This window comes from Sinohyriopsis cumingii, chromosome 14 (assembly GCF_028554795.1).
Source record: "Sinohyriopsis cumingii isolate HCF-2022 chromosome 14, ASM2855479v2, whole genome shotgun sequence".
In the NCBI taxonomy this organism is placed as follows: Eukaryota; Metazoa; Mollusca; class Bivalvia; order Unionida; family Unionidae; genus Sinohyriopsis; species Sinohyriopsis cumingii.
In genome coordinates, this window is record NC_142974.1 from 73,238,065 (window position 1) to 73,310,153 (window position 72,089).

General features: G+C 34.3%; 3 protein-coding genes across 3 annotated transcripts; 1 reads left to right on the top strand and 2 right to left on the bottom strand.

Annotated features, from left to right (window-relative positions):
• Positions 1-20,604: 20,604 nt before the first annotated feature.
• Positions 20,605-21,450, bottom strand: LOC149784142 (E3 ubiquitin-protein ligase TRIM45-like). The gene has a single exon (XM_089932949.1). It carries the CDS (start codon positions 21,448-21,450, stop codon positions 20,605-20,607), a length of 846 nt encoding a protein of 281 aa, XP_089789075.1.
• A 9,133-nt stretch (positions 21,451-30,583) lies between these two features.
• Positions 30,584-40,518, bottom strand: LOC149784143 (protein N-lysine methyltransferase METTL21D-like). The gene is made up of 2 exons (XM_089932236.1): positions 40,274-40,518; positions 30,584-30,719 (listed from the first exon to the last, which is right to left on the bottom strand). The coding sequence occupies exons 1-2, from the start codon at positions 40,510-40,512 to the stop codon at positions 30,713-30,715; spliced, it is 246 nt and encodes an 81-aa protein (XP_089788362.1). The 5' UTR covers positions 40,513-40,518; the 3' UTR covers positions 30,584-30,712.
• A 6,925-nt stretch (positions 40,519-47,443) lies between these two features.
• Positions 47,444-66,250, top strand: LOC149784144 (toll-like receptor 10). Its single transcript, XM_089933214.1, has 2 exons — positions 47,444-47,535; positions 63,463-66,250. The coding sequence occupies exons 1-2, from the start codon at positions 47,513-47,515 to the stop codon at positions 65,783-65,785; spliced, it is 2,346 nt and encodes a 781-aa protein (XP_089789340.1). The 5' UTR covers positions 47,444-47,512; the 3' UTR covers positions 65,786-66,250.
• The last annotated feature ends 5,839 nt before the right edge of the window (positions 66,251-72,089 follow it).

Here is a 72,089-nt window from a genome sequence, read left to right on the forward strand (position 1 = left end):
AACGGATTAAGTTGTGAATGTACTATCATCAATAACATGGTTTGTATTTCTCAAGCACAAAATATGTATCACCATTCGTTTCTCACATTTTCTAAAATCATTCTCTTGAACTCGCTAGCACGATATTTAAATTATGTAAATTTTCAAATCGTTATCAAAGCGAAGCCATAAAGTATGTACAAGATTAATATTATATTGCAAGGAGATCAATTGTTCCCTACCCCGCACCACATTGCAGCGGAAGCGTAGATTAGAATAGAGTACCATCACATGAAGATGGTAATATGTAACTATTTAATATTTCCAGACAATATTAAGTATCAGAATATTCTTTGAGGTCACTGAAGGAGGTAAATATGGGATCTATGTAAATTATAGCATAATGCAATTTATAAAACATGTTGATATGGATAAAAATCTATCCCTAAAGTTTCATGATGCTCATAAAAATGTAAAAAATGCGATACGGATCAAGGCATGACAAAATCGATAATGTACACTTATTCCCCGTAGTCGATGTAAACATTTCAAAGTAGTAGCACGAGATGTTCAATAATGCGAGATCGCAGGGTCGGAGAAACACTGTGCATTTTTTTTTTACTGCTTTTGTTATCAGTCTTTCACTCACACAGGGGCTGTAAAGCCCAGAATCGTTGTTGTCTTAAGAACACAGTTTTACATTAAAATTCACTTCATTTGTCTGTTTAAAGAATTGTAATCCCCGAGAAGAAATGTGTTCCACATAGAATACGGCGTCAAGACATGCTTTATTGGGAAAGTAAAACATGATCATAATTAACTTATACTCAAAGATATACATAGTATTGATCCAATATATTCATAAAATCATTTAGGTCCATCTTAAGAGGATACAAACAATTGCACGAGTCCTCAATTTACGTCATGGTCCCGTCTAATAGCTTCTGCATTTTAGCGACTATACCAGAATTTAAAGAAATGATTGACCATGAGTTCGTTAGGTGGTAACCTTGTGGTAATAATCATATTTACGTCCTATAATATATTTAATCAAACTATAATGTTCTCAATCTCTATATCGGAACGAATTGGGTGGAAATACATTTGAAAGCCCACGGCTAGGCTGGCTTCTGAAGTGCACCTCAAAAAGTGTTTTTATCTGCATATATATTTGCACTTTCTGAACTTCAGGGTATATTGAAAACTAAATCACAAACGAAAAGAAAGTGACATGGTGACATATTGTCCTGGTCTATTGCTATTTCAAAATTCATATAATATTGCCTACACTGTTTATGATACTTTGTTGTCATTTAACTAATATAATTCTAACAATACTTATATATATATATATATATATATATATATATATATATATATATATATATATATATATATATATATAATACTCACATTGTACTGAAAAAGAAGAAATAATAGATGCATGAGTTGACATAATCATACAGATTGATAACATGCTACTGAGACAGAAAATACAAAATGATGTCCCTCAATATCTAAATTTAACAGACGTTTCAACTTATATAATACTATAGAAAGTAATTAATTTATTACCTTCAGGACTTATTAGCTTTTTTCTTTACATTATAACACTGACTGATTATCAGCTGATGTACTTTATTTGATAACCTTTAAAAAAGTAACATGTAATATGTTGAACAAACACCGTAGCAAGATTTTACTAGAACGAATAGTTGCCGCTTACATATTCAAATAACATGGATCTTCGGTTTTCTTCTAATTTTTCAAGAAATTTAACACAAATGACAACTATTTAGCTAATTTTTACTTCATTCAAATTCATTTTGGGAATGGACAAATGAAAAGACTGATTGATGATCACTACTGGATTCCTCGGCTAGACACTGTGAATGTATCTCATAGGCCTTAATAATAAAGAATTGTATAGAATTAAAGTAAATTATATTATATTGCGTATATATATATATATATATATATATATATATATATATATAATTGCTTCAGACATATAAGCGTTGTACAACTGGTTATAACTCAGTTTTGACAAGAGACTTGTATATCTTTCTTAACACTTCACGCTTAGAAGATTGTTATGATGATGAATAACATTTCTGCTGATGTGATGATGATGTCATTGTCTCTATAAATAAATACGTCTTTACTTTCTGTCAAGAAGTTTTGTGCCTGAAGAATCATAGAATTTACAGTATTCGGATTCATTTTAAACGAAATTAGTTTTACCATCAATAGACAACGGAGTAAAACGGATTAAGTTGTGAATGTACTATCATCAATAACATGGTTTGCATTTCTCAAGCACAAAATATGTATCACCATTCGTTTCTCACATTCTCTTAAATCATTCTCTTGAACTCGCTAGCGCGATATTTAAATTATGTAAATTTTCAAATCGTTATGAAAGCGAAGCCATAAAGCATGTACAAGATTAATATTATATTGCAAGGAAATCGATAAAAGCTATCATACACCCGTGATCTAATTCATCAATGAGCGAAAATAAAAGGAAAGGTTGTATGTGAATAATGCATTGATAATATGCTAGGAAAGAAACAGAGGGTGAGCAGGACTACGTGCCTTGCGCTGACATTATTACACAACTTATGACAACAGGTATTCAGGAGAAATCAGACGCACAACTATTATTTTTTTGTTAGTAATTATTAAATAAGAAATATAAATAGGCATTAAAGTGTGCATAGTTAACAATAATAGATTTGCATTGTTTGGTGCTGTTAGGACGATACCATATGTTACAATTAGAACAATAAATCAGTTTTTATCAAAGGATGATTCAAACGTATGTATTAGGGTATGCTACCATGAATAGCATTTGTTGAGACAAATTTACTATGTATGTCATGTTTGTCGCATAAATATATTAATTTGGATAAACAGTATTATTGCATAGGACGCTATGATCATCACTAGTTTTGTTAAATCTCGGTCTTTATAAATTTCCTGGCAATAATAAATAGCAATGAAGAAAACTTGTATCAGTTACCTTCCAACCAAAGTTACAAGTACAAAAATATATACATTTAGCTTATATGTTTCTAAATCGATAACTAACTTAATCATGTAAGCTGTGGAAAGATAGAGAAATATTATATATTGCCACATTATCATGATTAAAACAAAATGTATATTTCCTATGAAACAAATATATATGACTAACTATTTTCATAACCAAAATAAGTGCACAATTTATTTTTGTGAACAGATTAATTATGTTGCAAATAAGGAAGTAGATTCTATACAGATTACAGGTGCGATGACATCATGTTAAAATCGCCAGAGGCATTGATGTTGGACAGTCATGTACAGTCATTTTGATGTTCAAGTTAAAAACAATTATGCATATGATAAATTGTTGATATTATTATAAATAACCACACTGAATTCATAACATAAAATAAGAAAAGCTAGGGTCAATTAATAACTGAAGCGAAAACGAAAATCTATCAAAGTAATAATGTATGAAAGATAACCTACAAATGTTTATGCAATGGTCAGACTTGAAATTGGAATAATTCCATTTTTACTGAATGCTAACACTAAATTTGTATTTTGTGCAGGTCGAGAATAATTCTTTGTTTTCAGTGAATTTGCAAAAGCGGATATATTTGTCAGAGCTGTTGAACATCGCACAAAAATATTCTTCCCGATAGTTTTATCACATGGGAAAGATCAATTTATTATATATTTGCAAATGACATAATTGAACGAATATGGTTTACAGAATCACTTATTTTAAAAACGATACAATATGCTTTCGTTCGTATTTTACATTTCGTCCTTGATCTCCAAATCGTAATTGATGGCATAATACATTCGAATACAATACATTATTTTGGGGCAAAATCAGGTATATGTTTTTTTATTGTATTTCATATCAAATTATTTTGTCTTGAAATCAAATACTTACCTCTCGCTATAGTAAAAATGAGAAAATGTTTAAAACATAAAAGACTGAAGCACAACATAGACAACGATTCAATTATAGGATTGACTAGTGCTCTTACAGATGGATAATATTAACTTTGTATTTTCTCAGCAATCAATCTGCTCTATAATATTTTTGAAATTCGCCTATAGCATTTTAATTTCTTTGTTAATATTAGAAACAGAAAAGTTTAATTTATAATGAGATGTGCTAACTGAATGAACAATTCATTACAGTGAATATTTTTGTGAAATCTATATTATGAGAATGTTTAAAAGCCTTTACACTTTATTGCGAAATGAAGAACAGTGTAAACGGAAATAGTTGTTTCATTTCATTTATCTCGGGATTGTCAATAAAGTTTAGTATTTTGCTAAAATTATTACGGCATACGACTTAATGATCTACATAATTTGTGTTATAGTGTTGGGTTTTATGTATTTCTGACACTAACACAGAACAATGCAAAACCACTGCATCAACATTTGTGTTAAAGAAAAATAAAAATAGACAACGGAGTTCGTGATTTACTATTAATTTTACAAGCGTTTTGAGACTACTTGATCCAAATGCAGTGATTCATGCTTTTGTGTAATCATATATAATCTAACAGTACATTGTATATATTGATTTTCCAAAATCTTGAAATCTCAGTGATATCATTGACCGACGTCTGGAACAAAGTTTCTAAAAAGCAATGTTGTATTCCTCCAGAAAGTTATTCGTTCGCATAGTAATACAACAATAATACGAATACCTTTGCAATAGTAAAAAATACTCGTGATCAAGTTTCATATTTGAGTTAAATGTTTTGCATATAGCCGACAAAAGATTATATCTAAGATCCTTACCTAAAGTACAAAATTGAATCTACGAGATTGTTAAAATATTGCAATCATAAAGGGTGCATTTCTTCATATTAGACTCATGTCGTAAAATTTAATTTTGAATCAATACAGCTTTCAATCAACAATTTTAGGTCAATATGTTCAAGACTTATCGAAAAAGAATGTATTTCACAGTCATTTCCCGGGAAAGATGCTAACAACATTAAATAAACAAGCCATATATTGTTATTATTATCTTCCACGCAGAAAATAAATATCAGTTACGGTTTGAATGAAGCAGTAAGGTCGAAAATCTGCCTGACAATACAAAAGACAGTGTATCGACGTTTTCTAAATTAAAACAATTCAGTGAATAATGCGGCAGAGGGATTAATGTTTCTTCTTTAGAATGTGGTTTGGTTTTATAATACATTTTTGACTTTAGTGCATCTTTAGTGCATCTAAATTAGGAAACTATGCTATTTGAAGGAGCCAGCTGGGATATAAATCTCTCGTTGCAAAGTGCCGTGAAGCAGCAAAGCTATTTTGACCTTATTTTAAATGCTTATTTTCGCTTCAAATTCGTCCAATGCTTTTACGCTTTACTACAAAATGCTTAATAACCGAACTAGTTTCACAGTTAGAAGTTACTAATATATTGGGGACAAGAAGTATTAAAACATAAAACTTTATAGTCTACATGTTTGTATCACATTTTTCTCTCTCTACATTCCATGCATTAATAGAGAATAACGAAGAACCATTGCATCAAATTACGTATTAACCAAGAGTTTAAATTATAAGACAAAAATATATGATTAAGCTGTTAATTTATTTCTCAAAAGATTTGAAACTATTTCATGTAACTGTCGTCTATTTTGTTTTCCTTTGTAAGGACATATATACCTTTTATCAGATATATAGATAGATAGATAGATAGATAGATAGATAGATAGATAGATAGTTAGATAGATATATAGATAGATCGTCTTTGTTAGCATTTCAAGATATAATTTCTAAAGAAAGAAAAGAAAAAAGTATCAATAACAAATATATTCTAATAAGAAAATCTATCGTACAAAATGACTGTAAAATGCAAAGTCAGATGCACGTTGTAAGCAATAATGAACTGTTACTTTTTGTACACATTTCGCCTCTTATTATTCTTCGTTTGACATTCCCGTAAGATATATCATACCCGAAATTTATATGAAATCTTTAGAGGAACGTAACCTATTGGTTCTTTCCGACAGTTAGTTACGGAAGAAAACAAAACAACCTAATCTGCTTTATTCTGGAGATCCTCGAATTCTCGACTGTTGAGTCACCTACACTAGTATATATATATATATATATATATATATATATATATATATATATATATATATATATATATATATACCTGGTTGCTTGTTATATGACATACTTAATATTATGAGGATGTCAAATTGTTTATTTACAAAAATAGTGGAAAGGAATGTTGTATTCACCCGAAGAGCATCCACAAAGATGATGCGAAAGCGCTTATAGCTTGAAGGAATAAAGCATGGATATCTTCCTGATCTTCTGTTACATTAACAAAATTTGCTATATATTATTCGGTATATATATATATATATATATATATATATATATATATATATATATATATATATATATATATATAGGTGTGTGGGTGTGTGCGTGCGCGAGTGTGTATTCGTGCAAAGTATAACTGGAATTATGCAGATATCTGGAATATTATATTGCATAACGGCATTAAATGCCAAAACAAATATGTTATACAGCAGATCCTTTAAATAATATAACATCTAATATCAATCAAATGTCAAGCTAACTTTCACAGGTTCAGTAATATTCCAGTATTTAAGTATTGTCATTTAAATAAAATATGATATATTATTAGGAAGATATACAAAGATGTCTTAAATAAAACAGAGAAAGAATCTAAATCAATAATTGATGCACAAAATATTTGACAATCCATATAAACACATAGAATTAAAATATCTGAACAATGAACACATAATAAATGTGGAAATTTTAAAAAAATAAAAATGTGGATAAATCGATTGGATGTTTGTACTAAACAACACCGTAGTGAATAATTACATTTTACGCAGCATGAAATTATTTCTAATGGGTGATAGATTTCAAAGGAAATAATGAGTTATCATTAATTTTGGAACGATATAACTGAACTAAATGTTTTCAGCCATCATTATTCGTACAAATTATTCAATATCAATCCGTACGAATGTCAAATTTCACCTATAATCGGTTGATCTTAATGGAAGGAATAACTGTTTGGGACAAAATACCTTATTATTGGGCGACACCAGATCTATATTTTAGTAAGTTTTTCATAACAAATAATGTTATTGTAAAACCCATACTTACCCTGGACGAAAACTATAAGAGAAAAGAGGAAATGTGTATGAACACGAATTTTTTAAATATTGATTGATCAGGAAGTGAAATATGCAGATGAATAACCTTTGCTTTGTATTTAATGTATCTGTTGATGAAACCATCAATATGTCCATATTTTTACCTATTCTTGAAATTATTCCATGGCGTTAGAGAAACTTTATTAATGTCAAAACCATGAACGAGTTTGATTTACGCTGATAGACATAGGTGAACTTCAGGAACTAGTGAAACAAATAATGTTTTGATGAAAATCTTTCCTATACTTTACGCATTCGCGATGAATTGAACAAATACCTTAAATCACGAATTATTCGTATAATATATATATATATATATATATATATATATATATATATATATATATATATATATATATATATATATATGTGTGTGTGTGTGTGTGTGTGTGTGTGTGTGTAGTCGGCTTTGCATCTTTTAACAGATCTAGTTTATAGTCTCTTATCACGATGACTTGTTTTAATATCACAGACATACACGCGCATAAACATTACCTATAGGTAAATACAGGTGGGGTTGTAGAATTAAACTTAAATCAGTAATCAACAAACCTGCTAATATTATATTATTAGCAAGCTAGCAAATAAGCAAACATTCAATAAATTTCACCACCTATAATTCGTAGTGGTTCAAGTTCCGGTCTTATATATATGCTCCAAAACCTCCGGTGATTTTCTCTTTCCTTGAACATAGTCTCAAAATCAGCCATCCTAACTAGTTCATTATCAATAACTATCGAATTTATAAATTATTTTGAGACCGCCCTGTGCCGCCCTCGAGAATTTCTGAATAGACACGTATTGGCCAATGCCGCCGTGACGAGATCATTTTGCTAGCTCCGCAAGTCACACCAGTTCCTCCTGATAAGTCTCTCACAACAATCCGAGCGGTGAGCATAATATACAGCGTACCCGTGATTTGCGCGACACCTAAGCCAAGAGTGCATGACGCGGTAATCTTGTTGTACTCTTGCTAAACATGGACAGATGCGATGTCAAGAAGATGAACCATTTCAAAATGGGTTGCCCGAGGAAGCTGATGCAGTTAAGATAGCAGGACAGTCTGCCAAACGGGCATACTTTTCAGGCATTCACGCTCTGCTTAGTAAATCACACCCATATGGAACGCGTGATCAGATACATAATTAAAATAAGCCATTGATTATACATTATCGTTTTGTCTAAGACGTTTTACAGGTGAACAGTTGTCTGTTTCCCATTGCCAGATTTGCAATGGCTGACTCAGACACACGTTGTTGAGCGGTTGCACTGATGATTGTCCTAAGCAGAGCTAGCATTGTTGCTATCTATGGCAAATTAACTGGAATCGTCTGTCCATTGCTTGAGTCACTAACCGTCGAGTCGATCTCGAAACGAATGAATTTCAGATTGTTGAACTGATCCACAAGAACATTTTTGATGCTATCAATGATTTGCTTTGCAAGCTGTTTAGCGCTTGATGAAATGCAAGAAAACAGTGTCCCGAAGACCTATAGTGCAGCTGCAAACAATTCCTGGACAAGATCGTCAAGATCATTTCTGTAATATGTCAAGAAAATGGATTTTCATCCGTTAACAACAAGCACAGATCTGACACATGCACGTAAGATTATCATCCATCCCTTTTTTAAATGTCAGGTTGATCTTGAATGCGCAGTTGTATTGTCATGGTCTCCTTGTGTAGGTCCAGCATGTTCTTAGCATGATCTAAAGCGGTATCACACAGGTTTGTAAACTAGAGGAAAACAAGGAAAACGATATCAGATGACCAGGCTCATCTTCCAAGTAACAATCCCAGGTTGACAAATATGATGCTCTGTCGGATCTCATTATTTAATGATGAATGCTAGTATGCACCCGTGGGAAATCCAACGATATTCACAGTGGTGTCACCGGCTCCCGAAAACAGGAACAAGTTATTCTCGGGAAAATCACCGAAAGACCGAGATTAAATATTAGGTCAGCGATGCTAGTGCAATCTCTAGCACGCAGACTTAACATGCTGTGTTTGGTGTAGAAAACGTCACACATAATTCCGGTTTCATTGATGAGATCTCGATCATAACGGCATCGGTCGAGGTTGTATTTGCAACAGCATGCTCAATTGCTGCATTTGTTTCGCGAATATCGGCCTAAAAACTCATCGTCGGTGTAGTACATGTCGTTAGTGAGCAACCGGTTACAAATCGACGCTGAGTTTGTAACTGATTATATTGCGATGTTTTCCGCGACAACCGATTCCACGAGCATTTCCAGCCGCCCCTATAGGTTGTGCAGGGTCACAAAGCCCATTTGTGCTGTTACAGATAGTGTGAAAGTGCAGAAGATTGCAGTAAATATGAGGGTTAGTAGGGGTATTGTTAGATTTGCTTTTCATTCGCGTCTCTATTGCTGGTTCGGGTTCGTGCGTAGTATGTGCTTGCTGTCTGGAAGAGCGTTTCGCATATTTCCCTCCTCAACTTTTTCATAAGGTCTGTAAATATTTATTCGCATTTCTTTGAGTTTCTCTACTTTTATGTATCAAGTCTTTTACTGTAATATTCATACGCCTGGCGAACCAGGATATTCGTTCCTGGTAATATCCTTAGATAAGGTCTTGGGCAATGTGTTTGCCTATGATCGCGATGGGTTTTACAGCAAGTATGTTTAAAGCAGCATATAGGAGTTCCAAAGATCCATTGGCTGTATGTAATGCACCCATTTAAAAGATCGAGTGCCACAATATTTTACACTGATTAAAATTTTTCGTGGAATACATATTTGCATAGAAACTTAAGTAGACTCACAACATATGTGGGAAACAATCAGCTGAACTTTAGCATGCCAATCTGCATTCCATCCGGATTGTGCGCTGCCGAATATTCTCAATGTCTCAAGAATCACCGCAAAAGCTTTGTATATTTCATCACTCAAGATCCCTGCAATTCATTGGTTTATGTTTATAAGAGGTTTATTTGAATTATCTGATTAGTGATTGTAGACACATCGATAAGTGGCATAACAAATACATATAGATAATAATTTTCGTCTTAACCACGGAGGTACCAGTGCGTTGTAATAAGCGTCTTTGCAGGACCTTAAAACGCGTCTTTACCTGGCTAGAACTAAGCCGGGATAATTGCTCTATAATCATGTAAATCACCACGGCGTTTATGTAACTCGAACTCGGGTACTTGTAACTGTCGTGCTTTTGCTGAAGCCTAAATAGAAATGGTATATAAAATACAGCGGCGCCGCTCTAGCTCATCATCAGCTACCTCTGCTATTGCAGGCTCCTTCGCTCGTGCAGGAATCTAAGTAGCTGTTATCGCAACTCTACTATAATATCATATTTAAGATATAGTCGACTTCTGAGACAAAATTTTGGCGCAAGAAAATATATTTACATTATTCATCATGGCTTGTTCTGCCGCATAGCTTATGTTTTTCAAGGTGCACTCATATATAGTGATTACGTCCTGATGTCGGTGAACTTTAAATGTATTGTAATGAACATACGCTCTTACAATGAGTAACATAAAATAGTGAAAAGCAACAAGTTTTGTAAAATTCAACAAATAATTTATTTCCCTAGAAAAAAGTGAAAATAAAAAAAAAGAACTTACGATATTGAGAATTAAAATAATCCTAGAATTACAGACAAAAGTCCTAATAATTTAAATTTGTTAGTAAACTTTAATATGTATTACTATGAGCCTATGCTCTTTAAGTAACAGAAAATATTCAAAGTCAATAAGTTTTGTAAAATTCAGCAAATAATTTATTTAATTTGAAAAGAAAGTGAAAATGAGCATAAGAACTTACGGTATTGCGAAATCACAAAATTACAGACGAATTTCGTAATAATTTAAAATTCTGAATTAACTTTAGTAGAAATCCAAATTAAATCCAGCGCAAAAGGTGTCGATGTGTCTCTGCAGCCTGTACCAAAGGGCTTTTGTTGAAACGCAGTAATGTAATTCCAGGTTTGAATTAACAACAAATCCATGTTGATGTCTCTGTCAAATTTATTTTTTAATGAGCACTAAGTATTTCCAGAGAAAATTCATTTGAATTGAACAATTTTAAGAAATACATTCCAGTAAGAATGAACTATTGGACACTCCAATAATACAAAGTGATTCTGCTAGATTTTAAGCACGAATAAATAATCATTAACTGACAAGATGATATAGTCTTCTATTTGGCTTCAGGGCACAATAAACATTTTATAAAAAGAAATCCATTACTTTAAGGAAAATAATCTTCTAGAAAGTTATGTTTTGTTTACAAACGAAATGTTTGTTATTAATAGAAACCAGAACAAGTAAGGTGGATCCAAAACGTCATGTCAATTAAACAAAAGAAATTATATATATAAATGTGTGTGTGTATGTGTGTGTGTGTGCTTGCGTGTGTGTGTGCGTGTGTGTGTGTTCGTATAATGTGTGGATGGAATGATGCAGTTTTCTGAACTATTCTATTGTATAAGGAATTTAAATGCTAAAGTGAATCAAGTTAACATTCAAAGAATAAAACATTTAATGTCAGACCAAACTAATAGAAGTTCAAGTTAATAATTACAGGTGCACTCATGTTCCAGTATTTAATTGTTTTCGTTGAAAGAAAATAGGATATAAGATTACGGAGAAATAAAGTTATGTCTTAAAATAAAACAGATAAAGAAATTATTTTAATAATTGAAGTGCAAACCATTTGACAATCCATATAAACAGATAAAGTAAAATACTAGAATAATGAATACATATTAAATATAGATAGAGTGTTTGATAAAAATGGGAATAAATATATTGGATATTTATAATGAACAATAATCCAGTGAATATTAATATTTTGCGCAGCACGAAAATAAAATCAACATGCTGATATGTTTCATAAGAAAGATCGACTTATCATAGATGTTATAACCATAAAATGGTTTACATTACTAGAGTAACAAAATAAAAAATATCAATTCGTACAGATTCCAAATTTCAGCCATATTCGGCGGATCTGATTGGAAGAAATACATGATTATGACACAAGAACTTATTACTGGGTGACACCAAATCTACATTTTAGTATTTTCGCATAACAAATAATGTTATTGTAAAGCCCATACTTACGAAGAACTGGAGCGTAAAGAGAAAAAAGTAGATATTTAAGAATAAGTATCAATTTAAAATGTAAAATAAATAACAATCTAATTACTTGATCAGGTAGTGGGATTTATAGAAGATTAATTTTCCCTTATATTTAATGTATGTGTTTTATAATCCATCTAAATCTCTATCTATTTCTGTACTATTCTTAAAACTATTCCATTGCATTTGCTCAACTTTATTATTATCAAAACCAGAAACCAATTTGACTTACGCAAATAAACATAGGTGAACTAGTGGAATTAATGATCCAAATAATGTTTTGCTGAAAATCTTCCTTACATTTTCACGCATTCGCGATGATTCAACAAAGACTTTATATCACGACTCATCGATAGAAAGCAATGAATATAGAATGATACCAGAAGTTTCGTATATTTTGTTACAGATCTAAGCGATAGCCGCCAATCCGCATGACTTTGTCTTCATATCATACGGATATACACAAGCATAAAGATTGACTGAAAGACTGGGCTTGAAGAATTAGAATGAGCTCAATAATGAAGAAAACTGCAAATATAATAATACTAGCACGCTGGCAAATTTGCAAACATTTATTGAATTTTCACCGCCTGTAACCCATAATGGTCAATGTTCCGATTCTGTTCTCAAAATGGCCTGTGATGTTCCATTTCAGCCAACACAGTGTCGAACTTTTATTAGTATATCATCACTAGCCACCGAGTTTATAAATTGTATCGAGAATGCGTTGCGCCGCCACGAGAAATTCTGAATAGACACGTATTCACGACGAAACCATTTTGTTAGCTCCGCCAATCATAACTGTTACTATAGACAATTTTCTCACAACAGTTCCGAGTGGTCCGTATAACAGCATAGTCATGATTCCCGTGGCAAGCAAGCCATCAGTGGATGCCGCGGGTATCCTGATTTACTCTTGCAAAACATGGATGGTGTACAGATGCCATGTGAAGAAGATGAACCATTTTCACATGGGTAGCCTGGAAAAATTGATGAGTTTAAGATAGCAGAAGATTCGTCAACACGGGCAGGCTTTTCAAGACTCCACCCTCTGCTGACCAAATTACACAGGTGCTTCCATATTGAACGTGGGATCATATACATACTTAATATGAGCCATTGCTTATACATTAATATTTCGTCTAATATGTTTTACGACTTAAACGTTATCCATTTCCCGTTGCTAGGTTTGCAATCACATAATCAGACAAAGCAACTTCACTGATGATTTTAATAAGCAGAGCTGGCATTGTTGCTGTATATGGCAAAGTAAACTGACTGGAACCGCCTTTGGTGCTGCCCGATTCACTAATCGTCGTTGTCAATCTCGAATCATATTAAGTTAGTTGCAATCATATATTTTAACCCCTCCACGTGAACATTTTTTAATGTATCAATGACTTGAATTGCAAACTGTTTAGCGATAAGTGCATAGGGCGAAACTAATATCTCGAACACCATTTCTAAACCTGCAAAATGTCCTTGACAACATCGCCAAGGTCATTTCAGTAATATCTCAAGTAACCGGATTTTCTCGCTTTAACAACACGTATGGATCTGTCACTTACATGTATGCTTGTCATCTCTTTTTAAAATATCAGGTCGATGTCCAATGCACAGATGAATTGTCAAGGTCTCCCCGTGTATGTTCAGCATGTTCCGGTCATGATCTACATGTGTATAACAAAGGTTTGTCAAGAGGTTTTTTGCATGGAAGATAAACAATATCAGATGGATACCGTTTACATTCCATGCAACAGTCTCAGGCTGACAAATTTATAATTGTTTCATATAGAAAACATACAATCCCGTGGTGTTCAAGCATCACATCGGCATACACACACTAGTATCCTCACTTGAATCAAGGTCTTCATGAGCTGTAATAATTGTGGGAAAGAAATCAACGGATGATGATTTGCTTATTGGCGACGACTGGTAAGCTACCGTAAAATATCTGAGTACATCATAACACGGTTTATTGAAATCAAACGGAGCAATTGTGTACAACCAATCCCACGTTAAACATCTTAAAATAAAATATAGTAACCATTGATTTTTCCTGATCATTAATCAACGCGCAAAGTAAGTTTAAAGACATGTTACAGTGATTGAGCAATTTGGGCTTTGCATGCCGAGATAAGTCAATGACGATTAAATGTTTCCTTCGTGACTTCAAGTTGGATATGACATGCTGTATAACACAATCATATATTCATAATGTGCACGATGCCGCCTGAAATTTGTACTGCAAATCCAATGAGGGTTCAAACACCTAATGCTAGAATAACAATCACAGGAACTCGCGTTCGATGTTTAACACCGGTAAATGCAAAACTGGGCGGCGATGATCTCACTGCCGAGTTAGCGAAGCTACTCCGACAATCATGGAGCATATTTCATGGTGCAAAACGTATCCCTGGACACAATTACAAAGGAGCTGGTAATGGTTATATATACAACTTGATTCTATATCGAACCAAGTCCTGGCGATGGTAATGGTTATATATACGACTTAGTTCTATAACGAACCAAGTCCTGGAGAAGCACCTATAAAAAGTCTCTTTGCCGTATGTTACCGATATGATCACTAGTATCACGCATCCAGTGATATCTGTTCACGAAGAAGACAGGCATGAAGACCAAACATACGTTATGAAATGCTGAAGAAGGTTTGGTGACGTTTTTTCACGTAAACGTGCCGCTTATCGGCCTTGGCAATAGATAATGGTAACCGGAGCCATGGACGTCTAAAAGATTAGGCCAGTGTCGCAAATGCGTTTATGCATGCGTATGCTGACTGGGCCACAGTTTTTGCAAATAGATAGAGCAAAGTAATTTATCGAACAAAACATAAGATGCGGATTCGTGCTGGACATGTAAATATACATCGCAAACAGGTTATTGAAGATTGATTTAACCGCAGACTTGCGGAACGGTTAATCGGTCATCAGTATGCGCATTAATTATATAAGAGGCCTCAGACCAGATCCCGCTATTAGGCAATATGACTTTAAGCAGTCATACAAAGCACTAACTAATGAAACTAAATGTACGAGTATATAAAAGGCGTGCTAAAACAATTTTAAAGAAGAGTCAGATGGTTACGCCATTAGACCCACCCGGAAACAATTGTTTTCTGTATCTGGGTGCACCTGAGAAGAATAACCACAACGTCGTGCAACTGACCCGGTATGATCCGTCGATGTATTTACAAACTCCTATTGTTCTGATACACCGAGCCAGCCAAAGCATTAACATCTACAGCCTGCGGTCCAAAATATGTGATGCTTGTCCGCAAGAGAAAATGATCTGCACATCATTTGTGCGAGAGGTATTAATAACAGTTACAGCAGAACAGAACTTACATCAAGGCTCATTCTGAAATCACACTCATGTTGAGCCCATACGCGAAGCAAATGATGCTATCACCGAGTATCCACAACTTTGTGACAAGCGGTGATAAACTTACTTTAGTATAATTGCACACACCCATCCGATCCTTCATCGACCGGATCAAGTTTGCTGGTGTGCGAATTCACGTCGCTCGGAAGGACATTCCACATGCATATCTTGACAACGGTCCTTTTGCACATCCAAGCGTGCAAATCCTCTCGCCTTATGACGTTGTCGTGCTTTAAATAGTAATCAAATATATGCTGGAGCGCAGACCCACGTACTCCTCCATAGACTTGCTAAACACTCATCTTTAATCTTACTAACAATTTGTTTCATGTTCTTTACTAAACCGTGTTTGATCTTTCGGTTAGTCGCTGATGTCAAACTCATTTATAAAAGATGTCTCACTCATGACCTCGTACACATCAACGAGGAGCCATTGTCCCTGTATATAATTTAAATGTTATGTTGAACGACGGTCTGACCTTATGACAATGAAACGTGCGCATCGGCAAGAACGTAGGTAGACTTTGTCAGTTTCAGCTTCCAATTATTACTGTGTACGGCAGTGAATACTGCATCAACGATCTTCTTCAAGTCGACTGTTGTGACTGCAAGGAACATTCAAACCATGTTCTGTTCACTATCACTGACAAGGTCGACACGATTCCGTTTACGATCATTCTCCATAGTCTTGTTCATGAGTCGGAAGAAATCTTTCTCAAACCAATTCGTGGCCTTTGTGCGAAGATATGTGTTCATTTGAAAATACAGAGCCATTCCTGCGCTCTGCCGAAACCTAAGCAATCGATAAATCCACGACACAAGCATACCTAATCGCAGATACAATTGTAAATGATGTATACGAACTTCGTTGTTGTTTTAGTTGTTAGGTTCGGTAATAGCAGTAGATATTCAGTTTTAGCGTATAAACATTTTTGTGTACTGTGAAGCTCGTCTGGATACTCAAGGTCGACTTAATAGAAGTAACATATATCACTGCTACCATCGTACTCGCCAGTGTTTATAATCTCGGGGTTGACCCATTAACACCCGCTAACAGACATGGGCAACATCTTAAGCGATTGAAACAAGTTGCATGAGTCAAAGATACATGATAGAAATGTTTTGGAAAAGCACAGTCAAATCTGTCTACATTTGGGTTGTTAGCCTGGATAATTGCTATTTAATCTTATAAATCACCACGGCGTTAATGTATTTCAAACTCTGGGACTTGAAACTGTCATTCTTTTGCTGCAGCCTGAGTATCAATGACATTTACGATACGGCGATGACGCTCTTGTTCATCACCAGCTACACTTGCTATTTCAGCCCGCTTGGCTCGTAAACGAATCTTGATATACTACTGCGCTGCCATTTCACGAAGTTGCGTTAGAGTTAGCCGCAGGTCCTCTGGAAAAAGTCCTGATATTACAAGTATGCCAGCTTGTTTTCATACCACTTGATATTCGTAACCCACGATCTCTCGCTAGATGCCTTAGTTGAATTACAGTAGGAATACTCATATATAAGGTAATCATTTTCTAACATAACGTGTTGTATTATCGCTTTTACCTTGGCATTATTATAAATTGCAATTACTTCACCCATGAGTGATATAGAACCATTCGATATAAAAGGTTCATACTTCTCCATAATAAAATCAGACTGGGGTTTGTTTGAACCAACAAATATATTGCTTTCAATACGTGACCGTGACTTTGACCTTTTTAAAATAAGAGCATTTGGAATAGGTCTGTCTTGATTATTTGAGCTATCAAAAATAACGTGCCGTTTCTTCATGCAATAGATACACGTATATAGCAATAACGACTTCTGATCAGTCTTATCAGAAATACGATTTCTAAAAGTTGTGCCAATTTGAGTTTCGAAGTACATACACTAGGTTGAAATATTTTTGTTACTCAAAGACTACTGAGTGGAAGACTAACTGATAAAGAAACATTATGAGCTAGGGGATACTTGTCAGCTGTACGAGAAGTGTTTTCTACAATTTCGACCTTATGTTCTTCAAGATAAGTCTTAATGTAACTATGAACACAGTTCTTGAACCCTACAGCTAGTATGAGTTGTCTGAGATTTTCGCTATCTTGACCAACTTATTTGTCTGAGAACCACCTACCCAATAAATGCTCTTTTTCTCTTGCAAATTCACATATGACATAGTTCTTAAACTTTTGTCGATAAGTCTCAGGTACCAGTTCATAACCCTTCAAGATGAATTCCTTAGACAGATCATAATCGGCACGTTGTTGTACAGATAGATAAGCGTAGTTGCCCAATACTCTCTTGGCCATTTCAAATTTTCAGCAATTTTTTCAAAATGAGGAAAATATTTATCTGCTCTTTTTCTTTTGAAGAGGCTATTAACCTAATATTCTTAGTAACATCAAAACTTGAATGTGTGTGTAAAGTGGAATTCTTTTCTCTTGGAAGTTCTAATTCTTTTACCCTAATTTAAAATTGATTTTCTTCCTTTCCTCTTTCTCACTGCATCTGTATTTCCCTCTCGTCTTTTTCGTTCTTGCATTTGCATTTGCATAAGACTGTCTTCTGGTTCTTTCTATCTGTTTCTTCCTTTTGCAACTACAATACTCTTTCTGTAATTGCATTTGTTTATTTATCTCCTCTTTCTCTAATTGCATTGTTTCTTCTTTATATAATTGCATATGTCTCTCTCTCTCTCTGTCTCCTCTTTCCCCAACTGCATATGTCTTTCTCTCTCTGTCTCCTCTTTCCCCAAATGCATTTTGTTCTTCTAATTTTTCTTTCTGAAGATCAAGATATCTCAGTTCTAATTACATCTTGTATTTTAATTTCAATTCCATAACTTGTAAGTTAATGTCAGATGGAGACTTACCAAATCTATAGCACTTTTATAATTTTTTTTATTTTTTCCACCACTTTTTGCGATTGTTTTGTTCATACAGTGTCTTTTTCTGAATATATCATATATATTTAATCTTTTTTCACCTCCCATTCACTTACTTCTGTAACGTACCCGTCATTCCATTTATTTTTTCTCATGTTTTTTCTTTTACTGAATCAGACTTTAAAAGTACATGAAAACTTAATATAGTCCAATTTCATTTTAATAAATGTTCGAAACTTTCAAATTTTCTTAAAGTATTTCCTTCTGATCTTGTTCCTGTTTTCGTTTTGCTAAAGATTGATCTTGTACTGTGAGAGCATATATTTCCATCCATATTATTATTATGATTAATATTATTATTATTATTATTATTACGGCAATTATTGTTCTTCTAAGTTTAACTTTACCTTTTCAATATGCACTTTGTCTTTTAACAACGAATCATTTAATTTCCAGAATCCTTGTCCTTAATACGTCTACATACGATACAAAACTATAATTAACAATCTTTTAACTGTGAAAAAATATCTGGAATTTTCCCATATTCATCCCCTCTTCATAGGAGCCACCAATCTACTGAACAGTACTCGAAAATAAAAACAAACATCAGCAAAGTAATAATTTATACAAGGAATTCCAGTTTAAGGAACTTAGAGGAAACACGTTCAACAACTAGATTTGGCATATTTTCTCTCTATTGTCTCCCATTGCTAAATAGCTCTATTCTACTCTACGAAACTCTATATACTTGATAATTTTTTTTTATCAACAATTGTATTATAGTTTTTGCGAAAATCCCCGTTTGTTTGTATCACCCTACCGATTTAGAAAACCCAAATCTTTAATGTGATAAAATGCACACGACTAAGTAATTTCATTCACTGATTTGTAATTTCTAACCTGCCTGTGACCAGGGTGGCGCAAACACTGGCATTTTCTGCGCGTTTCATGCTTAACGGAGTTTCCATACTAACACTGCACCATACTGACGACAATATGAGCAAGTCAATTTTCCTCAGACAACATATTGACGTAGCACATTATATTCTGTAACTGCCGGATAATGCCGTAAATTACCGTGAGGTTGAGAGTTATATCCTTTTGCACACATGTACGTAGAAGTTATACATCTTGTTAAATCCACATGACAGGCAAATTTGTAGCTGTTAGTTTATTTTTTTTCCTCTTCTTTCCTTTGCCTGATTCGACATTGTAAATATCTGAAGCTGACGACGCTGTATTTACTTTTTGTGTACATACATGCGTAGTCGTGCAAATACTATTTGGCTGAAAATGGACCTGTCCAGGAACTGGAAATTACCGACGAGCTGGGTCGTCTTGTATGCTGAAAACTTGTTTCGTATGTAACGCGCACAGGATAACGGTGTTAGTGTCCCCTTGGTCATATTCAGGTTTGAAATTATAAATCAATGAATGAACTGACTAAGTGCTGTACATTTGTTTTTAAAAGTCTATTTTATGCATTTCGTTTTTTAAATCGGTAGAGAGGAATAAAAAATCGGGGATGTATATTAAGACTATATAATCCGTATATACATTCTGCATGTTTTTATGTTTAGACCAACACTACATCCGAAAGTTGTTACCTGTGCTCCCCAACCGTTTTCTTTTTTCTTCTACAGGTCATTGTCCGAAAAGTAAAATAATACTGCTGTATTAAAACGATTTAGTAAATACTTTTAAAATACATAACAGTGACGATTATTCTGGGAATATACACATTCTTTAACACAAATTACTACTTCATCAAATGCAGTTTTCTTTCTTTATTTCGGGCTATTTGTATACTTCTCATCAAACAGCATATATAGTCTCACGGAACGAGGTCGATATTCAATTGAGTGTTGCAAAAAAACCGCAATGCACGTTTAATAATATTAAAAGCAACATTCAGTTAGAGACATAAGTAACATCTGTAGCTGTCTCTGGTTCAAAGTTTAGTATATAGCTATGTACTTACTGAATGAAGTGCACTTCTTTTCTTTCGAACATATCCGAGTAGAAAAGCCATGATTCCCCGAGGTTCAACTTCTGCTGGACTAAAGACAGTTTCCAACTTTTCATCAGTTGTTGAAATATCCAGTTCTTTCTCGTGATGTTTTAATGCTGGTCCGTTCTTTAGTATCTCAATGATTGTACCTTGGTCGACAAGCTTTTGTAAATCTGTCTTTGCCGAGACGCAACGCTTTGATTCCCTTTGGATAAGGGCTAAATTACGCTCGTTCCTTCCTCTATGTTCCATGTAAACATTTGTTATCTCACTCTTCTTTCGAAGCACCTCAGCTTCTAAGGCTTGTAATAAAATTGAATGTTGTTTTTCAATGGCCGCTATTTCTCGGCTTTCTGCATCATTTATCATTTTATTACGTTTCTCAAGCTCAATTTCCCGCAAGCTTAGATACTGCAATGTTTCGTCACACTTACGTAATTCATCTTCTAAACTTCTTTTTAATTCGGCTGCCGCGTCGGCAACAGTTTTTGATGTATGGTTGTCGTGATTGACAACTTTACAAACGAAACACATCAAAACGTTACACTTTTGGCAAACTAGCTTGATCTCTTCCCCAGGATGAGCATCGCAAAATGTGCGTTGTCGAATCTTGCCTTTCGTTTCGGGATCCAGTGTTCCTAAATCCTTTATTTTGTGATGCTTTGTAGCTTTCGATCTCTCGTGGGCAAGACAACATGATTGACACATATTCTCCTCGCAATCCAGACATCTACCGTAAGCCAAATTTTTCGAATTCGGATCACACAAATCACAGGGAACCTTTGTATCCAGGTACTTCTCCATGACAATCACACCCCAACTGACTCGATAATTGTTTTACGGTATAGGCAGTAAATATGATAAGAACAAAACTCATCAGGATAAAAATATTTGCTTTTCTTAAAGATATGGCACCAATATGGGTTCCTAAGACTGGAGAGATAGATATTGCATTCTTCGTCACTTTGCTTGCACGGTGCAAAGTACTTTCGTTTCGTTGGACCAATCAGAAATGAGTTTGCAATCGATAAGGGCATGACTACGCTTGCAAGCCATAGGGACCGATTATTTAACTGTGCAGGGGATGGATTGTTGGCGGCTGAGATTTTCTTTCCAACCCGATCTTTTGAAAAAATTTTCACAAAACAGTCTTTTGTAAACAACTATGATAGACACAATGATCACATTAGTGCAGAAATAATGATGTCAATCAAAATAGGTAACGGATTGTTTACTGTTAGAAAAAAGTAGGCATCCTCCCGAAATATTGAATGGTTGGTCACAGTTCTAATTTAGGAGTGAAATCAATCAATTCATCATGGCTTGCCAGGGTGCTAATAAGTTAATCCGGGTTAACGTATCGGATATTTGGCTAGCGAAGATGAACACGATTACGGGGATTAATTTATTATGATCACTTTAATTATGTGTAAAAATCGTGGTGGTTATACTAGTGAGGAGCAACACATTTACTAGATCTAATAAGGAAGTCGTTGCAAAGAAATAATTAATCATTACATTAAGAAAAACACACCTATTTTATTTGCTACTTTTTTTCTCAGCAAATTATAATCCAAGAAAATGACTGCTGCTTCAGAAAATGTGAATTTTAGAGATGTTAAAGGTATTGGTCAAAAAGAGGATTAAGATTGATGGGTAAAATTAATTTACATAGAGCTCTGCATAAACCCCTAATAATTACTTAGTAAATAGCATATATGCAGTAAAAACAGGACAGCAAGGGAGGCAATATTCGAACATGAAACTACTGATTTCATTCACTCCATTGTTCGGGAGGATGCCTACTTTTTTCTTACAGTCAACAATTTAACATATTTAACTTTGCCTTATTTGTCAAGTTCCCCTGTTATGTTAGTAAAAAGTAATTGTTCAAAAGAAAAAGATTTTTGAAGTTAGAAATAGCATGTTAGCAATGTCACCATATCCCTACAATTATCTCCATTTAAAAAGCCACAACTGTCCAGTTCTTATTGTTATATAGATCTGAAATAAGCTTCTCCTTCTAAGTTCCATTTTAATATATTAACATTTACAGTGTTCTGGTTTACTAATAACAATTAGGATTAAGTTTAACAACTAAATCTTCCATGGGATAGGTCAGTTTTGATTTGTTTTACTGGCACATGATCTGATGGACTATTCCAGGTGTCCAGTTCATTTTGAATAATGTTTTTATGATCCTCTTTAAACAGTTTGAATGTACAAACACTAGTACTAATATTTTGATGTCAAGAGAATAACTGATTTCTGTCTGCCATACCTGTACTAATTCCATTCTTTCTTTAAAAAAATTCAGTCAATGCTTGCTGTTATTGCAATGAAGTTATGTCTGGCTCTAATAACTGCTCTGTGTTAATGTCTGTGTGACTTTATTAATCTTCTCTCCATATTTTCTAAATCAATGTACTCTTAATATGAAGAGCTAAACAACATGACCCATATTCAAGGTCTGTCTTACCTGAGATTTATACAGATTTAAAAGACTGTTTCATGAATATAAGCTTAGGTTTGTATTGATTGTCCACATGATCCTGTTTGCCTTTTTCATAGATGTTTGTGTCTGTAACACAAATTTCAACTTCCTATCAAGTATTACTTCAAAGATTTCCTTTTCTATTCTTCGTCACATTGTTCTTATTTCTCAAATAATATCTATATGTGGTGTTGCTGTTCCCATGTGCAAAAGCATCTGTTAATTTACATTTGTCCCTTTTGAATTTCAACTGTCAGTACCCTGACTGTAATACTAGGATATCTAGTCTTGTTTGTTGTGTGTTGTTGTTCCTGGTCATTCACCCAAGAATAGATCTTCCTATCAACATCAGATAATTTCACTGCATTGTCTACACCATCTGGTAGATCACTGATATAAAGTGTTGGAACAAGCAGAGTCCCTTGTGGAATTCCACTTGTTGGAGTAATTTCTATCTTGATTGCGTTGGGTTTTTTAGGTTATGATGTTTATATGGGGAAATATGAAAGATTTCTTTTCCTGATTGATACCAGGCTGTTTTTATTTATGGTCTTGTAAAAACAAGTGTCAAAGGGCTTTGATCATGATAAAACAAGTTGATACACATATATATTCAATGCAAACCTTTGATGGTAGCTAATAATTTTATCATCCATCAAATCACAATTATTTTTTTTATTAAACGCCAATTAAATACACTTTAGCTACAAAACACATTTGACCAAATCTTTATTAGTTTGTAATAATGCTTGATAACCTTGGAACTTCTGTATCAGGTGTATGAGGTTGAAAAATAAACTTTCTCTCCTTGAATCTCTTCCTCCCATTACTACTGATCTCATTATAATATATATATATATATATATATATATATATATATATATATATATATATATATATATATATATATATATATATATTCATTTATTTATTTACATTTGAAAGATAATTTATTTGTTCATGATAACATTGCAATAATGTCTGTATGATACTATATTATATTTTGCTTCTGTCTGATTTCTTTTTTATGTTTTGTGTTATGATTTGTGTATTAGTGTTGGTTATAGATATATATGTACATAATACTTAATACAAGTGAATAATCCAGATAAGTCTTGCTTAACAGTGGTTTTGTTTCAGTTAATTCCAGAGTAATAAAAAACCATATCCAAATAATAGAACCGTGTGCATTACTACAAACTTGGTTCCCAGTTGTCACGTGTACTACACAGTTCCTACAGTGTTCAACTAATGGGTGGGGTGGGGGGGAAAAGAAACATATCAGAAGCTTAAGGCACAGCAAAGCAAATATATTATTTATTGCTAAAGCAATTAGAGTTTGAATTCCACCTACTGCTCTGTCACTATCCTACAACAAAGTTTCCCTATCATGTAGTATCCCTGCATACCAGAATTCATCAAATCTACTTTGTAACAAAAAAGGTCCTTCTAAACACATTTTTTATTAACTTATCTCAAAACTTAATAATTTCAGATATTGTTCTTTTATAATTGTTATTTAGTTTTCTTCCATCAACAGTTCTTTGAAATTTGTTTACATGTATATATATGCACAAGTATGTATGTATGTATGTATGTATGCATGCATGCATGCATGCGACATTTCGGAAACCCATGTGTCATAGTGGGGAACTCCTCTCCACTTTTGCTCCACAAAAATAATACTCTGTAACGAAGCAATAAACACATACAGATCACAACCATGTCATGGCTGGCATCTCCACCATGGAGAGGTTGGTCGAACTAACTCACCAACTGAACTGATCAATTCACAACCGATGAAGGAAGACCAAGACATCATGAATGATTTATAATCTGATACCATTTCAACAATTTATTATCTTATTTCAATCATATATATGGACAAATAAAAAGCAGTTTCAAAAGTCAAAACATATTCAGAATCATGAAAACTTTCATGGCCGAAATGTATATTTGGCTTGGTGTGAAAGGTAAGGAAACCAACTGCTGAAATTTTGCAGTCAGAAAATATTTATACTGTTACAGAAGCATGTACAAAAATGCTTCTAGCGATAAGTGCATTAGTGAGATGGATTCCATATTTTAAATGAGAGAGAGAATTGAGAGAGAAAGAGGGGGAGAGAGATCAAAAGAATGATTTTTTTGTCTACAAACTTGGTTTCCAATTGTCTCATGTACTACAATCAACTGCTGAAACATTGCAGTCAGTAAATGAAAGAGAGCGAGAGAGAAATGAGTTGTCATCTGCAATGAATATGAGGAGGACAAGGGATCGATTCCTCATGTCCATCTCTCTCTCTCTCTCTCTCTCTTTGATGGCTACGTGTGCAAGTAAAGTTCTCTGTACATAAACATGTGGACGCCTTTTATAGCACTTTTGCTCTCCTCTCTCCTGATCAAGTGATGAATGATAAATTTTGATTTTTCTAACATGATGTAATGACTTACACAAATAAAATACCTTTCAATATCAGTAATAGCATTTTCTTTATTGTTTCCTTTAACCACAAAGCAATAAAGTTAAATTTACAGTAAGTGCTTTAATCCCTGTTATGCAGAGAACAATACAATAATGAAACTCTCTGTGCAGATTTTTTTTATATATATCGTTTATCAGATTTTGTCTGTTGCAGTTGATTAGAAGCTTGGCCTTTACATTTAACTTGAGCTGGTTTACTGATTTCTAATGCATTCTGTGGATTCCTCTGTATAAGATGAAATGCTAAAGAAACTGCTTGTGGGTCTATTTTGAGTACAGTTCGTACTATAATTACTATTGTTTCTCAGTACTATGTTATCGTATATACAGATGCATTCATTTCCTTATTTCTGTTGCAGTTCATGAAATATACTCTGTTAATGGTCCTATGAAAGTCATTATTTAATAACTGCACTCCCTGTAATGAAAAGAATGCTAATGAACGAAAAACATCTAAAAACTTTACAAAAGAACTGTATTCATACCTGAAGAGAAATAATATCACAAAAGTTCTGATAGTTACCCCACACAAGAGGTCTCATTAACATAATGTACAATACACATGGAGACATCCACACAGAATACCACACATCTGTTGGAAATAAAATTCTCTGAACATCTAAAATTTGACCACTTTCCTCATTATTCATTTCAACTATATTCTGAGGTCAAACTAATTAGGAATAATTACCCAATATGCAGTTGTAAATTTTCAGACCAACATTTGAACTTTTAAGTATAACATGCCCAGTGGGATTGTTCCATGTGTTAGAAGCTAAGTTATAACAGTATTTACAATGATCACAGCCATGATTTTTGCAGAACAACTGTTGAAGCTAAGTCTTTGTTTGGAGAAAACATTTATGTTTCTGTGAGGGTAAATGCTTGAAAATAGTTTGTCTACTTCTGATTTGTAGTATAAAAAGGACACTATGCCATTCATTGTTTACTTGAAACAAATTTATCTTGTGAGGAATGAAAAAAAAAAAAATACCCCAGTCAGGAAGAACGATATATTTCCACATATTAAATGACCAGTCCTTTACAGTATATATACAGTCAGAACTCAAAATGTTCATAGCTGTCTGCATGTATATTCACCTAGCAACTGGGTCATTACTGTTTAAGGACTACAAACATGGTTTGCATTTAGGTTTAAATTTTGTGTTGTCTGTTTTGTTGTTTTTTAAACAGAAGTGTTGTCATCTTGAATTTAATTGTCCATACCTCAGAGAAATACTTTTCATATTTAAAAAGTTGGGTATATTTACACTGTTTAAGCAAAATTCAACAAGGTCATGTCAAGTCAGTGCATAAGCTTGTTCATATTTCCTTGAATAAAGTAAAAGCATAAACTTATTGCAGAAGGTGTGGATCAGCCTTAAAGTTTTCTACATGAAAAAAGAACAGTAGTACAGTTTTTGAGGCATTGCAACTATTTTATTATTATTGTTGGCATTATATCTATTATCTTCATTACAACTAGGAAATGTTTATAATCAACTAATCATGTTGTTGATAAGTCAGTGCCTCTCTAAAGAGCATCTGAGCAGGGTCATAAACCATAAATCATACCCACTCCATGGCAGTCATCGATGACGAAGAAAGCACAGTGTACAGAGCACATTTCCACAAGCCACCTTGGCAACTCCATCAGGGCCAGTATCTCCACTCCCTCTCTACCCTACCATGATGTGGGGCTCCAAAAGTTTGCATGAGCTATACATTATGTATAAATGTTTCTGTGTATGTATGTATGTATGTATGTGTGTATGTATGTATGATTGTATGCATGTTCAGAAAAATCATGTGAGCAGTATGTATGTATGTATGTGTGTGCATCAGTGTTTCCCTTTACGCACACTTGTGCATCAGGGATACACACTGGAGAAAATTGACGCACACATTTTGTTGCTGTGCATTTCTTTGACAAAGGATTTGCATAATGCGATGAGGGTTTATTTAATATCCAATGCTTTGGATGAGGGATGGCACCAAGTGTACTTCGAGCATAGGTAAAGTCTGGTTCCCTGTTTCATATGCTCCTGCATTGTATTCTGCAATGGAGCATATGAAACAGGAAACCAGACTAGCATAAGCAATGTTATGACAGAGTAGCTTCCCCATATCTTGCGAGCTCTCATGCAATTTCCATCGAGCTCAGCAAGATGTCGTCCAGATATTTAACCTGAATGCTTGTTGCACTAAAATGTGATCTCAAGATTAAGACGGCATGCACTAAGAATCATTAGCCAAGAAAGTTAAAGAAGCAGAACACAAAAGAGTAACTGTGGATCTAACTTTAATGAAAAATGGTGAAAATAATTCCCTTAACTGGAATACAGCCCATCTAATGGGATTACCACTGTGACTTCTGATTGCATGACTGCGAAGACTGCAAAAGTGAATAATCTTTTCGTGACAGGGATTAAGAATTTTAAAAAATCTGCCTTTGTTTGTGGAGAACACATTATCACCCAAGATATTCACAACAAAGAAATCAGTAACTTGAAGAGACAAATGCATTATTTGGATTACAAAATCAGGGTATCATTGCAGATCTTGTTGGTTTTTAACTTTGCTGCAATAAAGTGTAGCTTAATAAAGAGAGGATAAATCATTAGCCTCTTTGACTTTTGGATAAATGTGTTTTTGGACGAAGTACAATGAAACCGATGACAGTACAAATTTTATGACAGGCAATAAATTAATTGCCATTTATTTATTTGTCTGTAATATGTTAGTCTATAATACAAAGGAGACTGTTATAAGTACGACCTTAAACTTAAAAAAACATTGAACGAATAAATAGACAATGCATTTGTGTGTTAATTGTGTGTGTTGGTTTATTTGTATTTTGAGAGAGAGAGAGTATATTCTGCAAGTTGCAATATCCTATTTCGAGTTGAAATAATTTGTCAGTACATTTTTGACCCCCACATCTGACACCAAGGTTATATTTTACCCTCAATTGTACACCCCTGAGGGATACACTGGTGTGTATGTATGTATGTATCTATGCACACAATGTATGTATGTATGTATGTATGTATGTATGTATGTATGTACACATATATGTATGTATGTATGCATGTTGTTGTTGTTGTTCTAGGGTTTAACACAATTTTTCAGCACAAGATAGGCTATACATGTGGCTAGTATAACAAGTGGAGGAAGAACCCTGGAAAACCCAGGTAAGAACCACTGACCCATGAGAAGCTACTGGCAGGCTTTCCCAGGTACCCACACTAGCTGAGCCTTGGACACGAACCCACGCAGACAGAGGTGAGATGGCAGTGATCCGGAACGGTGAGCGCTTTAGACCACGTGGCCACTTGGGGCCCCCATGTATGCATGTATGTGTGAATGTATGTATGTATGTACACATGTATGTATGTATGTATGTATGTATGTATGTATGTATGAACACATGTATGCAGTGTCTCAAACATGCATATGTGTCTGCCTACATCTCATCCTTCTTGATGCCTTTCTTTCTTAACACTCATGTTTCTACATTCTAGGAAGACAATCAATAATTTCTATATTACATGAAACATATTTGTGGAATGAATTTGAACCTTTCAGCTGGGAAGAAAATAACATTATATACTTTTAGAAGTAGTTGTTGTCTTAATGCAGTGAATTAAAAGCATAAGTGCTTTGTATTATCATGCTGTGTCTTTTGTAACAAATAAAGGAGATGGAATAAAAGAAAACTTAACAGGCATTCTAATCCTATGTGCTTAAGAGTTAATGGCTGGCCCTGATCATGTGTCAGGTCCACTCATTTCAACTGAACACTATAAAAAACATTACTGTTTATAATAAAGCTTAATAAAACAAATTTATTAATGTTATCAAAGATAGCAAGACAACCAAGTGAAATGAGTACTTGGTGAAATAAAAAACTTTTTTTCACAGATATGGTTAACTGTGGAGAAGTGTATTTCAGAGTTCGTAGTTGACCTGAAATTCCTGAATTGGCATTTTGAGACATCCTCAACAATGAGAAAAAGTTGCACTATTCTCAGCAATGAAAGCATGGAGTCAACAGTTTGTTACTAGGTAACAGAACAGTAAAAATTTGAGTTTCGATGTTGACATTGTTTCAACCATTGTTGACCATTGTTTCAATAAATGTCTCTAGTCTTTGTAAAAAGGAATATTATTTTGGTGGTGAAGTCTGGTTCCTTGCTTCATATATGAGGCTTAGCAAAGGAGGGAACAATACCAGCCAACAATAACAAAAAGCAAAGATATAATACAGTGTTTTGCATACACATATGGTTGCTGCAGCCAGTTGGAATAATATTAACAAGCTTTAAAATTAAAGTAATTTATATGCGCATTATTGACAATTATTCTCAAAGTGATTATAAAATGAACATTCAGCCATTAAATGCCCAGTCATCCCCCATCCCTGCAGTTTTCTCAATGTCCAACAGGCACCACTAAATTTTTTAAATAAGTTGCAAATGATTTCCCAAGATCTCCTATACTTTTCAGACTTTATTGTTTTTTTTCAAGGGACTGTTACTGTGCTTAGTAAAAACTGTAGAGGCTCTTTTCTTCATTATCTCATAAGAAAGAAATGTCACGACTACATAAGTTTTGTGCTGAATCTATCCGATGGTACTGCGATACACCTAGGGAGAATGTGATGTCATATGAATGACATTTTAATGTAATGATAACATCATTTTGAGCTGCACAATAATTGATGATTTTAGAATAAAGGATATCATTAAACAGATTGTTGGTAAAGAGTGGATGCAGTTCATAATCTATTGCCTTGTGACGTTATAAAATATCTATTTGGGATCGACGAATGTTTAGTCCATGGCCTATTTTTGGTATTTCTTTCATAAAATATTATCTGTACCTTGAAAGAGTTTGTGTCAGAACATTCTGAACTTCTACCTTAATATTAAATTGAGTTAATACAGAAAAGAAAAACATCACAAAAGATATGTTTATTTATCTATCCGAATTATATTTCTTTCTAAACTTCATTATATGTATAACCTCACTTCTGTAATGAGTGTCTTGCCTATCATGTGGTATTTCTTCAACATCAAATTTCTGCCTCACCAGCTGAAAGAAAAAAAAACGACGTATTACAATATATATTATATAAATACAATGTTTCTATTTCAATGTTTCTCCTTCATTTTCAATTATTGATCACACTGCTGCTTATTTGAAAAACAATTGTCTCATTCAGTGTAATCTAATTTAAAATCAAAACCTAATGGACATAATATCAAGATACAAATTTTAAGAAAATAACATCTTGGTTGTTAATCAATGTAAAAAATAATGATTCAAGTATATAAATTTATTATTTATTAAAAACAAACCTGAAGTCAGTTTCCTAGCTACCTGAATGCAATCTTGCATATTAATACAAATCAGTTAAACAAATGATCCATCAAATTTTCAAAACTTCCAAGTTTTAGAAAATGCCATACAAACTGTAAGCGCTCAAGCTATGCCATTAATAATCTTGAACGTATCTGCTGACAGGACAGTAGTTATTATTATCAGCAGCAGTAATGGTAGTAGCATTTCCCTTTACCCACACACGTATATCAAGACCCCAAAGTTTTAATTTTGACCCCCAGGTCTGACATCAAGGTTTGAATTTTACCCAATCTGACTTACGCTTTTGACACCAAGGGTAATTTTGATCTCAGTGTTGCACAACTAGAGACCTATTGGAAATTCTGTGTAGTGCTTATCAAAATAAATGGTCCTTCACACTGGATTATAATTTTGTCTTTGGAATATGCCCTGTTTACACTTATTTCTAGCTTCACCACAAACATATAAAGTATGTTTGTCTTTGTGCAACCTTTTCCACCAAATGCCAATAAACTGTTCTCTGATGTTCATGAGTGGGCTTGCCCTAAAAATCCAAATTAATTTCAAAACAAGTAACACAGTCAGCCAAAACTTGGCATGTTCTGCCATCAATGATCTTGCCTACTCCCATCTCTGCAGCAGCATGGTTTCTTAAGCTAAGAATGAGGTTCCCAAATCTTCTGTGACAATATATTTGGTATCAGGGTAAAAAGATTCAGAAAATAGGTGTACTTGGGTCAAGAACCCTGTTCTCATGCAAGGACACCATTTGTGTATTTACTTACAGCTAAGCAGCTTTTTATATAATTATTATTGTTGATTTTCTGCTCCATATTGATACCAGAATGCCATATAGTCTTAAAAGATAATTAAAGCTCCAGCTGTGACACTGATATTGTAATATATAAAACACTGAATGATGATCCATCTGAGACACTGATATCATTGTAATACGCAAAACACAGAATGATGATCCATCTGAGACACTGACATTGTAATAAGCAAAACACGTAATGATGATCCATCTGAGACACTGACATTGTAATAAGCAAAACACATAATGATGATCCATCTGAGACACTGACATTGTAATATGTAAAACACGTAATTATAATCCATCTGTGACACTGACGTTGTAATATGTAATACACAAAATGATGATCCATCTGAGACACTGACATTGTAATGTGTAAAACACAGAATGATGATCCAGCTGAGACACTAACAATGTAATATGTAATACAGAGAATGATGATCCATCTGAAACACTGACATTGTAATATGTAATACAAAGAATGATGATCCAGCTGAGATACTGAGACTGTAATATATAAACACTGAATGATGAGCCAGCTAAGACACTAACAATGTACAGTCCTACCCACTTATATCGACATCACTTATGTCCACAAGCCGCCTATTTCGACAAAAAAGCAAAGTCCCGGTCCCTTGGTCTACTATTACTACCAAAATTGTCATGCTTATGTCGTTGTCGAGATAAAAAATAAATGTACATGTCGACAGATGCCCTTGGATCCAGCTTGAACAATACTCTTCATTAAGCTACACTTTATTGCAGCAAAGTTAAAAACCAATAAGCTGCCAGTTCTGACCCATACTTTGTTCAAGAATTACTTGATCTTGCTGATAGGCTTCAATTTTCCTGCCTAATCATTCATGACGGCAAGCGGCTATCTCCGACCTGTACTTTATTTATTTAGTTGATCTTGCCGCCAGGCTTTAATTGTCGTGGTAAAAAAAAAATAGCCTTTTGTTTGATCCTATAAAGTTGCCTCTTGTGGCGACTTAAATAAAAGCAATGAAATCTGATCGATTCTTGCATTTTCCAAAGTGATCGGTGATTAAAACAAGTTTATTGTGCTGTGACAGTTTCCTTTTTAACTTTATTTAGCATGTGTCAATGTATACAATATTATACCTTCATTAATCATATCAGCCGCATATCTCTTGTTCACTTATATGTACTTTTCACAATGACTTCTGTAACTAAATACATGTACTGTTTAAACCAACTTGTTGACATGTTTTCATTTCCCTGTGAATAGCCCCATCCCCTTGGTAGCCTCAATAACATGGGAACAGACACACCAAAATCTAAGACAAAAATGCAAGTACATGTACTTAAAGCATGTAAATAACAACTATGCAAGCGTGTGCTGATACCGACATTGAATATCGTAGTGAATGTTTTTCATATCAGGATGTGACCAATGCAATATTTTATTGTGGATTTTATTACATAAAGATAACCAAAATGTATTTTGTCAATATTCAAGCATATTTCACACTGGTTTTGTCTTCATGTACTCAAAATTTCCATTGTTTGCTTTCTTAAAGTGTAAATGCTACTCACTAATGTCAGGTCACCCTGTACTGATGAATCTAACTTATTTTTTTTCAGATCTGACACCCCCAACATTTATCTCGACATCCGCCTATGTCGACAATATTTCCTCAGGCCCGAGGATTTCGACAAAAACGGGTAGGACTGTAATATGTAAAATACTTAATGATGATCCAGCTGAGACACTGACATTGTAATATGTACAACACTTAATGGTGATCCAGCTGAGATAATGACATTGTAATATGTACAACACTTAATGGTGATCCAGCTGAGACACTGACATTGTAATATGTACAACACTTAATGGTGATCCAGCTGAGATAATGAGGCCTAAGTATCTGAAAATGTAACACAAAAAGATCACCTGGCAAGGAGCCAGTTAAAATGTCTATCAAATTCTAGTGTTAAATTAAGCCAACATTAATCAGTAGATGGATTTCAATGGATCTAATGGAAAAAGGAGAAGCATAGAAATTCAAAATTGTGTTAAATGATGAGATTCAATGTTTTGTGGGATGATCTCTGAGGACTAATAAACACTGCGGCCAAATGAATGTAACCTCCCATGCAAAATTTTCTAATTCTTTATAGCATGTATCAATAAAGTGTTGGTACATTATTTTTATAACAACATGCTTTGTATAGTATTCAAATACATTTGTTTTCATCTGCCATCCATTTATTCAATAATTGCCACAAGCAAGAATTATTTTGTAACAGTTATATATTAATTAAAAATCTGTTTATCTAACAGTCACATTTATCAATGTTGTTTGTGGCATGGGGTCGATTGTTAGACTGTTACTGTAATATGTTATAAATAAATACAGGAACAATTTCATTATGTAATATTTTTATATATTTAATAATGTTAAGTTACCTGAAAAAAATTCCTCTACAATTCTGGCTTGTTTCCTGAAGACCTCTCCTCATAGATACAGTAGACTATTGTCGTATCAGCTGATCAACTGTATTTACCAAGGGCTCAAGAGACTAAAAATATTTACAATAGCAAACTGTAGTTATAGATGTATAACATTTTCAAATTACCATGTATAAAACCTATTCTAAGAAATCATTTCAAGACATTATTGGCATAAAAAATAAAGGTTGTTGAAAGTCCAATAAGAAATACAATGATGCTGTCAAGACCAAACCATATGATTGTTTGACAGAAGCGGCAAGTAAATGAAGGCCATGTTAGTGTCATACTGGCTTTATTACTACCAAAATATTTGGCCCGACAACAGAGGATGTCAGGTTTTACAGGGTCAGACTGGGTAAGTTTCAATATATATATATATATATATATATATATATATATATATATGCATGCATGCATATATACACCTACCATAACAGGGATATCAACTTAACAGGGATTGAGATAAGCAGGGAAAACTTAGCATAACAAAGTAGGCTTCTTTGGGGACTGGACCAAACTGCTAGACATACACGGGTTATCAAGATAACCAAGGTCAAGATAACTGGGTTTGACTGTAGTATAGGATGAAGGTAAATGTAGAACATTCTAAGATTGATGTGATATTTTTTCATACTGTTACATATATGTATACTATGAAAAAATTAACAATGCAAATGGATGTGCTAGGATATACCCACTGGCAACACTGAGTTTTCCACATGCATGTTTATGTGGTTATTTCCAATTTTGTGAATTCATACAGGCAGAAGACAAAACTAAAATATTTACACTTTAAACAATGCAGCCTAACACCATGTTCATAAACCCACTGGGTTTTCTAAATCTTGTTTTGACATACATAAGTCAGAGTTCATATTTACAAAAAAATATATACACATTTTTTAGTTATGCATATTTTTATTTATTTTATTTTGACAAGAAGATGAATTTATATTATATAATAAACCCCTAATAATTCAACAATCATTTACAATAAAATTTGAAACTCAACACTGTAACATACATACTAGCATATAAGTCAACCTTTCCTTGCTGAAAACTTGATATAAAGCAAATTGTCCAATTTTGTTACCATGGGTGCTTGCTAGCAATTATACTTGCTTCCATTCTCGAGCAAGTTTGTATCAATTGTGCGTTTGCTGTGTAAATACTGTATCTGATGCAATACAAAATTTGATTCCAGTTGTATTTTTCTTTTTTTCATAACTTGCATTTTGTTAATTCTATACTGAAGTTTCTCAAGTTTAGTGCACTACACCATATATACTCTTAGCTTGTAAAGGCAGCACTCATTTTCAAGCTGACAAGTCTTTTGATCCAGCTGCAAGTTTAGTATCTGTGCTTGTTAAGTACCAGATAGATTTCTACATTTTCCAGTAACTGTTTGACCTTAATCTCTTTAAACTTGTAAAAGCAGCACTATCTTTATTTTCCCATATGACAACCCATTGATCGAGCCACACGTATGACACTTCCCCAGTGCCAAGCTACATAGAGTGGTTATATGAACTCCCTCCAAAACTGACATGTGTTCAGTTGATTCCTTTAACAGATTTCACACACTGTTATGTTCAAAGTGTTACGGAACCCAAGCTCAGTCTCTGCATAAGCATCTGTATATGACAATGAAGCCAAGGAAAATGAGTCAGATGATATATACAATGACTGAACCATGATGATTATGGATTACTGTAGATGATGATAAGGATTTCAGAACTTTATCAGATAGAGGATGAATAGAGGATATTGTACCAGATGACATTAGATATTGACATTTATAAGACGCATGTATTATGAGTTACAAAAACTGTAGACTTGACTTACACTGTATTTGTAAGATGTGTAAAATTAACAATATTATGGGATATTGTTAATCGAATCATTCTGAGCTATTGTTTAGACAGTATGTTACCTAAAATTGGATTCAAAGATCTCATGTAACTGGATTTAAAATATCAAACATTACAGCTTTGAATGGATTTAATCAGGTCAAATTGCAAGCTGTCAATTTATTTGTGACTGTTCCACTCTCAATAATATAATTATATTTTATGTTGGTTTTGTCATCATCTGTCCATTCAACTGGGCATTGTTATTTTTCCAAAGTGCAACTCTGACTCATTGATATGAAGTAACCCCTACAGGATGACCTCATATGCACAATACACTCTGACTTATAGGAGGGTCATGGAGAAATATGCTTTTTGTAGCTCTAAAAGGGGGGAGGCAACTTATGAGCAAGTATATATGGTAGACTAATAATTATTCTGCAAGCTAAGCACCAGCCTATGAGCAGTGGAATGTTAAATATAGTACCATATTTAAAACAATGAAGGTAATTATGTATTGATGATAAGTACCTCAAGAAGCATATATTTCAGAGTTTAATGTTGTTTTTTCAGAATATACTGTGGTATAAAATGTCAGTTGCTGAATCACACAGCAAGGGCATTATGTAAGCTGTGTGGGTCAGCAATGGACAGTTTATATCATGATAAACTCTGAAAAAGACAACATTAAACTCTTATAATTGCAATACTTTATGATTGCATTTATTCTTTTATTTATATTTTGTTTTTTAAAGACATTTCCTATCAATTTTAGAGCCCTATTTAAGTGTATGAATTCTTGCTGAGTGCATCTGCTATGAAGCTATTTATAGAACAGGATTCTACATCTGCAATAGCTACATCAGCATCCAACAAATTCTACCAATGGTAGGCATCTAAGGTTTTGAATATTTCATAACACAGTCGGGGGCCCCGAGTGGCCGAGTGGTCTAAAGTGCTCTCCGTTACAGATCACTGCCGTCTCACCTCTGTCTGCATGGGTTCGAGTCTAGGATTTGGCTAATGTGGGTATATGAGAAAGCTTGCCAGTAGCTTCTCGTGGGTCGGTGGTTCTTCCTGGAGTTTTCCCGGGTTCTTCCTCCACCATTAATATTGGCCGCCATGTATAGCCTATCGTGTGCTGAAAAATTGCGTTAAACCCCATAACAACAACAACAGCATAACATACTATTAGTCTGAACTTTTTATCTAAATTGTGCTACGAGTCTAGGCTCTTACACAAACTAACAGAAAAGAGTGAAGACAACAAGCTTTGTAAACTTTAACAAATAATTTATTTCCCTAGAATACCAATTGAAAAATTAGAAAAAATAACTTACAGTTTTATGAATCAAATCCAAAAAATCATCCAAGAATTAAAAAACAGAAATCCTAGTAATAAAATGTCCTGAATGAAACTGAGTTTGAATCCCGACGAAATCTGAAATGGAAGATGATGACATCTGTTGTTACCTGCGAAGGCTTTTATGTCAATAGTCTCTTGTTGAATCACAGAAAATGATATTCCACTACTGAATTTCATATAAATTTCAGTAAATGTCTTTGTCCAAATATTTTGTAGAAGCAGTGATATATTTCCAGATACAAGAATCACCTGAAATTCAATAAAATAAAATTTCAACTCAAACTGGTCATAACATAACACAACTTAACATGTCAATTGTTTGAAGTCCAAATGATTAACTTCTATCAAAAACAACAGTTATACACTAATTAAGACACAAAACAGATTCCCAGATGTGGGTCAATCTTCTAGAAAAATTTGAAGCTTGTAAAAACAGACACATGCTTGATGTCACATTGTCCAGGTATGGCCTTGATTCCACTTAATGAATCTTACTCTGAGAAAGAATTAAGAAAACTAAATAAAAAAAGTTGTTTACCAAAACTATCACTGGTTCTGAATCAAAGTCAGAAACTAGATACAGTGTTTCTATTATTAGGTATTTATCAATAAAAAGAAATAACAGTCAGGTCAAACTGAACTGAACTGATTTTCTGGACAATGTCAAATCCAGTAAATAAAGTTACATTACAATAACATGTAATGGAATTAAAAAATTTAAAAATAACAAACACTTAAATTAAATACACATAACAACTGGCAAATCTGATTTCCAATCACGCTTTCCTAACTTCTCCATCATACCCATCACCCCTATTATATGTATATGTGTGTCACAACCACAAGCTCTGCCAACCAAGGGATGGATTTAAATTATAAAACTTTTAAGTACATCTTCACACGAAACCCAGTCCAAAATATGAAGTGATGTAGGAGTACAGCATTAATTATATATTACAGATATGTGTGCGCAAGCAACATCACTCACATATGTCTGGCTTGATAGTAAAAAATAATCCAAACATTTTCCCTTCTTCTAAAAACAGAGTTTGGGAATAAAAATATGCTAATGCATTAGAATTAAAATTCCAGACCAGTTTAACATAGTACATGTGGTTTTCATTTCAATACCAGAGAAGTCTGTTACATTCTTCCGACAATTGTGTAAACTACTAAGAGACTGTTTTAAAAGTAATGACATCTACATATATTAGTCTCTACCTATTTATCTATCTCTTCCTATCAATATCTATCTACAACCATGAACAGAAAGGTGTAACAAGAGAGAGAGAGAGTGAGAGTGAAGTGGTGGTGTGAGGTTCAAAGACTCAAAGATGCCTAATATATATTTGCATACATACAGTTAATACATTTCCAACACAATAAAGCTTACTTCTTCATAATAAATGCAGTCTGCCAAAAGAACAATATCACAGTCTTCATCTATTTTTTGTAATCTTACCTATGGAAGGGCAACATCAGTAACCTTGGAAACAAACAGGTGCTTGTTTGTGTCAATAGTAAGCTGAATCAGGATATAAAGTCTGGAAGGTCTGTCATTGTAACATATGCCCTTCAGAAAAAAATAAAAATAAAAGATATGAAAATAACATAGCAGATCAATAGTAGCTTTTATTGATTAGAAGATCTGCATTTCTGAGTTGAAACCCAGTTTCTCATCTTGTTCACACATGAAAGTTTATAACAATATGGTTGCCTAGCTGACAATGGCCAATGCTTTATTACAGGAGTAAAACCCGTCTTACTGGACACTTCCATATAAAAGGCACCTTCTCATAAAGAGCACCTGCTTATAATGGACAGCATTTAAAAACATATTCATTTCCTTTACATATCATATATTCTTGCACAGAAGTTTGATCCAACAGCAAGCAGACCCCAATCTACCCTCTAATGTGCTGACATAGCCATTTCTATGTCGGTTACACTGGTTATCCCTAGCAAACACCAAAGAACCTAATCTGCTGGCATATGATGTGACAGCATGTCCGGGTCTGTTTTGTTTGTACAACTGATTAGTCCAAGCATTTTACCATAAACCCAGATCTTCTGGCATATGTGATACTATATATGGGTCCATATTGTTTATTCTATTGATTCATCCTAGCTTATACCATAGACCCAGATCTGCCTTCATATTATATGACATGTATGGGTCTGTGTTGTTTGTTCTACTGATCAGTCCTAACAAGTAGCATTCATCCATATTCATCCACATCAACTGGCATATAATGTGAAAGCAATATCTAGGTCATTGCAATTTGTCATTGTACATGACTTGTGTTGTGATGTGATTTGGATTTTTAACGTAGCTTTAACAATTTTTCAGTCATATCGCTACGATGTCTGCAATGTGGCAGTTTACAGTGATGTCTAGCACTGAAATGCGTCCATTTCCTAGTATTATATTTTCATTCCACCAAGATAAAGACAGCACAGTAAGTATATTAATTACACATAAATTAGTGGAAGAGTCTCGACATAGGCTGTCAAGTGTCTGAGATGTTCCTGAAACTTTGATTACTCATTCCAATGTCAACGTCATTGGAACACGATATACAAGGCCGTTATTTGGATAGTAAGACATAGCACTAAAACAAAAACAACATGTGCTATGTCTTAAATTGTAGGACTAGTGGTGTGGCTGGAAAATTTGTACCTCAAGAAAGTTCAATTATGTAGTCAGAAATACTACATCAGGTTAGAAAGAATAATTATTTTTAAAAAAACATCAATTAGGAAAATACATTTCACCCGTAACTTCCTGCCATCAAACCAACAGCTCCGGTACCCGATCCTAGCTCTATTACTCTCAATCCTTTCAACAATTTGCCACCGTCAAAATCGTCCGTTTCTAAATATTTGGACAGCACTAAAGCCGCATCCCAAACAACACAGCCTACATCTCCGATTTTTGATTGGTTTATCTTGATTATAACACCGTCATTTCTTTCAAGTTCTCGCACAAAAACGTTGTCGACCGGCGCCGCCATTTTCGATTACTCAACGACCGAGTATGCGCAGAATATCAAATTTCGTTCCAGACTTTATCAAACGTCGGATTATATACGGAAAACCGGAACCTAGAAAAGTGGAAGGCAGCAATAGCATTAGCTATAATACGACGACCAATTACACCAACATACATGACGTTGATGATGAAGAATAAAATAGTAATATTAACAATAACAACAACTTAGGGATCACATCATCATCATCATCATAATCATCATCATTGGTGGTGGTGTGATGATGGTGCTGTTTTAAGTCAAAACTGACACAACAATTCTCTCTCTCTCTCTCTCTCTCTCTCTCTCTCTCTCTCTCTCTCTCTCTCAATGACTCATGTTACAAGTCGACCAAAGCGAGAAGGTAGCATGTCGATAGACTACAACTATAAATTAAAAAAAGTCTTAGCCAGTTGGATGCTTCAAAATCTCACCCCGACCCCCATATTAAAATGTATTGCACGTGTCAGTCTGTGGAGTCTACTTTAATGCCTGCTCAGTGTATTTATATGGGGTTTGTATGACGTAAATATTCATTATGTTGTGTCTCCTTGTCAAAGATAGCTTCTATCCTTGCCCTGCATGGCGAAATTATATTATAAAAATAGTTAAAGGTATATTGTTATGACAATACGTAAGCATTGCAATCTCTATTTCAAAAATAAGGGTATAAACTTGTGACTTTAAAGGACGATAAAAACCGTTATTGGCTTAAATGTTTTCTTCATATCGGATAGGCTGATTCGGAACATGTGAAATATTAATAAAAAATAAAACAATGGAACGCACATACCGGATTCGTTTCTAGTTATAACTGCTTCTGCATGCTTAGTAAGAAAATGTAGCAGTTGATATTCACTTCTTAAATTTAACTCAGATAGTTCTTATCAAAGTTTATAGCCTAAATCAGGGCAAAATATATGTGAGTTATTGCATTCAGAAGTTTTAAGCGAAATAACATTTCATTGTTTAATATGGAAAAATATAAAATTACCTTTCATAAATCTGATTAGTATCAACCTTTTTCAAGCAGTAATGCCCATAAATTGACCTAATGTATTTATTTTTTTGTGATGCAAATCCAGATTTCATTACATTATATATTTTAAATGTATAAAGAGTTATTGAGGAGTAAAAGGGTTGTATAAAATACTTCTCTTTAATCTTTAATTAATGCAAATATAATATAAAAATATTCTAACCACATATTGCAAATTTCCATCATTCCATCTTAGTTACAATCAAGAGTATTTGCTAATTTTTTTACTTTTTTTTTTTTTTTTTTTACATTTTATTTTACTTTTCTTGTTTAGGGGAAGAATTGGGGTGTTTAAACGTTTCACACAGAAAACTTAATATAAAATCAACAGACAAGTTCACTCGAGGTTGTTTGGTTGCATGGGATTTAACGGCATTTTAAGCACACTATAGGCTACCCTATGCCAGGAAAGTGGAAACGAAGTTCTATCCCGTCTTCCCAAGGGAGCCAGTCCGGGCTGCCCAAGCTGGTAAAGATCGTTCGACCTTTTCATGACAAGTCCGATCCAATGCCATATATGCTACCAAGTAGACTGTGGAATGCAAACACTTAAACTGTGAGTATCCAGGTATCCACAGCGATAAGGATTTAAAGAATACATGTCATTAACGAAATGCCCAACGTCCCGAGCCTCACTCTTCGTTGTACTGGTTGTTATATATAGCGCAATTTAACTTTTATCCGTAATTGTAGATTGTTGGGGTAATTAGTTATTAACATCTAATATACCTAACTATGTCAATGATCGGGGATTCGTAATTTAAGATAATGCAATTTCCATTCAAGACACTTAAAGGTATGAACATGTTTACGAATTGTCCTTGTTTAAAACGCAATTTTCTTCCTTTGCAGTTGTTTTCAGCGTCATATACTAATAAGTAAAGATTTTTTTCTTCTAGAGAAGTAACTATTTGTTAACATAAGAACAAATATATATGATAACTAAATTATTTTAGACGATCTGGGATGCATACAATGTATTTTTATTTACATCTAAACCTGATCACGTGCATATTATTCTTTGAAATCGACACGTTAATAAAGCATCTTTTATTCAGGGACACTATTTAAAACAACTGATATCTGCATGCGAACTTGGATAGGATATACATGGCGGTCAGTATAAATGGTGGAAGAAGAACCAAAGAAAATCCCGGAAAGAACGAGCGACCAACGAAAAGCTACTAGCAAGTTTTCTCACATACCCACATTAACCGAGCCTGAGACTCGAACCCATGCATACAGAGGTGAAATGGCGGTAATCCGTAACGGTGGGCGCTTTATACCACTCGGCCACTCGGGGCGTATGTCTCTATGTATGCATGTATGTATCTGGTGTCGGTCTCTTAAACGATCATATCTCATTTTGCTATGTCTACATTTATTTTGTCTATCTGCCCGTCTGTCTCTCAATCTGTCAATCTATATTATTACCTCCTACAAACCAAGCTACATACATCTTTGTGTCTCTCTGTATATCAGTCTGTCTATCTGTATGGTTAACTTCTTTGAATGGGGGCCACGAGTGGCCGTGTTGTCTAAAGCGCTTACTGCCATCTCACCTATGTGTGTTGGTTCGAGTCTCGGGTTCGGCCTATTTGGGTATGTGAGAAAGCTTGCCAGTAGCATTTCGTGGGTCGATGATTCTTTCTGGGATTTTCTCGGGTTCTTCCTCCACAACTGATACTGGCTGTCATGCATAGAATATGCTCTGTTGAAAATGGCGTCTAACCCTACCACAATAACCTTCTATAAACCAATCTACACACATCTTTGTGTCTCTCTGTCTATCGATATGTCTATCTGTATTATTACCTCATTTCGACAAAGTTACATACAATGTACATGTATTCATTTGTCCTATCCCTCTTTATATTTATATGTCTGTCTCTGGATAATGAAGTTATTGCACAATCAAGGTTATTCAAATAACTGCAACGCGACCAAACCTAAATTAAAAATTAAAGAAATAAATAAACCAAAATGTTCTGATCTTTTTTTAAACACACCAAACGATTATTCATTCATAAAATCTCTCGAGGATTCTGCCTTTCTATAAATTTATCAGCATTCGTACCTACCTACCTAAATACACTAACTATCTTCATTCATTCTTCTTTCGCTCTTACTATCTTCCTATGTATCGATCTCTCTTTGAAACACTGAGCTAATAGTACAATCGTGTTCTTTTGAATAAGTAAAGAGGGACCCAATCTAACAACAACCAATAAGGCAATTATACATTTAATATCCTTGTTCATATTTTTTGAAACACACAAAAACAGTATTTAATCGGATTATATCATTTTATTCCTAACATATTAAAACACAAATATAAAATACATTACCAAATTAAAAAAAAAATGTTCACACAACTTACTGACGTCACTTTTTCCAGCTCACTATTACTTTTAGAAGAGCATCCGACAGAGCCGCATCAAATCCGTGTAGTCTTAGCGTTTACCAATGCCTTGAAAATATTAGATGATAACGCTATATTTGAAGTGGCAAGAGTAAGATTCCAAATTGAATCAGAAATGAATGGGAAATGACAACATTAAATGGAATCAAGAAGTAAAGCAAAGATGACTGGAATGACTGTTATCAGCTGAGAATTAATAACTAGGTTAATCTGCGAGTGTGTCTGTTATGCAACATTGAAGACATCAGTAGATGTTTCCTTAGTCGTTATGGTATATGGACTGGTGTGTGCAGGTGATGGGTGCCGTATAGTCGCGAACCTGGGTTCGAATTTCCGCAGATTGTAATTAAATAATAATTTTCTAACCTGTATGATAGTTTCATGTGTTGTAATATATATATATATATATGTGTGTGTGTGTGTGTGTGTGTGTGTGTGTGTGTGTGCAAATATGGGTGCGCACATACAATCTAAGTTAATTTAAATGCTACAAATTTCATGTCATGTGATCGGAATGTTCCAACAACGCTTTGAATAAATCACTCCAATTAAAACAATATGAGTTTGCTTGCATAACTAGCACTCGAAAATGCTGGCACCCATTTATATACTACAACTTATTACAATACTGCCGTCGTACTTTACCGTCATGTTTACTCTACTCAAATGCGTTTACTGCGCCATTATTTTTTGGAGAGAGAGAGAGAGAGAGATATGGTATCGCTGTATTAACATTTCGTTATAGCCGGGGTAGCATACTATATAAGCCACCGGATAGAATGTTTCGATATACTGCTTGGTCATATCCAATGTTCCATTTCATGCTATTTTTATATGAATGGAAACGAAGTTATTGTTGTTAGTATTGTGGGTTTTACCGCCTTTTTCCAGCACGTGACAGATTATTCATGGAGGCCAGTGCATCTGGTTAAGGATCTTGAGGAAAATTCCAAGAAAACCAATAGCCCAGTGGAACTTATAGAGAAGCCTTCTCACGTTGGCAGCGCCTGAGAATCGAACCCATGCCGACAGAGCTCAGGTATCAGCTGTTTGTAAAGGCGAGCGCTTTAGTTTTCTCGGCTATTTCATCCTCTGGTAAAGTAATTATCAGATATACACGCACGCATGAAAGCGAGGAGAGGATGGAAAACAGAGAATGAAATATGTATGTATTTCTATATGAGTCATATCAAATATAATTTGTTTCATTTCAGACTTTATACGGTGTCTCATCAAAATCGATGTAATCCAGCCCATGCTGTGATATTACTGATTTTCCCTCCAATCCCGTTCATTTGAGAAGCCCGGATTTACGTAAGAGTTTTATTAAAGGCCATACAATACTTATTGGAATCAGAACACTACAGCGATTATCGTTGATCCGCCTTGGTGTTGAAGGATTCGATGCGGCACCTGTCTGGTCACGAGTCCAATATGCAAGATAATTATACGTCACTGTGCTAAACCGAACGTCCAGATGACATTTAACATTAGAAATAACTCGAAGAATCGCGAATAAGCCCAGTCCTCGTATAAGTGCAAGAAACGTTGGATGTTGAGATATAAATATAGTTATTGGCAAAGCGATTCTGGTTTCACTAAAAAATAAAATTATCACACGTAACTAGGAAACAGCATACTTTATAGTTCTTCCATTTCCAAAAAAAAGATTGTGTTACGAAATCTCCAGTATCAAGTAGGTACTTGACCTAAAACATGTGGATATAAATGATGAAATTTAGCTGGGGTGGGTGAGTGTGTGGGGGTGGGTATTCAACTATTATGACACTAGCAATTAGAGTATAACTTAATACTGAATAACTTTCATTAAAAAAAACCCACACAAATGTATTCCAAACCACTCAGTTCAATAATTTTGCTTTTAGCTCATTTTGTTTTATTGGTAAGATATGAAACATGGTGAAATATTTTAGTAAATTTGTGATCTCTATGATTTGTAGAGGTTAAGGGTTAGGTTATGAATGACGTCTTTTTGTAAATCATGTCATTTCGACGAAACGTCATCCAAGAGAATATTGACATGGCCTTTTGTATATTTAATGCTGGACCAATAAATATAAATAACTTAGAAAGCAAATTGGATAGATATATAGCATGTGTGCCATTGTTAGGCAAATGTATTAAGAGTAATGTTGAATTTACTATACTGAAAGATGCGCATTGCGTTTTAATTTGTATTTTTTTTTACATATAACTTTTTTACTTAACTTTTTAATCATATTTAACTATATACTTATCTAAAGTATAATTGTATAAATACACAACATTGCCATACATTGGCTCATTTTCTGTTTATAGTAATTTAATAAATTTTAATCGTTTGAAAAATATCATCAAGGGCATTTTTTTGCAAGTCATACACTGAACAAAGTATTATGACAATTGTTTGGAAAATTTGTTTTCTGACATTTTTATTAAAATTTTAGATTTCTAGCTTGCACAATAAATACGATTATTTATTGAAAAGTACATTTTATTTTATTTTACTTCTTTTAAAGGTATTGCAGTGTTATACAAAAACCAAAAGCAAATGTTCATTGAAATGAATGCCATATGTACAAATACATAGAAGCGACAAAACAAGGGAGACAGCCACGCACTGGCACATCATGTGCCTTCTCAGGTAGTCTACCCCGACCCGAAAGGAGATTAGCTGATTATTTACAGTTGTTGTTGTTGTAGGGTTTAACGCCATTTTTCAGCACACGATAGGCTATGCATGGCGGCCAGTATTAATAGTGGAGGAAGAACCCGGGAAATCCCCGGAAAGAACCACCGACCCTCGAGAAGCTACTGGCAAGCTTTCTCACATACCTACATTGGCTGAATTCGAGACTCGAACCTACGCAGACAGAGATGAGATGGCAGTGATCTGTAACGGAGAGCGCTTTAGACAACTCGGCCACAGCTAGATGTGATAATTTGCAACGTGACAGACCGCTCCGGTGGCTTAGTGGTTAGAGCGTCCGCCTCGGATGCGGGGGTCGTGGGTTCGATCCCCGGCCGAGTCATACCAAAGGCTTACAAAAATGGTACTAACAGCTGCCTCGCTTGGCGTTCAGCATTAAGAGGTTAGTGTTAGGACTGGTCGGCCTGGTGTCAGGATAATGTGACTGGGTGAGACATCATGCTACCTGTCTGCGGCAAGATGCACCAGTGCTAGACATCACTATAAACTGCCACATTGCAGACATCGTAGCGATTTGACTGAAAAATTGTTAAAGCTACGTTAAAAATAAAAAATCACACACACTCACGCAACTAGCCAAGCCAGAATGTTTTTATTTTGATCTCATTTAGTTTCAAAGACTCATGCTACTTAATTTCTTGGACTGAAGCAGGTAGATTTTATCTTCGTTGTAAGAATAATACGCAACTGTATGACCCTTTGATTAAAACAGGTAGTCCGCTTATGACATGAATAATTGGTCACGCCTGGTTGCGTTAAGGGATGATCGAGTGTCACTTTCTCAAGAGAAGTAGAATAATAACCATACGCCATCATGAGTGGACTAAGAGAAAGGAGGTAAGCTGTTATGCTTTTTATTTCTAATGTTTTGATATCCAAAGCCAAAAGTTTTGAATATGTATATGCACAAGCGGAATCCAACTGCGTGATTAAGATGGTAATTATTGTATTGTCGAATATAAAACACCAAACAAATACTATTAAGGTAGCAGCTGTTGACGCACGTTACCACCTTTTTCTTCCTGGTTTCGCTGCGTTTAAATGTTCGTTTGGGAGATGTAATAAAATAGTACGTTGCCCCTACTCTAGAGAAAGTGGGCTAACGTTTACAGCAGGAATTATTTAGTTATGAAGATTTCATGCGTGAATTGAAAAAAAAAATGTCATACTTTCAGGACATTTAGATTCAACCAGGAATATGGACATTAACTAGAATCATTTGTCAAGGTTGGTTGCGTAAATTGAAACTTTGTCATAAAATTCAAGAAATCTTGGAAAATAACAGTAAGGCATCATTAATGGATATCAAACAATATTGTTCTAATCGGTTAGCATTTAGCGATGTACGTTTCGAATACTCTCTCTCTCTCTCTCTCTATACACACACACACACACACACACACACACACATATATATATATATATATATATATATATATATATATATATATATATATATATATATATATATACACCATGCAGCTGCGTCATCAGTCTGTTTGCATTCCAGATATTGATTTACCATTTAAGGAAAATTTAAAAGAAAAAAAAATGTCATATGGAACAAATAAATGGATTTAATCTGCTGTCACAGTCAACTGCTGTCACAGTCAACTGCTGCCACAGTCCTCTCGTGTCAAATGGAATTTGAGTAGTAGACTATAGTGAGGTTTCTGAGACAAAACCCTATGTTGTAACCATGATTATCACATAGCAGGTATACATTTCCTATAGTATGTGCAGTTTCATAATATTGATTTTACCACATGTTAAAATATCATTTCATGTGATCGTGATTGGTCCAAATAAGGCCATGACATTATTGTGCAGTATCCTCTTTACTGACTGGCTGGATCGTGGGAAAACATTTTAACCCCGCTTTCTGGAATGTTTGTTTTTAAATGAACATTTTTCGCCGCCATTTGTGAACTCGCCTCGATAAAGGAAATTGAGGAAAATTATCTCGGCTGTTTGAATATGGATATGTTACCTCTACACAGGTTTGTTATGTCATGTATAACAATAATGAGAAAAAATGGCGTAAAACTACAAGAAAAGAACAACAATAAGAAGCAAAACTAAGGGCATTGCTTATTTGATAACGGGGTGGAGTGAGAGAGCGGCTGTTGCCGCAGCCGCAGGGTTTAACGCCATTTTCAGCACAGGATAGGCTATACATGGCGGCCAATATTAATGGTGGAGGAAGAACCCGGAAAAACCCAGAAAGAACCACCGACCCACGAGAAGCTACTGGCAAACTTTCTCACATACCCACATTGGCTGAATCCGAGACTCGAAGTCACACAGACAGAGGTGAGATGGCAGTGATCCGTAACGGAGAGCGCTTTAGACTACTCGGCCACTCGGGCCCCGTAAGAGAGCGGGATATATATATATATATATATATATATATATATATATATATATATATATACACACACACACACACATTCACAAGCGTGATTTAAATGTTAACTTACAGAAGTATATAGACTCACCTCTGTTCACAGAAGAATTAGGACATAAATGGGTATCCTAACTGACAAAACATTATACAACCACAGCATCTTTATGCATTATATGTGGGATGCAAATCCGACTCAAAAAGAAATTTGTTTACGTCTTCTATGCAGTATATTGTTTCAGTCAAATACTGCAAATATCCGGTCACAAATGCATTGCGGTAAATGTGGGAATTTCTGCATCCAGCAATCCTATTTCACATGAACATCGCGACAATGTAATGTTTCGTTCTGAAAGGGACATTCTATTGTAAACATACTGTATGCCTAATGTGTACCGTATCTAACAATGTGGCATCACATAGCATTAATCATTTTGTTTTGAAAAATGATTTTGTCGGTATAAAATGTTCTGTTTATTCGCATGGAAGTTTTTTCTTTGATTTATAGGTTGTAAAAATGTACATTCTACTTTTACTAGTTCAACTTTGTTTTGGACTATATTTTAAGCACATGAAATGTGCACCGTCTGTCAGAATGAACGAAATTATCCGTTCTTCTTGCTATCTAAATAATTTCCACTGAATAAAAACTATGTGATCAAAATAATCTCAAATGGGTAATGATTTAATACTAAATGTATGAAACTCGTTGAATAATATCCAGCTTTTGTTAGCCTTGGCAAGCAGCTGCTGGACATTATTAAACGAGTTTCATAAAATCAATATTAAATCGTTACCCATTTGAGACCCTCTATTTATAGCCTACTACTGCTTTTTTTTTAATACTTGAAATCGTTAGCGACTTATATTTATATTTCACGCCAAATTAGTATTCCTGAAATCCAAACAACATTTCTATTATCTAAACATTCACACACGATTCAAATCTGCCAATAATAACTCGCTGTTATTTTTAGGTCTGTTAGATTCTTGTGCGGTATTAATAACCCGCTGGGATTTTAAAACAAAATCGACCATTTACGCTCACACTCTGATCATTGTCTGCGTCTTATAGTTATATATTTAGATTTCATCTGCATATCTGTTACAGCTCGGTAGCCGTGTGGTTAAGGCGTGCAGGTAAATGTTAGATCGACCAGTGGAAACGACTTTGTACGCTTTACTCCAGAAAAACGCGATAGACGTAAAGTTTTGCGTTCCACGACAGAAGCTATTATAATGGGGGCGCAGGGTGGGGGTGGGGGAGTGCGCCTTTGATGCTTTGAAAAATACGAGATATACTTAAACGGGTAATTTCAAAATTGTAGTAAACTAGTTCCAGGTGCAATGTTCCTGGCACCCTCGAACCTCAGAAGGGGTATTTATTTTTATAGCACCCTGGGTTTAGTTAGGGGTTGTACTTGACTACATATTCTCTCGCGCACAGCGATCCTAACACTGCAAAATTGAAAAGAGAAAATGAGAAAACAATATAACAATTACCCAAAATAAGAGATATCCAACATCATTCAACCTGGTCGTCAGGTACTTCCTTTTGCTATTTTTTCTACAGTATGGTGGCTCGCACTATGATTTATATTTCACACAAAATTACTATACCTAACATTGTCATTAAATTTACACGAATCGCTAGAGATTTACTGTATTAACCAATCAAAAAATTCCACCTTGCTAAAATCACCACTATTAGATTTTGTATAACTCTACGCAAATGTATTGATGCCATCAGAGCAGTATTTTTATCATCAGCATTACAAAGACCACATTTTACAATAACGCGTCTCAATTTTATGACAAATTGATTCGATTGCCATAATTTCAAGATAACTAGAAAATCCGTCTAATGCAAACTTATAATTATTGAATGCTATCACCCTACCGAATATATATTTTTATACCTTTAGCTCGTTTTATTAAAATTATTATCCGCTAGTTTTAGACAGTACATTTTAGTACGCAATCCGATAAATTCTACGATAGGAATTTTCCTATTACTTTTTTATTACCATCACAGTCAAATTTGCTATTTTTGGATAATCTGAAAGATCAAACATCTCTCTGTTATCGTAAAACTTGTGATAAATATCATCAGATTTTATCTTGTACATTAGCGAATCAGTATCTGTAACAATTCTGCATCAGACGATTTAACCTGAAAAAATCGTAATGAAATTGGCACACTGGCCACCTTGATATCTCAAGTACTGCCATACCGACATAAACTGTCTTGTTCAACTACAGATTAATATTTCTTCGTTGAATGGATGTTATATTTCATTAAATATTTTCATGCTGACAAAATCGTCAGATGCTTTAAGTTTATTAATATGTTCCAAGTTATTGTCGATCTCAATATTGTCTCGCTCTCTAATATTTTATATGGTCTTGCCAAAGTCGCTATTATTCATAAGCTTGAGAAGAAAAAAAAATTCGAATTCTGTTTTGGCAGCTGCTCGTCGTGCTGTGTTGGAGTCTGTATAGCTCTTCATCCACGGTGATTGATTATATGTTTGCACCCTATGAACTTTTCTTTAATACCAGACCGTGATCAAGTGCTTGCGTAAGATTTGTATCGTCTGAAACTTATTTCCGTTTGTCAAGCAGATTAAGAACTAAGTTTTTCAACAGGTTTACCACAATTGCTAGAACTTGACTAATAATTTCTCTGCTGATCAGATCATAAACTGTAGTGGATCATCATTGACTATGGACTCAATGGATAGTCATTATGTGTATCGTGGAGCTCAACGGGGTAGTCAATATCAACTTCAATAAAATTACAAATATCATCCGGTATAGTTTTATCAGTTTCTTTGAAAAACGTGTTTGCTTATCCACCTAAATCGAACGACTGGCATAGATTCATATTGTCCTTACCCATAAAAATTATTAGCATCCATATAGGCAATACAACTTGATGCAGCTGAACTATCACAGTCGCGTAGATATTTAGCTTTGAAATATTATTTTGGTTATGACACTCATTCCGCCTCGGATTGCACGTTCTATAAAGTTAAACATATCTAGATCTGTTAGAAGCTACAGTTTTATTTTACGATGCTTGAGTAATCGGTCCCAACTTAATCCGCTTGCTAAATAGTACCAAACTTGTGCTGAGTCCGTAGTTACCATCCCTGACATATCTGAAATTTTCAAATACATATGCGAGCAACAGAACCTTTGCGACAAAGTACAGGTCATGATAATCTCCTAAGTTGTCACTCCTGTGTACTTGTAGCTTTTGCATTCATTTCAATGACGAGTTGTTTTTGGTTTGTATAATCCAACTTTAAAATGAGTTAAATAAATAACAAAAGTTCAATAAACGAATACTAAATCGATTTCGCATATGCATAATTATTCTTACTAACACCATCAAGTTTTAGCCTAGAGTAGAACTTATTTTCGTCAGGTAGACACGTTTCATCAAATTTATCCCAATCATCAAGAAATTCCTATGGAAAAATTCCTTTTCGTGTCAATAAACTGACAGCAGTTTCACCGAAATAGTCCATCAAATAATTACATTTACTATAGCTTCGCACAACCTCGTCCGGCGATGCTGGAATAATTTGCAGACTATCAATAAATCTAAACTGACCTAATGTCACTGACATATCGTTTTGATTGTTATTTGGGATGCACGTTATTGTATTGTTGTTATTAATTCTTAGGCCGTTTATTATATCCTTAATATCGAATGCTTCAACTATAATATGAGCGTCATATCCTCTGATATCATGAAATACAACAGAAACGAAATCCGATGCGGTATATTCTAAATTACATTTATGATGTGCTTTATCACGATACTTTCCAATAATATTGCAGTGATCTTTTACTCTATTTTGAAGCAAAAGCACGCGCTCTCAAATATCGAATATTTCTGCTCCTTCTTTCACTCTTAGTGGTTTCGTTTTTCTTTTTGTCTTAGCGAGTAAATCAGGATGAGGATCAATCTCGACGATCAGGTTTCATTCGCAAATGGACAGAAGGTTCCTTTTCTTGGCACTGTGTGTTTTATGTTGTGTATTTTATGCTGGAGCCTGTTCAAGTGTCCAATGTCTGACGTTGACCCGATAGCTCGTTTACTATGCTTACTGACATCAGAGTGAAATATCAGATAAAAAGTGCCAAACTCTTCGATTTAAGTTTGAAATCTACTGTCAGCATACTGATATGTTTGCATAGCTTCATTGAGATACATATAAGCTCTAGAAACGTTTCTATCAGCTCCAGCTGTGAAATTACATTCTATCACTGCTTAGAATTTATTCCGACAAATATTCATCTGCCATCAGTGCTGTCAAAAGTTGAATTGTTTTGATCTTGATCTCCACGACTATTCTGATGTTGAAACACAACAAACACATGCCCCGGTAATTGTTCCCTTGGCACTGTGTGTTTTATGTTGTGTATGGTTCTGCATTTTGATAAATCTTGTTCCGTTCAAAATAATTTTTTATGCTATAAGCAGTCAACATTTTCTAAAGCTCTATCAATTTATCAATATACGGAACTGTCCGTGGCATCCACATTGCCAGTCGTGAAATTTCAAAAGCACTATCAGCAGCAGATTCAGATTTCAATAGGCAGTCGTTCTGAAAAGCTCGATCAGGTATAAGTGTATATTTTACACCAAGAAATATCTTATTATAGTCTCTACAAATTCATATTATTGTGCTAAGAGGCAGCATCATATTTATCTGATGTGAACTATCTGTCAAGGTAATTCTCTTTAGTAACTGTCATTGTAGTTGGATCTAGAGTTAATTAAAACAGAAAATACCGAATTATTACTAGCATTGCAGCTTTGTCATCATCATAGGATTAAAAAAAAATATTTTGTGCGGTTCTATCATTATCAGCAGCATTACCAGCTGCTGGAGTTGTTCCATAACTTACATGAAGAGGTGCTAAAAAATAATAATAGTGCGAGCTCCATCATCGTTACCACCAGCAACAGGTTCTGTAACTTTAAATCTATTAAATTATTATTTTCAGATTCTTTATACCAAAACATATTTCTTTGTTAATGATCGTAAGCAATCATCGATAAAACGATACCACGTTAACAATTGTGCATGCATCTGACAAGTGCATTGAAATATCTCCTACAGTTGGATTAGCAAGTTGATATATAGCGCTATTACAAGTGTTATTTTAGAATTTTCATTTAATTGAATTACACCTCGAACTTCGTTTACAACTTTAAGCAACAACATAAACAAGTTCTCGTCTCTTGTGTTAAACGTTCGTAATCCAGCTTTATTAGGTTCGTTTAAGTAGTCGTCGAGAAAGTCAACATGCGTTAACTATGTTGTCGAGTCGTCCATCGTTACTTCCTCAGTTAGATCAAGGTATTATTTAATCGACATCTTTTGTTCTCGGTTATAAAAAATTATAAAAACATTGGGATGGTGAGTTTAGGTTTAGCTCGTGTTATCGGCTTCGTACTGATTTCTTCGCCCAGTAGGGAATGCAATTTTCTTAGTTTTTATCAGCGCTTTAGTAGTTTCTGGTGTTGGTGACATTTGAGAAATTGTTTGTTTCGTGTCCCTATCTCTTGGCGTTGCACCCTTAAATTTGTCAACAATATTCGGTCCAACGGCCGAGCCTGCTACAGAGGATGCTGATGTAGCAAAAGCTTTAGAGGCATCTAACGAGATAGGCACTATATTGCTTGCAACCCCAGGTACATTTTCAATTATTTTAGAAAATATATTTCAAAAGAAACCACCTAATATATTTATATAATAAATCTTTCGTTGTTTCATTTTGTTATACAAAACTCTCGACAAAATTGACTGATTAGAGTTAACTGTGAGCAGAACTGACCGACATCATTTGCAGATCACATATTATAATTTCGTTATTGAGACTTAGCTGTCGGCCGGATTGCTCAGTCAGTATCGTCGTCATAGAAGATAGTTGATTTTCAAAACTAACATTATAGTAGGTTATTTGTCTTTGATTTACTTGCATTAGTGAACCTGATGGTACGTCAGGAGAAAAACTGTAGATAGTTTGACCGTTACTACCACGTACTGCATAAGACCCGCTGGCTATGGAGCAATGTTTTAAAATCGAATTTACTTATGTTGTGTCCACGGGTGACTTGCAATCGTATGAAATTGAAGCTATTTGCGATTTAGCAGAACCATGTTGTTTTGAAAAAGTTCTAACAACGGATCAATCTTATCTACTTTTCAAAGCAATTCTGGCAAACAGTGTGTTATAGTTTCAAATTAGCTCCAAATTATCTGATGCAAATTAAACCTTAGTTATAATCATTAACTTTAGTGCTTTATTTAGATCTGTAACGTTATAAGCGTCTTGCTGTATATTGATATAAATCCATACCCGGCCAGCTGGCTGTATCGATTGAAATGCAAAATCGACATTCAAATTAGTTCTGATATGTGCCGTAGCGTGGCAAGCAGTAGCTGAAACTAGTCCTACTTCGTAGTTTTCATCGCTTTCTAGGTCGATAGTTGGATTACAAATAACGGAAAAGTGTGATCTGTGGTAAGTCAAGCAGTAACGTTGTTTACAAAATTCCTACCTTATTTGATAGACAAAATTGAACTGCTGCGTCGCTGTTAGCTAATCAAATCAAAATGTAAAATATAACATTTATTGGATGTTAAATAAAAGTTTGATCTGTAATTTTCTAAAACGTCAACAATTTTGTTATCCGTTTCTTTGCTGTCAATAACATCAGTATGTCACCTATCTCAGCAGTTGAGTTAAAGATTTTGATGCCATAACCTCTCGTTTTCTTTACTCGTATCTCATCCAGATCTCCTGCAAATGTGCTAAGTTTTTATTCCATCGGTAAGCCCCTTTTCCTTTATGATCTTAATAGAATTGCCTGCAATAATACCTTTTCTGTCTTTGTCATATAACTATCTTGCTACTTTCAAATCAGCTGATTCCATATTGTCAAAGTCGCTCTCATTGTTTGCTCAAATTGCTTCTAGTTGTCAGATAATTTTATTTCTTTCATCGTCTTTTCATCCCTTTTATTTCTTTTACTAAGGCTGATTTTGCTAATAGTTATTTATCGAAATGTATGTACTCATATAGTAAAAAAATAATGTTTAAACGTATTGATAACTTCTCGTTGTTGGTCCTATTTTATTTCCTCTAAAATCAATTTTTGTTATTTATCATCTGGTGATCTCTGCTCGTCGATTTTCGTAACCATTTCTTTCCGGGTTTCAGCTTTTTTAGAAACCTATTTGCCCAATAAGTTATTCTGAAATGTTCTTCTGTCCTTCTTCAACTATACCAATAAATCCTTTCCACCCCCGCTTGTCGATATCTTCTGGTGATGCCACATACATATATGGCTATTTGCCAAGTACTTCTTCGGCCATTGGTCTAAAAAGTCTAGACGTTTCTTCTGCAGTTTGCTGTAGACCCCGACATTCCTGATCAACCTTTCTCATAAAAGCTGCTCTGGTTGCAACACATTTCTTACGAAATCTATATTCGTTTAAGGTAAATTTCTGGTTTCATTTATTTTTTAAATTAATTTTAGATATTTACTCATATATATTAATTTTTACAGTCTAAACACCTGTCTATTGCACATCTAAACATACGATTTTGATCTCTTACTAGCTTAGCAAATATAAAGAAAAGGCCCGCCATCACCAATAGCGTTATAGTAAAGTTCGGCAAATTTGTCTTTTAATACAACCCTATACTGTTCTCGGGCTATATTGTGTTCGTCGATATTCTCTAGTCCAGCAAATATTATGAAGCAGCTTGTGTTTCACCTGAAAAATCGATCGATATAGTAGAAGCCTTGAGCTAGGTAGATTGCATTACATTTTATGTCGCGGAATATGCAAACATAAGATTTTATCTTACTCATCTCATCATTGCTGAGCGGATTGTCATCTATGACAATTATTTTATGTTCATCTTAATCTAGCTCGGTAATAAAAATTAAGTCTTATATATAGTGTAAATGCAAACTTGATCGTGGTTCAAGAGGTCGTTAAGTAACAGATTCATAAGAAGGTTAGTTTTGCCCGATCCAGTTTGTACTATTATCAGGCATTGGAAGTCTGGTAGGTCGTGGTCATGCTGAAGTTTGATTAATCGCTTCGTGTCCGAATTGATTATGCACATTCTATACCAGGTATTCACGAAAGTTTATCTTGTAGTGTGAATAAGAATGAGCTATTACACAAAAGTTGGTACGTTAATTGACAGTTCAACCGACAAAACAGTTCTGCTACAACCACTATGGCCGATGTAGGTTTAACAAGCTATCTAAAAACAACTATGGGCTTATAATGAAAGGTAACTTAAGTATGTCAGGTCAGCGAGTGCTAGACCTTAACACAACTTATCCACCAATCAACCCAGATGACCCACAGATCCTAAGCCTTGCATAACTTAGTGTCTTCAGTACATTATCGTTATCGGGTGGAAAGATGACAGGGAATACAATATGAGTAAATAAAAGTTGTCAATCGTGAAACTGAACACCCCCCTGATAACATAACTAATTCACAATCGGCAAGCTATCAAAAACTTAGCTCAGTAGATAATTCTTAGTTTTCACTAGCTGGTGGGACGGTATCTGCAAGTATAGATATGGGTGAAAACTTAATTTAATACTCAGTTTGATAACACAACTTTGACCAATAACGATTCTGTAACAAATGTAGAGTTAGTCAACGACAGCTTTGTAATACAATCCGGTGATTCCTTCGTGGGAAATCTTGACATGGGATCGACCAAGACAATAACTACTGCAATTCCCTCAGCGGTATCAGATTTAGCAAATACAAATTATTGCATAGCGACAAATATTACATCACGAGTAGCGCATTCCAGTTGCCGGATTTGATGTAATAAATAAATTGTACGTGGACGCTGAAATACGTGCAGTATTATTAAGTGTAATTGCCACCACATATGCTTATTAGCTTAAATCTTCGGGTGGTACAGTTACAGTTGCGATCGATATAGTTGATAATAAGAAAACGTTCACTGTTGTACCAGTTTCTATGTCCGATCATGAGCAGTATGTTGATAGTGTTACACAATGGCAATTGATTGATGGTATTACAAACTGAGCTAAAATAGCGTTGGTCACATGTTTCAGATATGTTCACTTGACGATTTAATGTGATTATAATCTATACTGTCTTTTGATCATCCATCTATTTTGATCTCAAAAGAGTTTTACATTGCTGTACTAAACCATACAATGAAAATTAAAATAGCTGATGTTGATCCGGTAGACACTGAGAGTGCCCAGGTAGCAAGAGCAATACATATAATTGCTAAAATTAAAAAAAGTATCTTAACGTTCCGCTGGTTTACCAGAGAACAAAGATAACTTTGCTAGAGTTGCCAGAATAAGAAGCCCTCAATTGAAATACGCTATCAGAGAGACTTTGGTATAATTAGCACATATTATCATGTAATTGACTGCGAGGAAAGATGGGTAAAGGTTGAAAAATATTTGATAAATACACTGATTGAGCTAAATAGAAAAATGTCCTGACGATTAATAAATCAAACCATATTAAAAGATAATTTCATGTTGGTAAGAAACCAGAGCAAGAGCGACTAAGGAAGATTCATGATGAGCTTGACAAACTAGCTGAAACAAGAAAACTCAAGTTTCTTAAAAATCGGAAGCTCAAAGACACATTTGCGAAACGTCTATTATTTCGTGCACTCCGTATGGACTATTATGATAAAAAGACGCTGTTAGGAATAGATAACAGTACTGACACTAACCTGCTAGCAAAAGCATATATAGTTCTGATAGACATTCTCATATGCGATTCAGAAAACTAATACGTATATCACATTAATGTTGCACTAAACGCAATATTATAAATTAGGTCCAGGATTGAGTTGCGTGATGATGTCGAAAAAGATATATTTTATCAAGAGCTTGACGATATTACAAATGTAAAAAATATTATTGACGAAGATAATGAAATGCATACTAGTTCTGAAACTATTGCATTGAAAAACCATAAAGAAGGTGAAAAGGTACTGAGAGAAGCACAATACAAACATATCAAAGAGCTGATTGATGGCTATCTGAACCTACCCGCCATATATATATATATATATATATATATATATAGGGGATGCCGATATTATCAGTCTTTTAAGTTTTCAACATCATATGCAATTCTCAGGCAGGATATAGTACATACAAAGTTTAAGATGGGGCATTTCTTTTGTTGTTAGTTATATCGACGAAACAGAACATATTTATCGCGATAGAATCAATGATACCACCGAAATTCCAACACGTTTATCCTCTGTTTTCATCCTCGGTTTTAACAGATATCAGATATAATGATATCTATTCTGATGTGTATGATAATTGAAGAGAGTTTCTAGCTCATCATGTCGATAGAAATTTAGTGCTCTGATCGATAAGGTTTCAGTTGAAAATGCGTTGACTACCGCAAATGAAATAATTACGGAAACATTGACATAATGATGAAAAAAAAAAAGAAGCTAGAATTTAACAATATTTCATCTGGTCTCCATGACAACGATAGCGACGAGCTGATGAAGTACTTTATATATTACCATACAAAACTTAACTGTGTCAGACAAGCTAGAAAAATGTATAGTAAAATAATAAGTGCTCTGAAAAAGATTCCTATGATATTAACAACGTGTTAAATTATTTCAGTGGGGGTGTATTAAATTCAATATTGCTAATATTACTCGTGGCAGGTACTGTTTTATCGTCGGTGAATAAAAAGATCGGACTAAAATGCAACAACAAAAACATGCCTTATAAAATAGCAAAAGCATTTTTAAATAAAATTCTTAATCAACTTTGAGCTTATGTCGGAGGGGAAAAGTTTACAATATTTGATATAATACAGGAACTGCATGTCAAAAACGATTTGCTTGTAGATATTATATCGAATAGAGTTGAGAAATACGAAAACCAATAGTCAGTAAATTGTATATGAATGTTAGGTATAGTAAAAATTCGGTGTGAAATATAAATGAAAATACGAGCCAACATACTGTAAAAAAATAGCAAAAGTAAGTACCTGACGACCAGGTTGAATGACGTTGGATATCTCACATCTTGGGTAATTATTATGTTGTTTTCCCGTTTTCTTTTTTCAGTTTTGCAGTTGTTGGATCGCTGTGCGCAAGAGAGTTTTTTTTAATCAAGCACGCCTCTTAAGTAAACTCCTGGTGCTTTAAAATAAACACACTTTTTGAGGTTGGGGGTAACAGGGCAGTTGCACATTGAATTAGATTTTTATAATTTTGAAATTACCCGTTTAAGTATATCTCACGTTTTTCAATGCATCACAGGCGCCGCTCCCACCCCCAATAACCCCAATAATAATAACTTCTGTCTTGGAACGCAAGACAATATGTTTAACGCTTTTATCTGGAGTCAAACATACGAAGTCGTTTCCACTTGTCCATCTAACTTTTGTATATGCGCCTTAACTACAAGGATACCGAGCTCTTACAGATTTACAAAAGAAATCTAAATATATAACTATACGAAGCAGCCATTGAGCAGATTGTGTTGGTAAATTATCGATTTAAAAAAAAATCTCGTCGAGTTATTAATAGGGCACGCTCATCTAACAGACGTACAAATCTCATCATGCTATTAGTTTATTAGTATGGATTAGACTTTTGTCTGAATGTTAGATATAGTAATTTTTGTGAACGTTATGAATACTAATTTTACGTGAAATATAAATAGAAACCACTAGCAATTTCAAGTAAAAACCACCTAAGTAGAGTATAGTGGGCTTTTCTAAGCCAAACCCTATTTCGTGTGACGACGATGAATGAGTCAATAATTTGTGCTAGATCTAGGTAATAAATAATGAAACCGACGCTGTTGCCTCAACATAACTGTTTTCTTATTTCGCTTAGACTAAGAGAGGGCATGGGAGGGGGTAATCATGCTTTCTTTCTATTAAATTTGACATATTCACATGTTTAACTGCACCGTCAATTGATTTTTATGGTAGATATTTAAGTTCGCTAAACATAAAGATGTGATAATGACTTCTGCATTCATCATATGGTATCATGATAATACATTAATGGGGATACATATTTGTTGTTGAGACTGTGTAGATGTATGATATTGGTCGAAAAACAAAAGAAAAAACCTAGTACTAAAAACACAACTAAAACAAACGTTAATTAAAAGAAGATGGCTGGTTATGTAATAATTGATCGCAGAATGAAAAAAATCGTAAAATGTGTAAAGTACCTGGTAACTATTTTGTTCACCTTGATACTTGAAACATAACCTTTTCGTTTTGATTCTGTCCATTATCGTTCTGCATGACAAAGTTGCCTACAGTTTTTCATCCATAAATCTCTATACAACAGACTCAATAGTGACGACGAATGAAAGACGGATGGCATGCACAGTATCAACTTCTAGCCTTTTCTAATGAATGTAATTTTGATAATTGTGATGCTGATGACGATGCAAATCCAAAACACTAGGATAAATGAAAAATTAATATAGCGAATTGAAGTACATGTCTGATTGTACTCTTGACGATGTTTTTGAAAACGAGGTATGACATAGATGAATAACTGGGTAAGCATCAGACACATATCATAATGCAGTTGCTTTACAAAATTGTGCTGGATTATGACTTTAAACATCTATTTCAATTGAGAATATACAGACTAATATATTAATTATCAGAAATACAAATTAATTAGCAAATATACAAGCTTTTACATCCATAACATGGATTGGTTTTAGGATACATTAAAGACAAGCTACGCAGGATAAAGGCTACCTAAATTTTGAAATGAATCTACTGTTAAAATGTGCTACTACTGCATTATGCTAGAGGTATGCCATGAAGGAAGACATATTTGAAACATACGAACAAATTTAAGTAGTTATTTAGGAAATAGTCGTGTCTGATTTTGGTTGTACAAGTTAACTGCAGCGATATGAATTCAGGCGGTTTTGTAAACTTATATATTAAATATTTACTGCAATTCACGATGAAATCTGAATAGTGCAACATATAAATGCAGATCAAGGACATATTTGCTGTAAAGGAAGAAACATAAATATATACAGTATCTATTGAAATTGCCGCCTCAAAAATTGAAGCTTTAAAAGTAAAAATATATCATTATAAATTTGATGACAATACAAATATGGGAGCTGAGAATATAAACGCGGTGAAGATATTTACAATTCACCGCCATTGTCTGACTTGTTACATGCGTAACAGGTTGGTTTCTTAAAATTGCTGGAAAATATGTTAGTTGGTTTTCTGAACATATGATTCGATTTGCTGTCATTAGTGGGTTAGCTTAGTGTTCTTTTCATCAAAGGTATAATACAAAAGCAAAGGAATAGCGGTTTAGTAAATTATATTACAGCTTTAAAAAATCACGATCTTTAATAATTGTTTATTTTGCTGTCAATGCAACTATTGAAGTTTTAAATTCTTATTTGTCTTCTGATTATCCTATTATCAAGATGATTTCATCATACTTACAACACGAACATCTTTATCATGGTTGTGATTCGCTGCACAACTACTTTTTGCTTTTTCTTTGTTTCGATATAATGTTGAATATTGTGTATTGTGTATTGTGAACATGTCTTTATTACCTGGATATTGATGGTAGGTTTTCATTGAAGTTTAAATGCTTTACTAAATTTCTTGGAATTGTTATTTCCAGTGGTACGAATCAGTTTCATCATGTAGGTATTTCTATGTGAAACAGCGTTATGTCGTTATCAACAGTAGCGTACTAACGGAGTGGGCGTAAGGGGCTATTGCCGCTGACAACGGAGATTTTGAGCGCCATATGTCTTGGGGTGCCAAAACCCCTTTTAGGTCACCATCATGTTCCTCAGTATTCAAAAGTATTTGCTCCACACACACACACACACATACACACACACACACACACACACACACACACACACACACACACACACAGATATATATATATATATATATATATATATATATATATATATATATATATATATATATATATATATGTTTGTGTGTGTGTGTCGACAGCTACAGTGATGCGTGCATCATGCGACACTCTATCGACTTCTCACTCCATCCTCTCAACCAATCACCCATAAAGCAAAGACCACTCGTGCAAACGGGTAGGTATAGCTTAATTCATCGCTGAAATAAATATAGTGCTTTGTTCCAAGATTATATTTGTAAGGGTGTAATCCTTAACTTCAAGATATGTCCAAGTTCATTTTATTAATCCATATAACGTGCATTCTCATTGTCAGAAAATGTCTTACTCTTATTTACAATTAACAGATCCACGATGTTCCGTGTATTGGGTACCATTTTGTTGATGTTTGGATGTCTCGCCACCTGCACGCTAGACCCTCAACGATGTCCTTATGGCTGTATATGCACTATAGATAAAATCGACGCGAAGCTCATTGTTTCATGTGAGACCGTTACTCAGAATTCACCATCAGATTATTTCCCATTCCCAACAGCCCTGCCTAACAACACACGGGTTTTCCTCTTTACGGTCGCACAGGGAGACTATACGTTTTATGAAGAATTAGTATCATTTGCCGATATTAGCTGGAGACAGGTCGAGGAAATCACTTTGCAACGTGTAAGACATTTTAATGTGAACAAAATAAGACTAGCTGGCGTTCCGAGACTGAAGGTCTTACGCTTGAAGGATGACACATTAAGATCTATATTAGATCCAAGCGCGTTTCTTCTGACACCAAACATAGAGATTCTGGACCTCAGCTACAATTCTTTTCTGTCGCTGGGAAGTGTTGTTGAAGTCTTAGAACAATCGCTTCCAAATTTAAAATATTTGGATCTCTGTGACTTACAAAATAAGTTGTTGGAGCCATTGATTTTGAATAAGAAATTTGCAATGGCTATTGAAAATAAACCACTTATTACTCTCAACGTGAGTAACACTAAGATGTCCTTCGTTGAATATATGATTATATCTGAGTCTATCCGATACATAAACGTTTCATATACTTATACTGCATGGTTACCTCGCTATGGATTATTAAGGATGTTTCCCAATCTAGAAGAAATCGATCTTTCCCACAGTACAGTTATTCAGAAAAAATCTGTTTTTAAAAAATTTGATACCACTATGTCATGCGATGGTAATAGGCTACCGACAAAAAGATTTATCATCAATAACATTATTATCGCTGATCCCATTTATTTATACGATTATCGTTTGCGGGTTAGGTGTAAAAATATAGGTATAGAAGAACTTTACATTCGTTACTCAAAAATTCGTTGGTTGAACGTTACAATTAATATAACACTATTAAATCTAAAATTGGTTGATCTTGAAGGAAATTCTATGGAAATGTTGTCACCAGAATTGATGCAAAAGGCTCCAAATTTAAAGGAGATTTATCTCGCAAGGAACATGTTATCGATGATGGTAAATATTGGAAATCTATTTGAAGGTAATGCAGAGTTGGAAGTCTTAGATCTCTCCCTAAACGGACTTACATTCATACCCTGGTCCATGTTTATGCATACTCCAAAACTTAAAACTTTACGTCTCCAAGGGAATTTATTGTCGGTTTTCCATTTTTCAGTTGAAAAATTGCTCATGCTCAAGGTATTGGACTTAAGAGATAATCTGATAAAATTCATTTCAAAAGACACGATCAGTGGAATAGTGTCCATCGGTAATGAACAAGCTCGGTCGAAGAATAATGCAGATGATGCAAAAAGATTTGATGCAAATGAACGTGAAGCCGTATCACAAATGAATAATACAATATTATTAGGCGTGTCAATGACTGATCAATTAAACATAGACCTAACCGGTAATATAATGGATTGTATGTGTGATAGGATTTGGTTTATTGAATGGATATTATACACAAATATATCACTTTTGGGCAAGCACTTATACAAATGCAAATTCGACAATGATTGGAATTACATGACGTTTGAGCTTTCGAACGACATAAGGTACAAGTGTAAACTGAAGGAATTTCTTGGTGCAATAATAGCAATACCATGTGGTGTATTTCTAACGACAATATGTGCGTACATTATTGTAAGAAGACGACGAATCATAAAAGGAAAGCAAACACGCGTTGATGCATTGATAGAGAGATACAATGTGGATGACAACAAAGATCGGCAGCGATATCTAGTGTTCTTGTCATTTGCAGGTGAAGACAGTGAGCTTGTGGAGAATTATATACAGCCCAAACTGAACACATATTTGAGAGAAAAATTTGGTGATAATGACAATTTGATATGTACTGGAGATAGTCATTTTACCCCTGGACGCTGGATTGTCGAAGAGATTGATCGATGCCTGACTATGAGTGATATGTTTGTCATGGTTGTAACAGAACATTTCATCAAAAGTGAGTGGTGTAAATACGAAGTAATGTTGGCCAAGCAGAAAAACAAATTGAAGGTAATGCTTGTTAATGAAGATGTGTACCAGAAAAGAATTCCATCAGCACTAAAATATATCCTAAAAGTTTGTACCCGAGCAACCTGGAGGCTAGAAAACGATCAATTTGTCATCAGACCAGAATGGTGTAAGATTTTAGAAGGCATGGTAGAAGCATCAGTGCAAAATGGTGACGAAATAGAGGACGTTGTATAAATATATACTTTCGCAATTTTGTATTCTGTCATTATAATTGATGCCTTGCTTGTCTTAAATTTGTCCAAACACTCAGCCAAATGAAGATTGATACAAAGTGGTATGGAATGCGGATGGCACCAACTACACTATGTGGGGATGGGTCTGGTGTCAAGGGTGGATGGGAAACATCAAGTTTCAGTTGATGGCCATTTATACAGTAGGACATACGTCAACTCATCTGTGAGTTTAAGACGAGGATACTGATCAAAATATCGGAAGTATTTCATTAACATTTTAAATTTTCGTGGACATGACACTAGCAGGGAACTTGTATTACAGTTCTAAATGTCTTCGCAAGTGACACACAACATATAATATATTAAATATTTTCGTGTCGTAAGTCCTTGCAAATGCTGTTTAGAAATTAATTATGTTGTTTTGTGAATCAATAGACCATTTCCATGACATAAATGAAGATAAATGCTTTGTTTTCTAGTTATAGATTTATTGGGCATATACCAGAAGGGCTTTTGGAGTTGTCCGTTGTCTGTCATCTGTTAGTTTTTACGACAAGTTTGTTATCTCTATTGCCATTCATTTTATTAGCGGATGTAATGAAGATTTACTCATTTTGATGGGCTATTAGGTATACATGAAAATGGTATAGTTCGGACACTCAAAGGGCCTTCACAACAGTCATCGTGAAAATATTGTTATTTCTAATGGCTATATCAGCACTAGCTTCTCAATCAAAGGCTTCATATGATGTCTCGCTAGTTCTCGCAGAGAACGAGCGTCAGTCTTAATTCTAACTTGGTAGTTGCAGTAGCCATCTTACTAGCTTTTCGTGTCTAAAATCCTCCTGAATAGAAACATAAATGTTCACATTATTAGCATGCGAATACGTATTATCATGACTACTTATTCGTAATTGAAAGTAGTGTCGATATGAAACATAATACAGTCACAATAACGTTTATCTTTAAAATCTTGTCATCAATAATCATCATGCTTAGAAAGTCATCAAAAGGAATATAAAAGGAAAATGCCCATACAAAATCTAGTTGTTTCTAGAGTCAATATAATTCATATTATATCCGATACGGAAGCTAGAGCGGCCATTTTGACAATCAAGCTTTTGTGTATCCTATTGAAGGAAGATTAATATTGCCATAGGGTTATCAGCATTCGTATTACGCTGTCTAGCTGGTAAGAAAGATATTGGACTTCACAATACGTTCCTATTATAATACTTAATTCGTTCCAAAGGATAATGCTGCCGAGCAAACCTACAAAATTGCCGATAAAATAGCCATCGAGAAATTATTGTTATCATTTTCTTCTGGATAAATGGATACATCAATATTTTGCTTTTACCAATGGACATTTTATGTCACATTTAACTTGTACACATATGGTACATTTCTGATATGCGATATGGCCACCATTACTGCAAAGCTAGTCTGAAAGTATTACGGTTTCTTTTGTTTTCCAAGAAAATTTCCGGTTGACAAAATTTATGCTTTTTTCTGTAAATTACTCGACATTTATATATTACAACAGAGAACCAGTCAATAGGAGGGACATATATATTAATGTTCATTGGGAAACGATTTCCATTTGAATGCTTGTATATAAGACAGAAATATAGTTGCGCGTATGTGCTAATTTTACACAACATGCATTTAATGTAGTCAAGTAAGGATTCAGATCATTCGCATTAGTCTAGGTTTGTTGACTTCTTGAGCAAATCTCTTCCATATTAAGTTACGGTTTTCTTTCAGCCCTAGAACAGTTATAATCTAAAGGAATTTGTTTATATGCGATCTGAAACCAATTATTATTACACACTACTGGAAACTGAGAGAATTTACATCTTAGGGCGGCAACAGCAAGATTGGTAGGAAGGTTAAATGACACTGATACATGACTGGAAGAATAGTTATTCGAAACTTTCACACCAGTTGTGAAAATGTATAGTTATTATAATGTAGCTATCAGATGTATTACGACACATTGTTAAGACTTAGGAAACAAAAACAAGAACAAGGAACTGCCAGGTACATGGATACAATAAACAAAATGCAAAACGCAGTTTGAAAAATACAGTCACCGGTTTATAAGGGGTGTCGGTTAATAACACGGCTTGTCGAAAAATTGAACATGCAATCTTCGTTACTGTGTATGAAATAGTTATGAATAAATATATTGATACTGTTAGAATGGTTCACGCATAACCCTGTTGGCATTCCCATTCTATCTGACGGAACGCAAAATCAGTTTTGAAAGAAATTTATTAAAATTGGAGTCGACACATATATAAATCGAGGATATCAATACATCTGCAAGAAAAGTATATATGCATTAATAACCTGTTTCTTAAAGTGCCTCGACCCCAAATAACCTACGTGTTTTACTGTTCCGTAATGTTTCAAATCAGATGAAGCCAATCTAGCAGCATATTATCTATGTGATAACATTATATATTTAAAGCATAACGTGTACGTAAATTAAATAAGTAATTTTATTCGTTATGATGGTTATCACATTCTTTAAAACACTACCATCTAAACCAATGTTTTCAAACATAAGAAAACAGATCACAGACTCATAGACAAGTCATGCCATGTCACTTGATTGTTTTATTAAATTCCAATCGATGTCTTGGCGCAAATGCCTTCCTTGAGAAATACAATAATGTGTCAGATAAGTGTTGCTAATGATGACGGTACAGACGTTATTTCGCTTAACACTATCAATCATTACCAGAACTTCTGCACTGGCATTGTTGTAGGAGTTGTTAGCGGGATCTCTATTTTCCCTATTTGTAGCAACTACGGATTCGAAAAAAAAAATTGGCACCGTACTTTTAGTACTCAATTCCTCAAATTGATCAAGATCTATATAAACATTATATCATGACGGGGCATTAAAAGCAAAATGTAATTAATAAGAAGAGGAACAATGGTTGGTTGATCTTCTGTTCTTTGTTCTATATAGCTCATAACTCAAACCTAAACTATACACATGGAATTAACTTCATAAACAAAATCTCAGCAAGGTCACTGTTTCATGAAATATAGGCGAAATATGTCTCCTTTTGCATTACAGTGCTGTATTTATCAATTGTCTTCCTTTCATCAGGTGTCATGAGTTTAGTTAGAAAGGTCTGCATATAACATGCCAAACCCATTTGGCCATAAGATAAACACAAGAACCTAAACATAGCCAATAAAATGTAAGACAAAAGTCATAGTGTCATACTGACTATTTGTCAGAATGTTGTGTTATAAGCTTAGACTTACTGAAACGAAACCAAAATCAAAATGTATGCGCATCATACAACGATCGTCCTGATGGTTTTATATTAAAATATTTTGTGACGTCTTTGTGAAATGCAACAAACTTGCAATGTTTGCTCAGAATATAAACGAGAACAACTATTATATATCAGTTTTTAAATTCTCTTTGAATATATTTCGAGGTTTACCTATGTAATATGGCATTATACCTCATCTTGGACTTCATATATGAAGTCTCGTATTGAACTAACGTCCTTACTTTACTTGAGTCTCAAAATGTCAGCATGTGATGACTGTATTAAGAAATCCTCTTAACCTATTCCTCATCTATTAAAATACTAGCAACATCACCATTTTAAGTCTAAATTGCTTTTTGAAAATAGAATATTCCCACGCAAAACAGAACAATACAACTTGTAGGAAATTGTTTAACATCAAGGCTACTATGCCAAACCAAATTATCACTGAGAACTTCATCTGGAATACCTTGACGCACCTTGATACCGTTCATAGCTTAGGTAACTGACGAAGCGGATCGAATAGATGAACGTACAGCTGCTGGGTAGATTCAGTAACCTTCAGTTTGAATATAATAGTCTGTTTCAACTGCTCCAAGTAAGTCAGTTTATAATTCACGCAATGGTCTTGATGGTGGCCGATCAAACATTATTGGTTCCTTCACTTGATATTTGATACGTTTTGCAACGTTTCACTACATTTGTAAACATCCTGATTCATGCCTGTTCACAATACAAATGTACATATATCTATATTTGCATAATGCCACCCTATGTGATTAGATGAGAACGTTTTGTATCCAGTTCTATGTTAGGTCTACACTAGGAATTTTTAAATATTTCTATTGATCGCAAGACATTAATTTCTGTCTAATATGGCTGCATTATTCGAGCACGCTCGGCCTTTTCAATTGTCTTTACATTCGGAACAGTATCCAGAGTTTCCGTTGGAAAGCTGATCATAAGGTGATCTCGAAAAGTCCTTTAGCTTTCCATGACCACAATACCAGATTTAAAATTCACTGCATTTTTAGCCTTTTTTATTCGAAAGCACTGCTGGTGTGATTAAGTTGCTAAAAAAGTAGAGTAATCAATTCATTCCGCATAAACAATTCTGTCAGATGAAGAATAAGCCTAATTTCTCATATATGTTTCACATGCATACTGTTTAAAAACTTTTTTTTTAAAACTCAGCGGAGAAAACATCGATATCATTTCTCTCAACTAATTTGGAGAGTTTTATCACAGCACCCTCAAAAATATCGTCGGCATAATTTTCCGGAGGTCTGCCTATTTTTCGGCGTTTTCCATTTACCTTTGGGCCCGACATTGTTCCATTTTAGTGTTTTAAATATACCAAAAGGATTCAATGAAGTCTCTTTATATCAGCCTCTTTTCTTGCAGCTTTCGAAGACACCAATCGATATATGATGCCATATTGTTGTTAGTTTTAACTTCAATGTGGGAAAAATATATCAATACAACATATTCGAAAGTTAAAATCTGTCACAAACAGTGTGATTGTATAAAAGCAATTTCCCTCATTAACAATCACTGTATTTTGATTGCAATCTGAATCTGAATCTATGAACAATATATATAACTTCTATGCTTTTCTTCAGCCGTGTAACGATCTCTTAAGAACATCCTAAATGACATATAGTCTACTGTGCTAGCGCCATTACTGTAAAGCCGCGATGTTTCCAAGGAAAAAGAAGCGGCAAAAGAAACCCTGTGTCTGAAATGCTTTCCTTTTAATAAGAAAAAGTGTGTAACAGAAGTGAAATTTAAACGTGATGCAATAATTATTATTTATATACAACGTTGTTTTGATACAACTGGGTTTACTTGATCCGAGCAAAGAGATAGAAATTGAGTTGACCAAGCTCCCCCTAATTATATACCACGGAATATGGTACCCATAGAAGGCTTGGGTATTACACATCCTTTTGCATTTACGCTATATCAATTCAAATCATATATGACGTCAAAGATATCTGTCAAATATTGAAATGAGTTCAAAGAAATGTCTTACAAAACGAATCTTTAACTTCCTTATTGCATACATTTAAATCATGTCAAATGTAAAGAATCTTGACTTGACTGTTACTATTCGTTGCACAGAATATGACCCTGATATACAAATTATTCATTTCAAGAAATATTAGAAAATTCTTTATGAGAATGTAGCTATTCCATGCTTTGCTACGGGAATAAATATTTTTTTCCAAATGAATCCGGGTTCGGTTACATTATTTATTATTTGGGATAATTTCTAGCGTTTGTATTTCCGCGATAAAGGCATTCATGAAATAACAGGACATTTAACAGCAGTTGCGTGATATACGAGACACGAATAAAGTATATTGTCTCTTTTATTACTTTATGTATAGATACGATGCATTAAGAAATAAATAACGAGCATGTAATATTATACCCATGTTCTGCCCAGCGATCTGTACATTTTGAATCGACTTTAAAAAAAGATAAACCATCATGGCAAAAGATCGATAAACATTTGAAGAACTTGAAATTGAAATCGTTCGTTAAAATGATTTGTAAATGTTAGTCATGACGTAACATTTGATTATAAAATAACATTTTAATATAAAATAACAATCATGTACTACAATATGAGTTATTTTTATACATTTCTCTAGGTCTACACACACCATCCAATTTTATATTTTGCTTAATAAATGGGCACGTGTTGCGAACGTATTATTAAATATCGTTTGGGTTGTCGCATGTGGATCATTTGAAAACGAGAAAACTTAGTCCGACAACATTCATTAATTTAATGATATCAGATATTAACTAAGCATGAATTTCTGTTTAAATGAACATTTAAAGTGATTTTTCCATAAATAAAAGACCTTCATATGAAATAACTAGCTATGCAAAAGGAGAACTTGTTACATACAAGATTTATCCACTGCATGTTTCAGTATTGCATGGAAAGAAGATTTGTTACTTTACTTACGATTAAGTCATGCAAATATA

Coding starts and splice junctions, on each gene's coding strand:
- LOC149784142 (XM_089932949.1), bottom strand. CDS start 21,450: ATGGAGAAGTACCTGGATACAAAGGTTCCCTGTGATTTGTGTGATCCG.
- LOC149784143 (XM_089932236.1), bottom strand. CDS start 40,512: ATGGCGGCGCCGGTCGACAACGTTTTTGTGCGAGAACTTGAAAGAAAT.
- LOC149784144 (XM_089933214.1), top strand. CDS start 47,513: ATGAGTGGACTAAGAGAAAGGAG. Junction 47,536..63,462: donor AGTGGACTAAGAGAAAGGAG/GTAAGCTGTTAT, acceptor TACAATTAACAG/ATCCACGATGTTCCGTGTAT.